Below are 72,089 nucleotides of genomic sequence, written 5' to 3'. Positions count from 1 at the left end.
CTACGTATCTCATCTGGTATGAGAATCAGGGTGACGTAGTTCCCCTTACTAGGTGTAAGACACTCTCCTAACCAGAGACCAGGGAAACAACAAACTAATAGGGAGACTGAGACTCGAGCCTAATAGTTGTCATGCAATCCATATCCCTAAGTTGAGGTCTCTAACAAGAATTAAACAGACATCGCACACTATATCCATACAAGAGTCTCAAATAATGGGTGGGCTTTAGTCAAGAGGGGTCATATCAACCTCGACAAACAAGCCAAACTGTAAGGGTGATCAAATGGGCTCTTAACCACTGACATTGAACGTCAAGGTGAACAGATCAAAATGGTAATGAGGATGAGACCTCATAGCTCTTAACCCTGGCCAGGGTGAGCTCATGACACAGAAAGCGTGGGGATCTAGAAAGTGAGATCCTTTTCCACTTGACAGACTCTGGACAAGAGATCTTGGGCACATGTTTAGAAGCATCAGCACGTAGTGCGAGCATAAAGAACGACACACTGAATAACAGGGGATTGGCTACTAATCCCTTTTATCCGTCAATTGCCTCTACTCTTGGAGGTCTTATCAAGTAACACATGCCTCTTCTTGGAGGTCTTTGGGCACAATTTCAAACAAACACAAACAGAGCCTCTAAAGGAGGACTTGCCAGCAAAATGCCTGCCAAAAAGGTGACAGGACTTCAGACTACATGAAGTAAGAAGCTAACTACCTGAGTGGTGTGTCAACCACAATCCAATGCTCAAGTAAGAGCTAAAGCAAGTAAGCAACTAAGGTACCTGTACAAAGACTAAATAGTTAGTACTTCAGTCATAAAACCAAAAAAACAAGCAGTGAAACCCTCTAACAGTTACACAATTCAATGCATAAGTGCTCTAGCACTCAAACAAGCTCATGAACTCACCACATAAATTAAAACCCTACAAAACAGAAATAGGTCAGAACTCAATGCATTTGTATCTCACAAGGTGAGAACAAACCCAATCATCAATGATAAGTATCCAAGCCTGAAACAAAAGACAAAGTTAGTTCATGTACATACAATCAAACACAACAAAGCATAAACAAACTATGGCGTGAGATGAATTGAATCAAGATCATTCCAAGTCAAAAGCAGGGGCCTTCAAATGACCACCCAATAATCCATAATCCCATGATCCAAAATCAACCATAAACCCCTTGAAAACTCAAGCAGAACAAGCTTGCACTCAAAGCTTGCTCACAACTCCTCAAACCCTTCTCAAAGCCTCCAAAAGATGTGAGAACCCCAAATAAACTCCAATCAATGATCACAAGCCCCAAACAACACCATATGAACCCCTAAACATCAATCACCAAGGCCAAAGACCCACCATACCTCAAATACCATTCAATTGCTTCAAAAGCTCCAAAATAGGCCTAAATCACCTCAACAAGTCACCACAAGCCTCAAACCATTCCAAAGTTCAAAAACCAGTAGGATCATGCTTCTAAAACCATCTCTAATGAGTCACAAATCCAATTTATAAGCCCATCAAGTCATCTCATACCAATAAGAACCTCCACTCCATCAATTCCTTACAAGTCTTCTTGAAAATTCACTTGTGTCTCCAACCTTCAAATAAGCACCAAATGAAGTTTGACTTGAATGAATGCACCAATCAAATGATTCAAGACTCACAAATTAGGGATCAAACCAATGCAAAAGAGGCAAAGGCTCACACTACAAAGACGACCCCAAACCAAGCCAAAAATGGACCAAGAGCAAACCCCAAAATTGGGTCAAAACCCTAGTACAAAGACTAAACTCAAAACCTAAGCAAATGACCAATCCAGGACCCATCCTTTTTCACATTACACATTCAAACACTCCCCTAAATGTCCTCAAAAGGACCAACATCAAATCCATGACCAAGTGCCTCAACTGGCCTATGTAATGTAATGACCAAAAATATGCACAAAATGAACTTCCAACTTAGAAAATTCATATCAAATCAGAAATGCATGCAATGACTTTGGGATTTTTTGGATAAGTATCTTATGCCATGAGTGCTCAATATGCAAAAGATCAAGTCAAGAATGATGCAAATGCTATGTGAACAAAAATGCACCAATTCAATGTCAAAAATGTGACACAAATTGTCACATTTTTCTCTATGTGTCAAAAGTGATGATAACATGTGAGAAAAAATCCAAACCAGTGACCAATAATTCAGGTCATGTATGAATGTAATGTATGCAAAAGTGTGGATCAAAATGTTCAAAATTGAGGATTTCACAAAGCTATGAATGCACTAGGTCAATTTGGCACAACATTGATTCAAAAATTCACACATAAAAATCCAGACATCAAAATTTCATGAATTCAATACCATAAAAAAGTAGACATCAATACAAAACCATGAAAAAAAATTGGGACTCATTTGGACAATTTTTGGATTTTTTATGAATTAAACAAAATGACTAAAATAATTGAAATATCAAATGGAAAATGGAGGGAAACAGAAATATTTGAATTAATCCAGAAAAATCATGAACCACACGATATGGCGCGCACATGCAATCAATGGTCCTTATTTAAACAAATGAAACGCACCGTTTCATTAAACCAGTCAGCCACCCAGTCATCAGTCCATGCACGCGTGGCTCCAGTCAAACGCATCTCCTCCAATCACTCTTCCACGCAACACACCACATGGCGTACACTCAGCAAACCCTAGCCAACACACAGACGCTGGAGCTCTGCTCCGGTCGTCTTCTCCGACGAGACCCCGATGGCTCCCACGGTGGCGACACCCAAAATTTTCCCAGAAATTCTCCAGGCTTACATCATTCCACTCAGTTTTCAATGCTGATTCCAAATATCCTATTGGCTTATCCTAATTCTCCCTAGGTTTGGCAAATCGAAGAGAGAAAGTTTCTAGATCCAAACTTTCAGTTAACACCAAATCCTCAATTCTCACTCAATCTCAATTCTAAATATATATCCATGATCTACACAACACGATCTTCAATCCTATAACCTAAAATCAGCAAAAGAAGAGAGTGAAATTGAAGTCACCTGGAAATGGAGATCTTTGGAAACGCGTTCTCACAAGCTCAGCTGCTCCAGATCTTCTCCTATGAACTTCCTTTGAAGCTTTGTGCAAAAATAAACGGTTGAAACTGTAAGAACAAAAATTGTTCTACATCAGATTCCATGATTTTGATGATAACAAAGGATGAAACCAAAAATGGCACCCTAACGAAAAGTTTCTAAGTGTACAGGGTTCTAAGGAAAGAAGGAAGAATTGATCAGATACATAATCATATCAGATACAAATTATCAGAAGACCAGAAGCATCTGAAGTAGAAACACGTTCAAGAAAATCTAACTCTGAGCAAAACAGCAAAATATCAGAAGCATCTGAACAAGAAATACGCTCTAGAAGTTCTGACTCTGAACAACGGTTTGTCTAACTCCAGAAACTCTCAGCGCTATCTGAAGAAATCATCAGAACTCAAAAGAGATCAACATCAGAAGCTAGATAGCAGATTCCAAGATCTCCAGAAACATGAAGACTCTGATTATGGAATTGCTAAATAAGGAAGAGTAACGTTAACTTCAAATAAAGTTATGGAAATGGATTTCCTAATACAGGAAGAGACGTTAACTCAAAAAATACAAATGATAAGGAACTATTTGTGGTAAGTAGTCATTCAAGAAGAGAAAGTTGCTTTGACAACAAGCAACATAAGATATGGCACTATTTATTATTCAAGAGTTATTATCTGCCATGATTTTTCAACGGATCCTTCTCTTCTATATAAAGGACTGCAAATCAACATTCAGTGCACAACAATACAACAAGATTTTACTGAAATATCAACACTCAAAAATACTGTTTATTCTCTCAATCTTCACGAAGCTTTTGCTTAGTACGTGAAATACTTTGTTCTTTTTGTTGTAATATTTGCTTATCTTAGAAGCACTCTAGATTACATAAGCTTTCATCTATTGTTCTATTTTCCTCAAGTGACTCTGTGTAGTCTGTAGACTTGAGAGGACTAAGAGATCTTTCTCTTAGACGTTGTTTGTAAACAATCGTTCAAGACTAGTGGATTAAGTCCTTGTTGAAGGCGAAATCACCTTGGCCGGGTGGACTGGAGTAGCTTTGTGTTATAAGCGAACCAGTATAAAATCCTTGTGTGTTTTTCATTTTGAAAAAGCGCTTATTTTCCAAACAATTCAAACCCCCCCTTTCTTGTTTTTCTCACCTTCAGAAACCTCTTGAATACGCCTCAATTTCCAAATTCCATCATCATGATAATGCACATGAACTGCTCGATTTCGTAAAGAATTGCACCAGATGATGGATGATTCTTGCTCAGTGAAGCATGAGGATCAAGAATATGCAATAATCTTTGAGGTTTATGTGAAGGAAATGCAAATTCGAAGAGAGAGAGTTTTGGAGAGTTTCTTCAATTTTCAGATCTGAAATGGTTGTTCTGGCAGTTATGATTAGGGTTTTGCTACTTATACTCCTTACTAATAACACTGCTAATCATTTTAGCCATGTACTAATCATGATTAGTGAATTATTAAGCAACTTTCAAAAATGCAAATTAAGCTCTCATGGCCATAATGCACGTGTTTAATCCCATGCTAGGATCTTAATCCACTCAAGAGCAACCAAGGGCCAGGATTTGAAGATTATTTTGCTTGCATCTTAAGCCAAGAATGAATGGTGAAGATTTACTTCAATTTGAACATGTGTGAAATAAGGAACATACATGCCTCTCTCATGCATGGCAAAGGCTCATTTTTACTCAAACATGGTCCATGAAGAAAGCTGAAGTGAAGCCTTGCCTTGGTTCTTTGTGAATTTTGATTTGTAGCATGATGTCATCTTTAGAACAAATGTGAAATAATGTGACTTTTGACCATAATTCCTTGAGACTTAGCTTGCACAATTGAGTCAAATGATGTCATTTTGAGATGCCTTGAACATGAGAAGCTCTTTGCAAAAAGAATGAACCAATTTGAAGCATTATATCAAAAGTTATGCCATTTTGAATTTCCATGCATGCTTTGTGATCGAATGACCATAACTCCTCAACCATTAGGACTTTTTGGAACGAGGATACAAATATCTACAACTTTCATGTTCACCAAACATACATTTGAAACTTCTTTGATACTGAAAAGTCCAGTTGAAAGTGGACCAAAAACTTGCCAAATTTGGAAACTTTGAATTATAGGTCATTTTCCATTTTTAGTAACTTTTGCCATGACCTTTGAATCTTCAAGATGGATGTTTAGAATGATTAATAGACCCCATTTGAACATGATTGAGGTGTCTCACCTCATTTCCCCACCTCATAGCCCTCAGTTGACTGCACAGTTGACTCTTGATCCTCAGATGACCTTGAAATGTCTTGATCAACTTGAACCTCTACCACTTGGTGAAATTGCTTCAAAATGAAACCCTAGCTCATGTAATCCCCTTATAATAATCATATGCTCCTCAGACCAAGAAAATACCTCATCTCTTTGAGAAACCCTAGTTGGAAGAACTGCATTGATTAGGGTTGACCAGAGGTCACAACCTTAATCCAGAGAAACTTGAGGATGAACTCTGAAACCTTTGATGATGATAGAACCATGATGATGGTGATATGTCCTTACAGATAAGATGATGCTCAAGAGCTTTAAAGAATCAAGAAACCCTAATCGGAGCCCATACCCTCAGATGGTTGATGATCAATTCATAGAGACCCCTCAGGCTTGAATTACCTAACTTCCCCATCCTTTGAAAAGACTTTGGAGGATGACCTTCTCATTTTCATATGAGATGCAAAATGCAATACCTAATGCCCTAAAACATGAAATGCAATGCCCCAAACTAGTCTCAAGAAGAGGAGGGCAAATTTTGAGGTGTTACACACTGCATTTGTGGAAGCATGTTTGACAATTTGTTCAAACATGAACCTTCCATAATCAAAGTTAAGCTTGGTTCCAATAGCAAATATGATCCTTCCAAGAGAATTAGATATTTTTGAGATGTGGTTTGTTGGTACCTAGTTGGCTGACCCTATCTTATGCAAGATAGCATAATTTACAGTTAATTTGCCAGCAGAGAGATGCTTTTTGCTTGGCCACTCCTTGACCTGTCCAGCAGTGATTTTCCTATAGACCTCATTATCTGTGGCCTCTAATTCAACAACACTTTCTGTTCCTCTTCCTAGGAACTTATTGATCACAGTATGAGAGAACCTTACACACCTTCCTCTAACAAACACCTTGCAAAACTCTTTGTTATTCTTGTCAGCAATGTCCTCAGGGATGTTCACCACAAACTCCTTAACAAGACCTTCAAAACATTGGGGTAAACCACTAACTGTTTTCATTAAACCATCAGACTTGATCAAATCCATAACCTCCTTAACTTCCACAACATCCTTTCCCAGTTCCCTTTCTACAGCTACTTTCCTCTGTATTACAAATTTCCACTTGGCTGCACCATCTTCCAGATGGAAGGAAATGTTATCCAAATGCACAGCAGCAACCTTAGTAGGAGATTTTCTAACAGTTTGCTTTTTGACAGGAGAGATGTCTGGGACATCGTCTTCAACATCATCCTCTGAATCAGAGCTTTCTCTTACCTTTCTCTTCTTTACCTCCACTTTACTCCATGACTTTGAAGGACCTACAGCAGTAGCCTTCTTACTAGTTCTGGCTATCATCATCTCAGCCACAGACCTCCCCTTCCTGGTCTTCATTCTCTTAACAACCCTTGGCTCCAAGTGATGAAGCAAGGTGTCATCTTCATCATCTGAGCTTTCTTCTTCCAAGTCAATCACCTTCTTACCAGAGTCATGCTTCTGAGAAGCATCTACAGATTTCTTACTAGGCAAGGTTTTCCCTAAAGAACACAGTCCCTCAGTAGCAATATCTTTCTCTGACCTAGATGAATCATCATCTTTCTCATTGTGAGGTTCCACCTCAGGTGAGGGGTCCCTTCTAGATAGAGGAGTCGAAACTCCCTTGACTGAGTATCCTTCATTTAGGATCCTCGTGACCAAATTTCTAATGACACGATCAGTATGATGCATGTCATCTTTAGAGGTAGGGTTATCAGAAATGTTACCTTGAGTATGTCCAGCATTGGAGGATGGACCAGGGGAGTCGCCTGAGATGACTGAAAGGGGAATAACTTCCAAAATGTCTTCATGAAGAAAATCCATGGATGGTGTTCTTGCTTTATGCTCAGGTTTTGAACTAGAAGATGAAGGATGTTGTGACATCTTATTGAGCTTGTGAAAGAATTTTTGTTTCCCTAGCAGAGATGGTTGATACAGTTTGATGAAGATGGAAGTGGTTGAGCTGAGGTTGCATGTAAAAATGCTATAAATGGTAGTTCCAATACTAGGTAATGATTTACCATAAATGGGGCACTTTCTTTTAAGTGGGCAGACAATATTTTTATTACCTTTTCCACTCCAAATTAATTGCTATAAAGTCTCATGGATACAGATCCCTAATTTCCCTCTTAAACATTCAAATTGATTAGCATCCAAAGCCTTTGTAAATATGTCAGCTAATTGCATTTCAGTAGTAACATGCTCCAGGGTTATGATTTTCTCTTCCACTAGTTCTCTAATAAAGTGATGACGAATATCAATGTGCTTTGTCCTGCTGTGCTGAATAGGATTCTTAGAAATACTTATAGCACTCAGGTTGTCACAGTACAATGTCATGACATCTTGTGTGACATTGTATTCAGTCAATATTTGTTTCATCCAAACTAGTTGAGAACAACTACTCTCAGCTGCTATGTATTCAGCTTCAGCAGTGGATAGGGACACGCAATTTTGTTTCTTGCTAAACCATGATATCAAGTTGTTCCCCAAGAAGAAACATCCTCCTGATGTGCTTTTCCTATCATCAGCACTTCCAGCCCAGTCAGCATCACAGTATCCAGTCAGCATAGATCCAGAACCATGCGTATACAACATCCCATAATCACTGGTGCCATTGACATATTTCAGTATCCTCTTCACTTGGTTTATGTGACTGACTTTTGGTTCAGCTTGATATCTAGCACAAACACCTACAGCAAAGGCAATGTCAGGTCTACTTGTTGTGAGATATAGCAGACTTCCTATCATGCTTCTGTATAGACTTTGATCTACACTAACACCATTTTCATTTTTGGAGACTTTCAGATGTGCAGGAGCAGGTGTCCTTTTATGACTTGCATTCTCCATGCCAAACTTCTTAACAATGTTTTTGGCATATTTGCTTTGAGATAGAAAGATAGAATCTTCCATCTGCTTGACTTGTATCCCAAGGAAATAGGTCAGTTCTCCAACAAGGCTCATCTCAAATTCAGACTGCATTTGTTTGACAAAATGTTTGACCATCTGATCTGACATCCCACCAAACACAATATCATCCACATATATTTGAGCCACCATGAGTTTTCCTCCTTCATTCTTAACAAATTGGGTCTTGTCAATACCTCACTTCCTGTATCCATTGTTATTGAGGAACACTGTGAGTCTATCATACCAAGCCCTAGGAGCTTATTTCAAACCATAGAGGGCTTTCCTCAACTTGTACACATGCTTTGGAAGATTTGGATCTGTGAATCCTTTAGGTTGTTCAACATATACTTCCTCATTTAAGTAGCCATTCAAGAAGGCACTTTTACATCCATTTGGAACTGTTTGAACTTTAGAATACATGTCACTCCAAGAAATAGTCCAATGGACTCAAGGCGAGCTACAGGAGCAAATGCTTCATCAAAATCCACTCCTTCAACTTGGGTATATCCTTGTGCTACTAATCTTGCTTTGTTTTTAGTAACCACCCCTTGTTCATCAGATTTATTCTTATACACCCACTTTGTACCTATGACATTTATTCCTTCAGGTCTTGGAACTAGTTCCCATACTCCATTCCTCTTGAATTGACCTAACTCCTCCTGCATGGCATTGATCCAGAACTCATCAGTCAAGGCTTCCTTGACATTCCTAGGCTCAATCTTGGACACAAAGCAGCCATGTGAGATCACTTCCCTTGATCTAGTTGTGACCCCTTTATTTGGGTCTCCTATAATGAGATCTTTGGGATGATCCTTCTGAATTCTGATGGAGGGTCCCTTGTTGATTTTGTCATCTTCAGGTTCAGCTTGAGGAGGTTCACTCTCATTATTTTTGTCTGTGAAATCAACTGGGGGATCATTTGGAGATGTCTCAACATCGTCTGTGATATCAGTCTGTTGATCATCAACCACAACATTGATAGATTCCATCATTACTTTTGTTCTGGAATTAAAGACTCTATATGCTCTGCTGTTTGTTGAGTAGCCCAGAAATATTCCTTCATCACTTTTGGGATCCATCTTCCTTCTTTGTTCACGATCAGTCAAAATATAACATTTACTACCAAACACATGGAAGTATTTGACTGTAGGTCTTCTCCCTTTCTAGACTTCATATAGGGTAGTAGGAGTCCCTTTCTTCAAGGTTACTCTGTTGTGAACATAACAGGTTGTGTTCATAGCTTCAGCCCAGAAGTGGTAGGGAAATTTCTTAGCATGAATCATAGCTCTAGCTGATTCTTGAAGAGTTCTATTTTCCCTTTCTACCACACCATTTTGCTGGGGAGTAATGGGAGATAAGAACTCATGACTAATTCCTTCTGATTCACAGAATTCAGCAAATTTGTTGTTTTCAAATTCCTTCCCATGATCACTTCTGATTTTAATAACTTGACTTTCCTTTTCTATTTGAAGTCTTAGACAAAGATCTTTGAAGATTTCAAATACATCAGATTTTTCTCTTATAAAATTGACCCAGGTGTATCTGGAGAAGTCATCCACCACTACATAAGCATACTTCTTCCCACCAAGGCTTTCCCCCTGCATGGGTCCCATCAAATCCATATGGAGGAGTTCCAGCACTCTGGAAGTGGTGTCATGTCTAAGCTTCTGGTGTGACATCTTTGTCTATTTTCCAATCTGACATTCCCCACAAACTCTTCCTTCATCAATCTTCAAGTTGGGAATTCCTCTAACAGCTTCAACAGATATAATCCTCTTCATACCTTTAAGATGCAGATGGCCCAATCTTTGATGCCATATCTTCACTTCTTCTTCTTTAGCTAGAGTACACATTGAAGAATAACCAGTTTCTTGAGAACTCCACATGTAGCAGTTGTCCTTAGACCTGGATCCTTTCATGATCACTTCATTTTCTTTATTAGTAATCAGACATTCAGTTTTAGTGAAGTTTACATTTAGACCTTGGTCACACAGTTGACTGATGCTTATTAGGTTTGCAGTCAGTCCCTTAACAAGTAGGACATTGTCAAGATTAGGGACTCTAGGGCAGTTAAGCTTGCCAATTCCCTAGATTTCACCCTTTGCTCCATTACCAAAGGTTACATAGCTGGTGGCATGAGGATGAAGACCAGTTAGCAGGTTTTTGTTTCCAGTCATGTGTCTGGAGCACCCACTGTCAAAATACCAATATTCTTTGGCTGAAACTCTGAAGGAAGTGTGAGCTATCAGACTTGTAACATCAATCCTAGTAACCCATTGTTTTTTGTTGACAGGTCTGTGATGTTTGGGTCTAGGTTGATAATGAGAAGGACTAGGATAGCCATACAACTTATAGCAGAATGGTTTTATGTGGCCAAATTTTCCACAGTAATGACATCTCCATCTTTGGTGTTTCCCTTTCTGCTGTCTTCCTTTATGATGTTGTGACATATGATGTGACATCTCTGGTTTGCTACCAGTATGAATGCACTTAGGTTTGGATTTAAGTTTGCTACCAGTGTGACTGCACTCAGGTTTAGATTCATTGAACCCAATGCCAGACTTGTCTCCTGCCATTTGTCGAGTTTGGAGAATTTTGTCTAAGGTGTCAGTTCTATTGTTTAGCATTCTGACATACTTTGTCATCTCATCAAGTTTAGAATTCAAGAATACTTCTTCAGTTTTTAACTTAGAGATGGTTTCCAAATGTTCTGCCTTCTCATTCTCCAGTTGTGCTATCACCTTCTTCTGACTTTCAACTTGTTGACACACTTCTTCACTTCTGTGACACAACTTTCTGTAGGTAGTGGCTAACTCATCAAAGGTCACTTCATCATCACTTGAGTCTTCATCAGACCCCCATCTTCCAGTCAAGGCAGTCACAAGATTTACAGACTCTTCTGTTTCACTTTCATCAGACCAAGTAGCAACAATACTTTTCTTCTGTTTCTTGAAATAGGTTCCACATTCAGTTCTAATATGTCCATACCCATCACATTCATGACGCTGAACTCCTTTTCCTTATTTGGGCTTTTCATCTGATCTTGTTCTTCTTCCATCATTGTTGGATTTACTGATGTCATATGAGATGTTCTTGACATTAGCCTTAGACCTTACATCCATCTTTTTCAAAAGTCTATTGAACTGTCTTCCCAGCAATGCTACATCATTTGCCAGATCTTCATCAATATCTTGACCACTTTCCTCCTCTTTCTCCTCAGTGTTTGACATGAAGGCTATGCTTTTGACTTTCTTTTCAGGTCCATCACACATTCCCATCTCAAATGTTTGGAGGGATCCAATTAGCTCATCAACTCTCATATTGGAAATATCTTGAGACTCCTCTATGGCTGTCACTTTCATGGCAAATCTCTTAGGAAGTGACCTGAGTATTTTCCTCACTAGTTTTTCATCTGACATCTTCTCACCCAAGGCTCCTGAGGCATTAGAAATTTCAAGGATATTCATATGAAATTCATGAATATTTTCATCTTCTTTCATCCTAAAATTTTCAAACTTGGTAGTGAGCAGCTGCAATCTAGACATCTTTACTCTAGAGGTGCCTTCATGAGTGGTTTTGAGAATGTTCCAAGCATCTTTAGCCACCTCACAGATGTTTACCAATATGAAGATATTCTTATCTACTCCATTGAATATAGCATTCAATGCTTTAGAGTTCCCAAGGGCTAGATCATCCTCCTCATTGGTCCATTGTTCCTCAGCCTTCTTATCAGCTGTAGCTTCTCCATCCTTAGTAATAACTGGATGTTCCCAGCCTGTTAAAACAGCCTTCCAAGCCTTATTATCCAAAGATTTTAGGAAGGCTACCATTTGAGGTTTCCAGTAGTCATAGTTGGATCCATCCAAAATAGGTGATATGTGAACAGATCCTCCATCTCTCTCCATAGTACCAGAAAGTAACGTCCCTAGATCTCACCCAGAACCAAAGCAGGATGCCTGCTCTGATACCAATTGAAATTCTGGTATGAGATATGAGATGTCGAAGGTAATGTCACGACACTAATATTTGAACAATACAAACAGGATAAAAGATAAAGAACAGTAATGCAAGAGACACAGGCAATTGTTAACCCAGTTCGGTGCAAACTCACCTACGTCTGGGGGCTACCAAGCCAGGAAGGAAATCCACTAAACAGAATTAGTTCAAAGACTCTTAGTAAACAACTTCAAGTTATAGTCTTTTCACCTAATCGCTACCCGTGTGACTTCTACCTAAGAACTCTTAGATATGAGATCCTACTCACTCCCCCTCAATCACAGCAGTGATATAAAACAAGAATTACAATGAAAAGAAGACACTCTTCAAAGACACAAACTTGATCTTACTTAAAAGCTTCAATCAAGTAAACACACACTCATGCTTCAAAGCTTAGAGTGGATAAATTACAACTCAAAAATCAGACAAATTCAATCATCTATGGATGAATTGAATGGCTTACAATTCACACGACCACACAAGACTTAAACCCTTATTCTCTCTCAATATTTTGTTCGTTATTTCTTGTGTATAAAATCAGGTTTTCCATGTCCTTTTTATAGAAGCATTTGGCTGGGCTTGGACATCATAAAACCCTAAAACTATTTTTCATTCATATCTTCTCATGATAGTTGATTATATCTCTTTGGAAAATAAGTTAATCTAGTTGTAATTACTGATTGATAGCGTGTTCAATCATCTCATCAATCATACACAGATTTGCATTAAAAACGCAATCACATAATACATAACATTCAGACTGAATGTTCTGTATACATATGTCATGACATCGGGTCTGACATCTCAGTAAAATCCTGCATAATCATATTTTAAACATCCTGCAGGTACACGTTATCTTATGTTAAGACAACATATGTGACAACTTGTGAACACTCTAGGTTTTACCAAAATTACTGCCAACACAAGAACCAACAAGGTGTTGTGGCGATGAGATGTTTGGGTGTTCATAAATGGGGGACTATGATGGCATGAGATTGAATCGTATGAATCATCCGGGCTATAGACAGATGTGGTGGTTGCTTATGGTTGTTGGTGGTTAGGGTTTGGTTCCTGGTTTTGAGTTTGGATGTGTGGCATGAATTGGTTACGAGGTTGAGTATTTGGTGGTTAGGTGTATATGGTTGGGTGATGGTGTGAGGTTGATCGTTGGTTTTGGGTGGGTTGACATTGTTCTTGGGCGGGGATTTATTGTTGGGCATTTGATGACAATGCTCATTGACATGGATCAATCAAATAGTTTGGCTCAGACACAAACTATGGCGTTTTAACCGACCTAAACCATACCATATAATGTTGAGTTGGTCTAGCACCATGTATGACTGGTTCATTTAAGATGTGTTGTTGTGTTAATTCCTCCAATGACGACACATATCTTTTGTGAAGTCTCTCCAATCGGAATAATCTCATTGGCCATCGACTCTTTGATGATGTCAAACTCCAAACATGTCGGAGGTTCTGGAATTTGTTGTTGCATGCCGAACTACAGTTTTACACGGTTACTCTAGTGCATCTCCATAATAGTAAACCGGATGATTGGTGTTTTTGCTGTCCAAGCTGCAACATCATCATGGTTAACCTGATGATCAAGATCCAGATACGGCCTCTAGATAAACTGTATAAGAATTTGAAATGATTATAGAATATGTAATTGGATGATTTTTTTTAAAACCAAAAGTAGATTTGTTTGGTAGTAATACATCTCCTGGTCCAATGTGGTCTAAAAGATTGCGGTAGACTACTACGGTGTGTTTGGGACACCTGTTGTAGTTCATCCCCTTAACCAACCACCTAGATCGAAAAGATTGAAAATATATTAGTTACAGTTAGTTGTAGTATAAAATATAACAAATTAGAATATTTAAGATAAACTTACTTTGTTGCATAGGGGAATGTGAATGACTTCTCGTTGACCGGGGCGAGTGACGACATTCTTGACCAACCCCATGTTTGTAGCAAGTAGACGCAAGAATAAAATGTACAGGTATTTTTTTTGGCATTTTTACACAACAAACTATATAGATAGGGCAAAACAGCTGAACCTCAACTGTATGTGCCTACTTTATTTATGTTTCGTAACAACGACAAATACATAGTATTTACCATATTACTAGTACTTTCAGGAAATAAAAAATTATCAAATAGAATCATAATATAATATCGAGCTTTCATTATATTTTCATACTCAGTAGATTCTTCATTTAATGCTATACTTGAATAATATTGTTTAAGATATTTTAAATTAATACCTTGACCCCTAGGTTGACCCGAAGTCTATCCCGTAGTTGTGTCTTCATACAAAGGGGCACCCAGCAATTCCTCGCATATATAGTTATCTTGGTTAACTCTACCATTTACGGTCTTACCATCGATAGGTAGACCTAACAACATATAAATGTCCTCAAGTGTGACAGTAAACTCACCGAAAGGAAGGTGATATGTGTGGGTCTCAGGTATCCATCTTTCTAACAAAGCAAGAATAAATTTATAGTCAACTGAGTATGAGACTATGTTGAGTAGATTACCAAAACCGCATCCTCGAAGATATGGTTCTACCAAAGGATCGTGTGGTACATATTCATGTACACGACATCGAAATATCTTTGGGTCCTAACAAAAGATAATTAAGAAATAAGTAAGAATATATAATAAATAATATAGACATTTTGTTAGGAAATAAGAATAAGTAATAAACAATATATAATAAGTAATAACATATAAATGTCACAATATTATTGATTGTTGCTCGATGTTCATCACCCATGATCAATAGAGACATATTGTTGCAGAAAGGTTGAGTGTTGCAGATAGGTTGAGTGTTGCATATAGGTTGAGTGTTGTAGTATTTATAGATGTGAAAGTAAGTTGAGTGTAAGCTTGAGGGTAAGTTGCATTCACAGGAAAATGTATTTTGCATGTGATGTATGTGAACGCACCATTGGTAAGGGCGCATGAATGTCTTTTTGTATGTGATGTGAATATGCGCCATTGATAAGGGTGCACGAATGTCTGCATGTGAACATGCGTCATTGGTAAGGGCGAATGCCTTGTCTTGTTAGGGCAGGGGAATCCTGCAGGGAATCATGCAGGGCACATGCCTTATCTTGTTAGGGTAAGGGAATCCTGCAGGGAATCATGTAGGGCACCATTGGTAAGGCCGCATGCTAGAGATTCTTGTAGTCTGAATCCTAGGCTTGTGATGCAAGAATCTTTGTATAAGCCATTGAAAATGGTGCCTAAGTTATATCCATATACCATGCACCAGGCCTTTTGGCACATACCTTGAATTATGGTTGTTCACCATCTATCGTATTTAACTGCATGCTAATACATGATCAATGCACTCGTCATCAAACACTAAACTTGCATCTTAAAAAAATGTCTTCATCACCATATTACATGATCAATGCTCATACCGATGGTGAAATATTTGAGTGCCAGTTATTCAGTTTTTGTTTTCGTAACACATAAGTAACTCGATTTACAATAAATAGACGATCAAACTTTTCACATTTGAAACAAAGAATAGAAAAGAAATTGCAGTGTAGTCAGGTGGGACAAATCATCTATAAAAATCTGGTGATTTTTTGCAGACAACCAAGTAAAGTTTTATCAGTTAAAGATTCGAGATGATGACGATGTTCACCATATATTTCTCAGTCATGAACAATCTGGGTTCAATGATATTGAGTTATATATATTAACACAACAAAATCAATTGTCTCCGTTCGTTGATCCGTCACAAGTGTTTTGTGAAACTAATGACGACAAACAAGTTGAAGTCGATGTTGTTGATGAGGAAGAAGAAGAAAATAAGTTATTGGTTGATGAAATGGTGAACAATGAAATTGTTGGTCACCAGCAAGAGCCACTACCAGCTAGTCATGTATATTGTCCACCTCAACACATGACAAACTTAGATTTGGGTACAGATGAACCTTTGTCAGATATATTTTACAATCCTTATGTGCAAACTCAAGGATCATTGAAAGAAGGAGACAAATTTTGCACAAAAGAAGATTGTGTCAGAGCCATTAAAAAGTATCACATGGAATTATCTGATGATTATAGAGTTGATCGAACTAATGCAACGAGGTATAAGATTTATTGTCGAAATGAGATCTGCATGTTTCGGTTGTTAGTATCTTACCGGAAGAGGAGTGATTCTTAGGAGATAGGTTATATGGGTCCAATTCACACATGCTTAATCACAAACCCAATGCAAGACCATCACAAACTCAACTCCGAGTTAATATGCGATGAAATTTTATCTGTCATTAGCGACAATCCATCATCGTTAAAGGTGAGTAAAATAATATCGCATATTGTTACACAATACAACTATACCTTATCATACAAGAAGGCATAGATAGCTAGGACTAAGGATGTTGAAAAAGTATTTTGCAATTGGGAAGAGTCATACAAAGAACTTCCAAAATACTTTGTGACACTTAAGCATTATGCTCCAAGGACAATTGTCAATTTGAAAACGTTATCGGCATATACCCAAACGAGACTTGTGCTAGTGGTAATGGCATATTCCACCGACTCTTTTGGGCGTATTAACCATGCATCAAAGGTTTTACTTTTTGTAAATCTATTATACAAATTGATGGTACATGGTTGTACGGGAAATTTAAAGGAACGCTACTGATAGCAGTTGTCATACCCCGATTTTGGTCCTGAATTTTTTCATTTTTTTATTTTATTTTGGCACATGGCCTAAAGTTCATTTGCATACATTCATGACCAAAGACAATCATCCATTCCCAAATCCATATTTTTTTTATAAACATTGGTCATTATTTAGTTTTTCTTTATGATGGTGTTTTGATTATGAAATGGATTCTAAATATTTGATTTTTTATTTTTTTCTTTTTTTTCAATTTTAATTTCAAAATAAGTCTAATTCCAAATTTCAATTTAATCTTAATTGTGTTTTACTAATGATCCAAATTCTAATTGATTTTTAATTTCCAAATAAATGTTAGAATTTGACATCAAAGTAATTTTAACAAATTATAGATTAATTTGATTTTAATTGGTTTTATTTGGCCTTTTTTTTTTGGTTTTTTAATTGACATTTAGATCCGTCTTGGATCATTTCTAAAAAAATCCATATCCATTTTATAACCAAACATGATCCATTTTCCATCCATAGTTCATCTCAAATCAAAATAGCATTACAACATTTTCATAAATTACAAAATCATGTTCCAAATTGCATTTCTCAACATTTTCATACAAGTTCATCCCATTACATAAATCCTACAAATACAATCCTAATGAACAATCAGAGCCCCATCAAGAATTTAACAAATCCACTCATTCCAAGCCCTTGGTGGCTCTTCTCTTCACAGCAGTATCCCTTAACATCCAGCAAACACCCCTGCTCAAATGACTTGCTTGCATTGTCCACGTGAACAGCTACAGAAAACTCAGTTGGTTGAAAACAAGCTAGCACCCTCATCACCATTTCGTTCAGATTTATTGCCTTCAAATCGTATCCTGCAGTCTCAAAATTTGCATAACTGAAACCGTCTTCTGGAGTAATATGAATGGTAGATACAGCAGGCTCCTCAACAGAATTCACTGAATAATCACAAGGTTCAAAATCAAAGTCACAAATTTCAGAATTTGGAAGAATTTTCCTAATGCCAGAGTTGACGGTCATCTCGGCAGCCGAACCTGTTTGTTCTTTAAAGAAAACAGAGGCTTTCTCTCGGTCTAAGCCGGTCATACACATCTCGAGTGTGTAGACAGAATCTTCTGAGCTCACGGAATCAGAAGAGGCATAGTAGACATGCCAATTCTGCATTTCTTCTAACCGCCGCAGCCCGAACTTCAAATTAGAGTATTTCTGCTACAATGCTACCTGAAACAGTTGAAGAAACTCAAGTTTTAACTTATGAAAGCAAGCTTGCAATGTACACCAGACTATTGAAAACTGTGGGATTCAACAAGAGCCAAATTTCATAAACAGAGTTGATGAATCTTCAAGTGTTAGTTTTTTTTTTTTACCTGAGAAGCTTATGCAATATTTGAAAGATTTATCCAAGTTTCCAACGGGAGGTTTTGATCGGTTGGAGCTTTTAATAGCTAAGGCTCAGTTACTTGCATTCTACCGTTTAAAGGGTTACTCTTACTCGCCGGAATTCTGATATTTCAGAGGTTCGGACAACAACATCAACCTCTCAATGAACGATACTAATAAAAGATTGAGTGAAGTTAACAAGCACAATTCATGTGGGTAGAATTGGCAATCAAACTGGTGCTGGAGATTCAAAAGCCGCAAACCGATCCGGTCTGCAATGCGTAACAACCGGGTCAGGACCGCAAAGATGGCATAATCTGCAACAAAGCAAGGAAATGTAGTCACAATTCGTTCATTAATCAATCAATAATCCATTTCATATAACTGCTACAGTATTCTGCAATGGCATTGCGTAACCTTTTCGTGCTGGGTTTGTTGCTTCTAGTATGCCTCTCTAATCTGATGCAGGTTTCATTTGAGCACGAGATAGAAATGGAAGAAGAAGATGAAGAAGAACTTCAGCTACCTAATGAGTTGCTTATTGTGCGAGACGACAACAGAAGGCTAATGCAAGACATAGATTGTGGAGGATTGTGCAGTTCGAGATACAGTGTACATTTAAGGCCTAACTTGTGTAACAGAGCATGTGGAACTTGTTGTGTGAGGTGCAAGTGTGTTCCACCTGGTACTTCTGGTAACAGGGAGCTTTGTGGAGCTTGTTACACTGATATGACAACCCATGACCTGCACAAGAAAAACAAAAGCAGCAACAACCAACAATCCGCAGCAACTTTCCTCCACACCAACCATAACCTGCACTTCCACAAGTCAACGCAGAAAAATCAATAGCAGGGTTGCAATTTAAAATAACAAAAGTAGTAAAACCAGCATGATCATGAAGATATTAAACCTCAATCTTTCCGGATTTAAAATCAGGTAATCGAATAGAAGCAACGGCTTTCGCAGAAGACACAAAATCTGTGAGAGTAAATGTTGTCAACACACTTGATTCGGTATCAACTTTGAAAAGAAGAGTATTCTTTTTGTGGTTAATTTGAGCAGCAACATCACCGGAAGAAAGTCCTCTACTCTTCAATGACGTTGAATGCAAATCGATGCTGGAGTTGGTGGAGAAGGATATTGTGAACCATTGATCGGAGTTGTAATCTTTGGTAAGGATATCTCTGGATAATCTTCCGATGTCGGAGAAAATACTGGGGCCTTTGGAAGACATTGTTGATGATGTTGTTAGGAAGTCTGGTGTGAGAGTACGATTTTGACTATGACCAAGATGCTAAATATTTTGGAGGAGTCTCCTAGAGTTTGTTCTAATAATCTTGCTGCAATCAACACACCAGCAACCATGTCCAATGACGACCTGTGACCTGCAATAAACACACCAAACCAGAACAAATTTGCAATTTATGATGCCAATCTTGAAAGGTCCCAGCTGAGTCTCCTTCTCCTGTAAATGGCGGTGCAATGCTTATAGTAGAGGATTTTCAAGCAGGAATTGAAATGCAATATCAATATAAAACAGAGAGGAATCTGATGAAGAGAAAACAAAAACCTGATGGAAGGGTTCTCTCAGGATGGACAGGAACCGCAGAAACAACAACCTTCATTGATTGCGCTGGATGCCTTTTGACATTTTCAAATAGCCGGTTCAATAGTGATGATAGCCATTGGGTGCCAAGAGTCATGTGAATTCTTTCATGACCCCTCAATGAAATCAAGTAATGTTGTTAGTAAGAGGAGAGCTGCGTTGGATTTAGAAGTTGGCTTTTGGAGGTCTAAGTACTGCCATCTGGCTTGTACGTTACAGCTGGTTTGTGGTCGTCGCTTGCAGCTGGTTTGCTTTGTCGGTTGATTGGTTGGAATCATGTTGTGAACAATCCAATTTCCTGAAGAACCACTTATCTCAAGCCTTGACAACAGTACTATGGATCAGTTTGATTCTGTTATGTTGGTTAGGAATGCTGTCAATTTTGTTGGCAGAAACTGAAGCGAACATGGTAAGAAGAATCAAAGAGAATGCTTGGATCGGTATGAACCTCACGACCGTTTCGCTTGCCAGAAAACTTGGATCCAATAGACGGCAATGCTAGTGGAAATCCGTGTTATTGAGGTGAGCATTTCAGGAAGTGACTTAGAGTCTATCACCAGTGAATGATATCAGACCACTTCGAAACCAGAACTGTTACCAGAAGGTATGTCGTGGACGAGCTGGCATCCATTGTGCATCCCTGAATCAGTTCATACGCATGGATAACCTGAGCTACATGCTCACAACTCAAAAGCCTGATATCCTATGCAAACAACCAGAACAGGAATCTCCCTGTATTCAATACTTGAAGGCAATGCTTATGTCTTCTGGACATGCTGGAGAACCAGGTTCAGGTGACATTTACGAATGCGTCTTCTTGGAAAAACTCATCCACTACCCCAAATTTTCACTGTAGTAAAACACAGAGCAGTTAGCATTGGCAACAGTAAGATTTCAAATTTCAGGAGGATATCCCAATTTGGAATAAAGACAAAACTCAAAGAGAAAGTTTGAGCTCAGATTACCTGTTCCAAATTCAAATATCAGAGAGACCAATCCGATACTGAGCACAAAAAGTGTTTTGGGCAGAGACCTCTTTTGAACTCCACCATACCAAACCTGAAAACCCTAATTCGTGAGGGATAAATAGTGAGTGAGAGAACGAAATTAGGGGGAGGCGGAAAGGAAAAACTTCAAAGCAAATCAAAACCCTAATCCTAAAGTAAAAGAAATCCAGCACTTGAAGAGGCGAAGAAAAAGGTTCGATTGTTACCTGAGCTATCGTCGTCATCGAAGGTCCGAAGGTGAGCTCCCTCTTTTGTCTCAACCATGGGTTTGCTCTCTCTGGTTAACGAGGGTAAGCGATGAGGGCGAGAGAGAGACATTGAGAGCGATGGAGAGACGATTGAGAGCGATGGAGAGACGAGAGAGAGACGTTGAGAGACGTGGAGAGCGAGTCTGAAGCGAGGAAGAGCGATTTTTTTGTGAAGTAGAGTGAGAGACAACGAAGATGATGAATGTCTGTTACTTTTCTTTTTTCTTTTTTTTCTCTAATTTATTTTAGATAGAATAAGTCATTTTTTAAAAACTATTAAAATTCATTTAATTTTCCTAGGTATTAGTTAATAAATGTTTTTTTATATTTTCAATTTATACCCCATTGAAAAACCCAACAGCCAGGCGGCTGGGTTTAATTAGGTTAGTCCAACAGTTTTCTCTTTTATTAGTTTTTTTATTTTAATTCTGATTTTTAATCCATTTTTGTTTATTTATCCAATCTAACATCAAAATAACAACTAGTCATAAATGGCCTAGTGGAGAGAGGGTAGTTTCATGATATTAAGTGGAGAGGGTTCAATACTCATATGTAGCATTTTTTTTCCTTTGGCATTTTATTTCTTTTAGCATTTTTTATATTTATGTTTTATTATACTCATGGTTGATCTGCTTTCTTTTAATTTCATCATTCATTCAAAACCATTTTAAAATTATAAATATCATATTTTTCTCGATTCAATGTCGAGCCCATTTTCCATACCCTTGTAAGTCGATTGCTTTTAAGCATCGCCATCAACCTCACATAGCTTACTCTTGGGCTTTCTTACAATGAGCCGGTTCTCTTGCACTTACACTCATGCATTGCATTATTCGTTGTTTGAGCCCGATTTAATTATTTCATGATTTTTGAATCCCTATTTGACAAAATGTACCCCTCTCCCCCGATGTGTAATAATTTTAAACTGTTTTATTTCTTTATTACTTGACTGTTTAGTTAGATACTAATACAAGAATAAAATCAACAATTTCAAAAAAAAATAAAAAAATATGACTCGATCCAACGTCGAGTATTTTCTCAATAAACAAACCAATCCATTTCTCCCTCCCATTCTATTCCATTTGTTTCAAACTCTCATCAAACGCTTGATCCAACGTCAAGCCACTTTTTTCTAATAAAAACTCGAAAAATATTAATTCATAGTTAAGACCTTTTCAATAAGATGGAAGTGGAACGTGGTGTATACCGCGCACTCCTGAGACTAGGATTCGAGATGTATATCTCGCCATCATCCAAGTCTATCCATTTTGTTTTCTCTCAAACACTCATTCAAATTCCTCTTAAACGTCCATCAATACTTGATCTAGTGTCAAGTCATTTTTTACAACAAAACTCAAAATACCTAATTCTTATTCAACACTTTTTCAATAAAGGTGGAAATGGAACATGGTGTATACCATGCACTCCTGAGGTTAAGATTCGAGACGTATGCCTCGCCAATCTTAACTCTCGCCATCGTCTAAAATTGTCAATGTGGTTTCGTCAAACCCTTTCTCAATCAAATCTAAGATACCTAAATCTTATTTAACACTTTTTCAATAAAGGTGGAAATGGAACATGGTGTATACCATGCACTCCTGAGGTTAAGATTCGAGACGTATGCCTCGCCAATCTTAACTCTCGCCATCGCCTAAAATTGTCAATGCAGTTTCTTCAAACCCTTTCTCAATCAAATTCCAAAATACTTAATTCCTATCTTAACCTCTTTCAATAAAGATGGAAATGGAACATGGTGTATACCATGCACTCCTGAGGCTAGGATTCGAGATGTATATCTCGCTCATCCAAGTTCTCGCCATCACTCAAAATACATCCAACCAATCAAATTCTTTTCTCGCTGCCGTGCGATTAATCAAAAACCTTTTTCATAAATGAAAGATATATTGTCTTAAGTGATACAAAACAATGTTTCGGCCACGATTGTTGAGTAGAGATAAATGACGCTTTTCCGAATGTAGATTTATAAATCCGTTCGATGTGTGGTATACGTTCACTCCTCATCTGTTTTGGGTAAAACAATGTTTTCGTCGATTAATACAATATAGCTTTCGCTAAAATCGACCAACAAACAAACATTTTTCTACCCAGAACTACGTAAGCCTTGATTTATCTTTTGAGATACGTAGGAGCTGGATTTTTAAATCTTGTCAGGCCCACTAATAAAAAACTTAGGTTTAGTCCTTTGTCAAAAAATCCAAAAACATTTTCCTCTCTTTTACTCTTTCTTTCCCACCCAATAATTTGAAAAGCCTAATATTTCAAACTAACATTAACGCACACAACTGACCTAATGGTTCCCGTTGAGTACAACGGACGTGAGGGGTGCTAATACCTTCCCCTTGCGTAATCGACTCCCGAACCTTGATATTGGTTGCGATGACCATATCTTATCCTTTCATTTGTCTTGGGTTTTATCGATATTTCCCCTTTCCTTTTTAGGAATAAATAAAGTTCGGTGGCGACTCTGTTCAGTCCATCATTGCGAGCGTGCGATCGCGCTTCGCTTTGAAGTCGTATCCCCATTTTTTTCGAGGTGCGACAGATGGCGACTCTGCTGGGGACTACAACAATCCTAACCGAGTCAAACCTAGTTAGGACGTTTGTGTGCCTTTGTTTGTTTAATTGTGTAGCTTTTCTTTATTGTTTTAATATCTTTATTGTTATATTGGTATTTGTTATATATTGGTTCCACCATGTTGGGTACTTGGATTTTGATTGCAAACCATGTGGGAAAGACTCTACACCCGAGTCTAGAGTGAAAAAATAACATAAGATAGGACGATGGTTGAGTAGTACAGACTCCCGAGGTGTATACTTCGTAAGAGTCGGTACGAGAACCTAACCTAGAGTAGATTCTTTTGCAAATATTGTCGCCCGAGGTGTATACCTCGTAAGCTTCGATGTTTCAAAGGGGTCCATGACTCTAAGAACCTTTTAGAACATTGAAACTCTGGCCAACTAGAAATGATGGTTGCGTAGTATGGATTCCCGAGGTGAATACTTCGTAAGGATCGATACGAGAACCTCGCTCAGAATAGATTCCCTAGATGGAGTTGATGACCGGAAAGTATTTTCCGTAAGCGTCAAACAGTCTTTTGAATCCATGACTCTGAGTACCCTGTCTAGAACCCAGTCGATGGTTGCGTAGTACGGACTCGCGAGGTGTATACTTCGTAAGAGTCGGTACGAGAACCTCACCCAGAATATATTCCCTTGATGGAGTTGACGACCGGAAAGTATTTCCCGTAAGCGTCAAACATTCTTGTGAATCAATGACTCTGGGGATCCTTTGTAACAAAGCCCTAGACCATATCCGGTGAGAATCCCATTTTGGAAAAGCAACCAAATTTATCAATACCTCAGACTTTTGAACCCGTGTATGAAAAAAACAAATGTGCATGGCTTGCATTGCATTCATTCGCATTCCATTGCATTTGCATCGCATCATAATGCATGTCATTTTCCAGACAAAATAAAAAAAACTCATCCATCTTTTGTCCGTGAAGCAAAGTGATTCTCAACACGCGTTTAGAACAAAGAACCATGTCTCAGGAGATGATGGACGAGCTAAGAAATAGCCAAGAAGCACTGAAGGAGGAACTTAATCTTTTGAAGAGCCAAATGAGATGGGTCTTGGAAACCCTGCAAGTCTTGTTGAGAAAAGAAGGTCACCCAATATACGCTGCTGCAACAAAGAGAGCTGATACCCCACATCCATCTGGTGTTACCCCAAGTCAAGGGAAATGCTATGCGGCAACTCCTCATTTACCAGTATATGGACCTCCCTCAAGACGTCATCATCAACATCCTCTGGCTATTCCTCCTCAAAATCACCGAAGTCAGGTTCAGAACAAAAATCAGAATCAGAACAGGAGGAACAAGGATCACAATGACCCAATTCCGGTACCATATAGTAAGCTCTACCCGCAACTAATCCAGAATGCTTTGGTGACCCCTCGAGCTCTCACACCTGTGTCACCATACCTGTCATGGTACAATCCAAATGCAACATGTGAATTCCATAAAGGGGCAGTGGGACATGACCTAGATTCTTGCTTAGCGTTGAAAGCCTTGGTGCGAGGGTTGATTAACAAAAAGAGCTTAATCTTTGAAGAAGATCATCCAAAGGTCAAGTGCGAATACCATACTGGGACAATGGGGCACCCCATCGAGGAATGCAAGAGTTTTAAGCTCAAACTGCGAGGATTGATTGACATAGGGTCACTAACACTCAAGGAGGAAGGCTCAGGTACATATACCTTGATTTCTGAGCCAGGTAATGAGAAAGGGAAAGGACCCTTGAGACCCCTCAAGGTTTTGTTCCACAAGGAAGATGTCAGGGATGTGGCTAATGAGCTATCATTGTTTCCTGGTAAGAGCATTGAGATACCGTCTTGGATTTCCAATGTCACGACCCATACCAATGAAAGAAAAGGAGAAGTGAGTAGTGAATCCAAGAGGGTTGCGTTCAACGATGAGATCGAAGGAAAAGAATTTGAGGATCATCATGCCGATGTCAAAAAGCTTGTTGATCCCAACCTTCAAGTTTGAAGAAGTCAATTCCCTAAAGTTGGCAATCATTTGGCTGTTTCAACACTTCTTTTGTAGTTTCTTTGCATGTTGGTTGTTATTTGCTTTTAAACATTGTTGTTTTATTTGAATCGGTAAGATTAATGAAAGGTTTATGCATCTTTTGAATTAATCCATTTGTATTCACTCGTTTTTCATTTATGTTAAAAAAAACAAAAACAAAATACTCCTTTCATTCACTTTTGTTTTTCAAACTGTTGTGTTAACAAAGATTGGGAGGAGGAGGATGAAAACGAAACACCTGAAATTGTTGTGGTATGCTTTTGAGTAAAACCTTGTCGATGATGTAAGGCATTGTTTCAAATCCCCAAACACCGAAGAGATAAGGAGTTAATCCCTAGTCAACCACTTTGAGCCTAGAAGTTGGTGTTTATTTCGGATCTAAAACCCTTAATCTTAACCTGGGGCAGGGTAGTTGTGTTCAGATAGTTTGACCGTGCATTCGATCTTTTAAACAAAATCGTCCATATGTACACCCTCCATTTAGGTTCAACCACATGTTATCCTTCGCGCACATGTTGAAGTGTCGAAGAAGTTGAGAAAAGATAAAATTAGTGCTGGTTGATCCTCATCCACCAATAATGTGGCAGTCAATACCTTTTAAAAAATAAAAAAAGCCCGCTAAATCAAATACCACAAAATGACTTAGGCAAAAGTTAGGGCATCCCGATGGACCGAAAGCTTCAAAGAAGCGGTCCAGGAAAAATCAGGGATAAGGAAAAACAATCAAAAGAGGTCATTAAATCCTCGACAAAAACAAAATAAGGTGACTGCCATTTCAAGAAAATTCGTCTTGAACCCTCATCACACCTTCGAACCCTCTTGGAAGTCGAATGCGTGTATTGAATTAACTGAACATAGGAACTGGAGATCATCAAGAAGAAGGGGTGGGTAAAAATAAATTTTGAGCCTTATATCCTTTTGTTTCAAAAAAACCGTGAACCAGACCATGTTACAACCCTTAAAAGACCTAATTGAGACATGGTTTATTTTGAAAGCATACCATAACAAGGTTGTGTTAACTTGACTCCAAACGATTTTTGTTAATCATTTGATGGCACCAACTTGCATACTGTGAATGACTTGATCACCATTGTGTTCTTATCAATGACTCGTTCACTGTATTTCACCCGTTCATATCAATAAACTTTGAGTTCAAATTTTTGCATAAGCATTGCATTAAGATTACCGTTTTTGAATGCACAATCTTATTTGCGAGTCAACACTTAGCATCAAAGAAATTCCAACAATATACAGTTGAAGAACTTGATGAAGTGAAAGAAGTCTAGTCAGGGGCAAATCACTTTGAGCATCAGTTAATTCGAGCTAATCACCCTAAGGGTCCTCAAGGCAAGAGTAATTTGCTTCAAGACTTAGACAGGGGCAAGCCACCTCAGAGCTCAGTAAGTCCAATCACTCCAAGGTTCAGTTAGCCAAGAGTAATTTGCTTCAAGACTTAGACCGGGGCAAGCCACCTCAGAGCTCAATGAGTCCAGCTATCCAAAGGACAATCAATCAAGAGTCTACCATTCCAGCATTTGGTTAGTCAAGTTCGGACCATTGCAAGTTTCAAACACTTGGGGCAAGCCATCTCGAGGTAGTCTCATGGCAAGTTGTTTCCAAACCCACTTTCAAGGTTAACATTGCCAAAGTCCCAATAAATAGGGGCAAGATGAGCCACAGAGGGGCAGAACCTCTTTCTTCGTGCTTTCAAACTGCTCAAACAAATTCTGTCATACGTCAACAACTATTGAGTTTAAGACGAGTGCCCGAAAATTATGCTAGCACGATTCATTAATCCTCCAAAAGGATTCCATTGGCTAAGTTGTGGCTATCAAACTGGATAGAATCCTCCTTTGACAACATCTATCATAAAATATTTGGTTGAGTTCTCGGTGTTGAGGAATCATGAGCTTCCATAGAAAGCCTTTACAAACTCCCAGTCTGCCCAGTGTCAGCATTCTCATAATCATGATCATTCATATATCATGCATAAAAGGAAATTCAAATCATGCATAGCCGAAATGTACTTCGTGCTCATTTTGCATTGACTCAGGTCTTGTTGTCGATCCTATGATCCTTTGACCTTTGATTCCAATTTGTATTTGGTGCCCTTAAACCCATATCCGGTTTTCGCAGTCATTTTCAAATCCAAGTTTTGTTCAATACTATTCAGGTCATGTATGAACTTGTTGTTGAGCTTTTATTCCGGGGTCAGGTCATACTTGAACTTGCTCTGAAGAGTTTTTCCAATTTTTGTTCAATACTATTCAGGTCATGTATGAACCTGTTGTTGAGCTTTTATTCTGGGGTCAGGTCATACTTGAACTTGCTCTGAAGAGTTTTTCCAATTTTTGTTCAATACTATTCAGGTCATATATGAACCTGTTGTTGAGCTTTTATTCTGGGGTCAGGTCATACTTGAACTTGCTTTGAAGAGTTTTTCCAATTTTTGTTCAATACTATTCAGGTCATATATGAACCTGTTGTTGAGCTTTATTCCGGGGTCAGGTCATACTTGAACCTGCTCTGAAGAGTTTTTCCAATTTTTGTTCAATACCATTCAGGTCATGTATGAACCTGTTGTTGAGCTTTTATTCCGGGGTCAGGTCATACTTGAACCTGCTCTGAAGAGTTTTTCCAATTCTTGTTCAATACTATTCAGGTCATGTATGAACCTGTTGTTGAGCTTTATTCCAGTGTCAGGTCATACTTGAACCTGTTTTGAAGATTCTTTCTCTGTTTGTTCAATACTATTCAGGTCATGTATGAACCTGTTGTTGAGCTTTATTCCGGTGTCAGGTCATACTTGAACCTGTTCTGAAGATTCTTTCTCTATTTGTTCAATACTATTCAGGTCATGTATGAACCTGTTGTTGAGCTTTATTCCGGTGTCAGGTCATACATGAACTTCTTCTGAAGAGTTTTTCTCCATGATTATTCCCCAGCATTGTCAGGTCATACATGAACCTGTTGTGGAAATTCTTGTATTCGGGCTTAGTAAGTCAAATTGTGAACTTACTCTCTTGTACTCTAAGTACTGCTTATCAAACTCCACTTAGATTACTCCCCAGTGTGTGTCTGATTCTCCAGCAGGACTGTCTCCCCAGCAAGTTTTTTCTTACCATTTGTTTGTCTTCCTGTGGACCACCAGCATTCCCCACAGATTGGTCTGTCTAGTAGCATCTACTGTCAAGGGTCCACCATATCCCTAGCAGATTAAAATTACAAAAAAAAAGATTCATGCATCCATGCATATCATATCATATCATATCATATCATATCACATCATGTCATGGGGATTCAGGATCAAAATCCGGGTCTTCTTAGTATTTAACCATCTCCCACTATGATCATATGAAGAGTGTCCTGCTTCATATTCTCTAGTAGAAGATACTTAAATAGGGGCAACTGTCATACCCCGATTTTGGTCCTGAATTTTTTCATTTTTTTATTTTATTTTGGCACATGGCCTAAAGTTCATTTGCATACATTCATGACCAAAGACAATCATCCATTCCCAAATCCATATTTTTTTTTATAAACATTGGTCATTATTTAGTTTTTCTTTATGATGGTGTTTTGATTATGAAATGGATTCTAAATATTTGATTTTTTTATTTTTTTCTTTTTTTTCAATTTTAATTTCAAAATAAGTCTAATTCCAAATTTCAATTTAATCTTAATTGTGTTTTACTAATGATCCAAATTCTAATTGATTTTTAATTTCCAAATAAATGTTAGAATTTGACATCAAAGTAATTTTAACAAATTATAGATTAATTTGATTTTAATTGGTTTTATTTGGCCTTTTTCTTTTTTTTTGGTTTTTTAATTGACATTTAGATCCGTCTTGGATCATTTCTAAAAAAATCCATATCCATTTTATAACCAAACATGATCCATTTTCCATCCATAGTTCATCTCAAATCAAAATAGCATTACAACATTTTCATAAATTACAAAATCATGTTCCAAATTGCATTTCTCAACATTTTCATACAAGTTCATCCCATTACATAAATCCTACAAATACAATCCTAATGAACAATCAGAGCCCCATCAAGAATTTAACAGATCCACTCATTCCAAGCCCTTGGTGGCTCTTCTCTTCACAGCAGTATCCCTTAACATCCAGCAAACACCCCTGCTCAAATGACTTGCTTGCATTGTCCACGTGAACAGCTACAGAAAACTCAGTTGGTTGAAAACAAGCTAGCACCCTCATCACCATTTCGTTCAGATTTATTGCCTTCAAATCGTATCCTGCAGTCTTAAAATTTGCATAACTGAAACCGTCTTCTGGAGTAATATGAATGGTAGATACAGCAGGCTCCTCAACAGAATTCACTGAATAACCACAAGGTTCAAAATCAAAGTCACAAATTTCAGAATTTGGAAGAATTTTCCTAATGCCAGAGTTGACGGTCATCTCGGCAGCCGAACCTGTTTGTTCTTTAAAGAAAACGGAGGCTTTCTCTCGGTCTAAGCCGGTCATACACATCTCGAGTGTGTAGACAGAATCTTCTGAGCTCACAGAATCAGAAGAGGCATAGTAGACATGCCAATTCTGCATTTCTTCTAACCGCCGCAGCCCGAACTTCAAATTAGAGTATTTCTGCTACAATGCTACCTGAAACAGTTGAAGAAACTCAAGTTTTAACTTATGAAAGCAAGCTTGCAATGTACACCAGACTATTGAAAACTGTGGGATTCAACAAGAGCCAAATTTCATAAACAGAGTTGATGAATCTTCAAGTGTTAGTTTTTTTTTTTACCTGAGAAGCTTATGCAATATTTGAAAGATTTATCCAAGTTTCCAACGGGAGGTTTTGATCGGTTGGAGCTTTTAATAGCTAAGGCTCAGTTACTTGCAATCTACCGTTTAAAGGGTTACTCTTACTCGCCGGAATTCTGATATTTCAGAGGTTCGGACAACAACATCAACCTCTCAATGAACGATACTAATAAAAGATTGAGTGAAGTTAACAAGCACAATTCATGTGGGTAGAATTGGCAATCAAACTGGTGCTGGAGATTCAAAAGCCGCAAACCGATCCGGTCTGCAATACGTAACAACCGGATCAGGACCGCAAAGATGGCATAATCTGCAACAAAGCAAGGAAATGTAGTCACAATTCATTCACTAATAAATCAATAATCCATTTCATATAACTGCTACAATATTCTGCAATGGCATTGCGTAACCTTTTCGTGTTGGGTTTGTTGCTTCTAGTATGCCTCTCTAATCTGATGCAGGTTTCATCTGAGCATGAGATAGAAATGGAAGAAGAAGATGAAGAAGAACTTCAGCTACCTAATGAGTTGCTTACTGTGCGAGACGGCAACAGAAGGCTAATGCAAGACATAGATTGTGGAGGATTGTGCAGTTCGAGATACAGTGTACATTTAAGGCCTAACTTGTGTAACAGAGCATGTGGAACTTGTTGTGTGAGGTGCAAGTGTGTTCCACCTGGTACTTCTGGTAACAGGGAGCTTTGTGGAGCTTGTTACACTGATATGACAACCCATGACCTGCACAAGAAAAACAAAAGCAGCAACAACCAACAATCCGCAGCAACTTTCCTCCACACCAACCATAACCTGCACTTCCACAAGTCAACGCAGAAAAATCAATAGCAGGGTTGCAATTTAAAATAACAGAAGTAGTAAAACCAACATGATCATGAAGATATTGAACCTCAATCTTTCCGGATTTGAAATCAGGTAATCGAATAGAAGCAACGGCTTTCGCAGAAGACACAAAATCTGTGAGAGTAAATGTTGTCAACACACTTGATTCGGTATCAACTTTGAAAAGAAGAGTATTCTTTTTGTGGTTAATTTGAGCAGCAACATCACCGGAAGAAAGTCCTCTACTCTTCAATGACGTTGAATGCAAATCGATGCCGGAGTTGGTGGAGAAGGATATTGTGAACCATTGATCGGAGTTGTAATCTTTGGTAAGGATATCTCTGGATAATCTTCCGATGTCGGAGAAAATACCGGGGCCTTTGGAAGACATTGTTGATGATGTTGTTAGGAAGTCTGGTGTGAGAGTACGATTTTGACTATGACCAAGATGCTAAATATTTTGGAGGAGTCTCCTAGAGTTTGTTCTAATAATCTTGCTGCAATCAACACACCAGCAACCATGTCCAATGACGACCTGTGACCTGCAATAAACACACCAAACCAGAACAAATTTGCAATTTATGATGCCAATCTTGAAAGGTCCCAGCTGAGTCTCCTTCTCCTGTAAATGGCGGTGCAATGCTTATAGTAGAGGATTTTCAAGCAGGAATTGAAATGCAATATCAATATAAAACAGAGAGGAATCTGATGAAGAGAAAACAAAAACCTGATGGAAGGGTTCTCTCAGGATGGACAGGAACCGCAGAAACAACAACCTTCATTGATTGCGCTGGATGCCTTTTGACATTTTCAAATAGCCGGTTCAATAGTGATGATAGCCATTGGGTGCCAAGAGTCATGTGAATTCTTTCATGACCCCTCAATGAAATCAAGTAATGTTGTTAGTAAGAGGAGAGCTGCGTTGGATTTAGAAGTTGGCTTTTGGAGGTCTAAGTACTGCCATCTGGCTTGTACGTTACAGCTGGTTTGTGGTCGTCGCTTGCAGCTGGTTTGCTTTGTCGGTTGATTGGTTGGAATCATGTTGTGAACAATCCAATTTCCTGAAGAACCACTTATCTCAAGCCTTGACAACAGTACTATGGATCAGTTTGATTCTGTTATGTTGGTTAGGAATGCTGTCAATTTTGTTGGCAGAAACTGAAGCGGACATGGTAAGAAGAATCAAAGAGAATGCTTGGATCGGTATGAACCTCACGACCGTTTCGCTTGCCAGAAAACTTGGATCCAATAGACGGAAATGCTAGTGGAAATCCGTGTTATTGAGGTGAGCATTTCAGGAAGTGACTTAGAGTCTATCACCAGTGAATGATATCAGACCACTTCGAAACCAGAACTGTTACCAGAAGGTATGTCGTGGACGAGCTGGCATCCATTGTGCATCCCTGAATCAGTTCATACGCATGGATAACCTGAGCTACATGCTCACAACTCAAAAGCCTGATATCCTATGCAAACAACCAGAACAGGAATCTCTCTGTATTCAATACTTGAAGGCAATGCTTATGTCTTCTGGACATGCTGGAGAACCAGGTTCAGGTGACATTTACGAATGCGTCTTCTTGGAAAAACTCATCCACTACCCCAAATTTTCACTGTAGTAAAACACAGAGCAGTTAGCATTGGCAACAGTAAGATTTCAAATTTCAGGAGGATATCCCAATTTGGAATAAAGACAAAACTCAAAGAGAAAGTTTGAGCTCAGATTACCTGTTCCAAATTCAAATATCAGAGAGACCAATCCGATACTGAGCACAAAAAGTGTTTTGGGCAGAGACCTCTTTTGAACTCCACCATACCAAACCTGAAAACCCTAATTCGTGAGGGATAAATAGTGAGTGAGAGAACGAAATTAGGGGGAGGCGGAAAGGAAAAACTTCAAAGCAAATCAAAACCCTAATCCTAAAGTAAAAGAAATCCAGCACTTGAAGAGGCGAAGAAAAAGGTTCGATTGTTACCTGAGCTATCGTCGTCATCGAAGGTCCGAAGGTGAGCTCCCTCTTTTGTCTCAACCATGGGTTTGCTCTCTCTGGTTAACGAGGGTAAGCGATGAGGGCGAGAGAGAGACATTGAGAGCGATGGAGAGACGATTGAGAGCGATGGAGAGACGAGAGAGAGACGTTGAGAGACGTGGAGAGCGAGTCTGAAGCGAGGAAGAGCGATTTTTTTGTGAAGTAGAGTGAGAGACAACGAAGATGATGAATGTCTGTTACTTTTCTTTTTTCTTTTTTTTCTCTAATTTATTTTAGATAGAATAAGTCATTTTTTAAAAACTATTAAAATTCATTTAATTTTCCTAGGTATTAGTTAATAAATGTTTTTTTATATTTTCAATTTATACCCCATTGAAAAACCCAACAGCCAGGCGGCTGGGTTTAATTAGGTTAGTCCAACAGTTTTCTCTTTTATTAGTTTTTTTATTTTAATTCTGATTTTTAATCCATTTTTGTTTATTTATCCAATCTAACATCAAAATAACAACTAGTCATAAATGGCCTAGTGGAGAGAGGGTAGTTTCATGATATTAAGTGGAGAGGGTTCAATACTCATATGTAGCATTTTTTTTCCTTTGGCATTTTATTTTCTTTTAGCATTTTATTTCTTTTAGCATTTTTTATGTTTATGTTTTATTATACTCATGGTTGATCTGCTTTCTTTTAATTTCATCATTCATTCAAAACCATTTTAAAATTATAAATATCATATTTTTCTCGATTCAATGTCGAGCCCATTTTCCATACCCTTGTAAGTCGATTGCTTTTAAGCATCGCCATCAACCTCACATAGCTTACTCTTGGGCTTTCTTACAATGAGCCGGTTCTCTTGCACTTACACTCATGCATTGCATTATTCGTTGTTTGAGCCCGATTTAATTATTTCATGATTTTTGAATCCCTATTTGACAAAATGTACCCCTCTCCCCCGATGTGTAATAATTTTAAACTGTTTTATTTCTTTATTACTTGACTGTTTAGTTAGATACTAATACAAGAATAAAATCAACAATTTCAAAAAAAAATACAAAAATATGACTCGATCCAACGTCGAGTATTTTCTCAATAAACAAACCAATCCATTTCTCCCTCCCATTCTATTCCATTTGTTTCAAACTCTCATCAAACGCTTGATCCAACGTCAAGCCACTTTTTTCTAATAAAAACTCGAAAAATATTAATTCATAGTTAAGACCTTTTCAATAAGATGGAAGTGGAACGTGGTGTATACCGCGCACTCCTGAGACTAGGATTCGAGATGTATATCTCGCCAATCCTAGCTCTCGCCATCATCCAAGTCTATCCATTTTGTTTTCTCTCAAACACTCATTCAAATTCCTCTTAAACGTCCATCAATACTTGATCTAGTGTCAAGTCATTTTTTACAACAAAACTCAAAATACCTAATTCTTATTCAACACTTTTTCAATAAAGGTGGAAATGGAACATGGTGTATACCATGCACTCCTGAGGTTAAGATTCGAGACGTATGCCTCGCCAATCTTAACTCTCGCCATCGTCTAAAATTGTCAATGTGGTTTCGTCAAACCCTTTCTCAATCAAATCTAAGATACCTAAATCTTATTTAACACTTTTTCAATAAAGGTGGAAATGGAACATGGTGTATACCATGCACTCCTGAGGTTAAGATTCGAGACGTATGCCTCGCCAATCTTAACTCTCGCCATCGCCTAAAATTGTCAATGCAGTTTCTTCAAACCCTTTCTCAATCAAATTCCAAAATACTTAATTCATATCTTAACCTCTTTCAATAAAGATGGAAATGGAACATGGTGTATACCATGCACTCCTGAGGCTAGGATTCGAGATGTATATCTCGCTCATCCAAGTTCTCGCCATCACTCAAAATACATCCAACCAATCAAATTCTTTTCTCGCCGCCGTGCGATTAATCAAAAACCTTTTTCATAAATGAAAGATATATTGTCTTAAGTGATACAAAACAATGTTTCGGCCACGATTGTTGAGTAGAGATAAATGACGCTTTTCCGAATGTAGATTTATAAATCCGTTCGATGTGTGGTATGCGTTCACTCCTCATCTGTTTTGGGTAAAACAATGTTTTCGTCGATTAATACAATATAGCTTTCGCTAAAATCGACCAACAAACAAACATTTTTCTACCCAGAACTACGTAAGCCTTGATTTCTCTTTTGAGATACGTAGGAGCAGGATTTTTAAATCTTGTCAGACCCACTAATAAAAAACTTAGGTTTAGTCCTTTGTCAAAAAATCCAAAAACATTTTCCTCTCTTTTACTCTTTCTTTCCCACCCAATAATTTGAAAAGCCTAATATTTCAAACTAACATTAACGCACACAACTGACCTAATGGTTCCCGTTGAGTACAACGGACGTGAGGGGTGCTAATACCTTCCCCTTGCGTAATCGACTCCCGAACCTTGATATTGGTTGCGATGACCATATCTTATCCTTTCATTTGTCTTGGGTTTTATCGATATTTCCCCTTTCCTTTTTAGGAATAAATAAAGTTCGGTGGCGACTCTGTTCAGTCCATCATTGCGAGCGTGCGATCGCGCTTCGCTTTGAAGTCGTATCCCCATTTTTTTCAAGGTGCGACAGCACTGACACAAGATGGCAACACCATTTTTCTAATCGCTTTTGCACTAGTTGAAGGGGAGACTGCTGGGGGATGAAGTTTTTTCCTAAAAAATCTCTGATTGCACGTTTCTCCTCAGCCTAACTTATGTTTAATCTCAGACAGACACTCTTCAATAGTGAAGTGGAGGATGGCATACGACAACGGTCAACGATAGAGCCACTCTTCCTTGCATTCAAATCTTTATGAATCTTCTACAGATTCGATTAAAAGCCTAAATTATCATAGATATTCTTGCGTTCCAACTTTAAGATTATAAGAGAGTGCTTGAAATACTTTTATAAAAAGTGACACCATTCAGACATTGATCCATTTGATTTAAATTAATTTTTCTAACCGAACACAAATTTATTTACGAAATATAATAATATTTATTATTTATAATTCAAATACATTAAAAAATATATAACTATTCAATTAGAGAACATTATAAAATCTGTAAAAATGAACAATAATAATATAACTTTTTTTTGGACACAAATAGAAATTAAATGGAACATCTACTCTAACTAACGTGAAGGCAATCGAATTTGCTTGGTGCTTACTAAGCTTCACCTCAAAATTAAAATGAGAAAATGAAAATTGTTAATACAAAAGATAATTAAACTTAAACTCAAAATTGTCACTATAATTATAATTATCGTGGATCATTTGTACCACCATTTAGGAGTCACTTTCAAAAATGGCATAATCCATAATTGCAACTTGCACTAATATACAAATTTAAAATCTAAAGAATACAATAAAATAAAATCTAAAGAGAATAACTATTCAATTTTAATAATATACAAGAACTATTCAATTTTAATAATATACAAGAACTATTCAATCGGAAGAAAATAAAATCTAAAGAAAATGATAATAACTATTTAATTTTAATAATATACAATAAAATCTAAAGAAATAAAATCTAATGAAACTATGATAATAACTATTTAATTTTAATAATATACAATAAAATTTAAAGAAAATTATTAAAAAGAAAAATGTTAGGATAATTAAAAAGTGATATCAAATTGAAATAATAAAATAAAATAATTTTACGCATAAAATGAAGATATAAAAATACAATAAATATAAGAAATAAAATTTGTCCAAAATAAACTTTATAATATTTTAACAAAAATTAAGTTAATATTTAAATAAATAAATAAATAATGGTGAATAAAATGTAAATGACATTAATTAACAAAAAGAAAAAAAAATGGAAACATCAATAATTATAACATACAAGATTTACTTTAGACCGAAACAAATGTTTTACTAATAGGAAAAGGAGAAGAACAAATAAATAGAAAACCTGTATTTTTAATATTTCCACTATGATTTAAATATATTGAAGTTAAATATTTTACCTACCCTCCAGTCCAAATAGAAAATTTCTGGAAAGGGAGAGATGTTAACGAAATTACCTCAATTTTTAAAAATCATATCCTTGTAAAAAATACTAAAAAAATATAAAGTTTTTCTTTTAATTAAAATTTGTTTATGCCTCGAGCCAATCTTATACGGTAAAATCCCATATGTTCTTACCGTTGATGCTAGCAATTTTTAAATTTTTTAAAATTATCTTTTTCCTTTTAATTTACCCTTACTTATTTATTTAAATATTAAAAGTTCTATTTAATAAAAAAATAATCTTTCTTCTCTTTAACTTTTTATATTCTTATATATCTTTATCTTATTATTCAATAATAAATGTGTTTATATTTATTTAAATTTTTAAATTTTTATATCACTTTTTAATTATATTCTTTGTATTTTATGGTATTTATTGAGAAATATAATTGGATATCCATGAATGTATAATATTCATACCTTCAGACAAATTGATTTTAGGTGAATTTGCAAGTTAACATTATTTACACAACGGCAAAAAATCACAGTACCAATATTACAATATAAAATCAAAATCAAAATAAAATATTACAGATATAAAATAAAATAAAAATACGAATTGAAAATTGTAAGCAATAGAGATCAGAAATTGGTAAGATTTATCGGTCACAGTAATTCAGAAACACGGACCAATGTTAACCTCATCATACCTCTTCTATTTCAATTCAAAACCCTATTTTTAATAGATGAATGAATGAATTAAAAGAAGATGAAAAAATAAATGTTAATCATCAGAGAAATAAATAAAATAAGAATCATGGAAATAAATCCAATCATATTGTTGCAGTTATTTTAGTTTTCTCATCACGTGATTGGCATGAATAAATATCAAAAGAAAAACAATGTTGATCGATAAAATAAAAGAGAATCGAAATAGTGATTGAATATATCTATGGAGAAAGGTAAGATGAAGTTGCAAATGAGAATGATGAAGGACAGGAAACAGCACGCGGCGCCTATTTATTAACATGGTGAGTGGAGTGCACGAACTGATAAACCTAAACTTCAAAGGGAGGCATGTAGTGGGCCGGAACCCGAAATATCTATTGGGCCTTCTATATAGTTTTTTTTTTCACTTCTCAAATTTTATTTGTCACCCCATATTTCAATAATATCCAAGTTGCTCTTGTGAAAAATGAAATAAAAAATTTGGATAAAAAATCTGATTGAATAAACTAAATAATTCGGTACCTAGCAAAAAATCGGTAGTATATATGAAAAATTCGGTTAATCATATTTTTCAAAATATTAGGAATTTTGATTAGTACCGATTTTTTTAAACATTTAGAAGTTACCGGATAGTTCGTCCATGAGTGAAAAATTCGGTAGTTAGAAAAAAAAGTGAAAACTGAATGGTTGAGATTTTGCCGACACTTTTGAACGATTGCGATTGCACCAGTCATTTTGTGTAGTTTATAATGAATCCAAAGTTGTATAAATAGGGGTCGTCAGTTGTTGAGAAAACCATCTAAGAATGTCTTTTTCTCAATTTTTGATTAAGGCAGAAGTGCACTTCAACGGGGAAAAACCTCTCGTAGAGTTTCGGCTTCAGAAGGACACTGCCTATCTCGCCGTCTTTAGGCAGCCCCATGCGGTCGACCCCTAGGTTTCGGACTGGCATCCTAGTCGGTTCCAACTTTTACGTCGAGTTCTGCCGCCGTTATGAGACGGTAAATGGACGAGAGTAACCATGAAATGATTTATAGGCTAACTCAGCAAATGGGCACCATCCTGAGGCCTTTTATCCAAAATTCGATGCAGAGTTACCAGCAATTGGCAACTCAAATGACAAGGATGTGGGACTTTTCGGGGGCTCCAAGAGCGCCGGTTTGTCAGAATCCAATGCCTTCTCCTCGACCGGAAACCCCGGCCCAACAAGAGGAAATGACGGACAATACAGTCGAACAAAAATACCAGGAATTAGAACAAATCCCAAGGAAGGCTTCAATTTGGATAAAGGTCAAAGATTCAGGTGGACTCCGACCCTCTGAAGGTGGAAGAAGCTTTATATTCGGAGCCTCTTGAATGCATGATGGTCGAGACTACTGAGGATCTCGTGGAGGCTTCCGATGTGGCGTCCTTAGCTGAGTCTTTTGAAGTACTGTTGGTCGAAACTACTAAGGGTTTCGACAATAAGGCCGAAAATCAATCGGAGTCGGTCTATCCCCAACCATGGAAAAGTTTATCACACTTCCAAGAGAAGTGTATAGTAAATGGGTAAAAAGCTTTACTATGTCATAAGTGCAGTGTGATGTTCGATGGGAAGACCGCCGAAAGATTGGAGGCAGACAACAAAGCATTGAAGGAAGAGAAACTTGTCGTCCCACGATTCGTGTTCGACAAGCGTGGAACACCTCGACGAAACGGAGAATACATGAGGTAGTTTCAACGTCCCCGACCAAAGACTTTCATCTCACCAACCCATGTTCCACAGGAAAAGTGGATAGAGCCAGTCAACCAAAAAGAGGCAAGAAACCAAAGTGGAGAGTGTTGGAGAAAGAAACAGCATCTCCGGAGAAGAAAATGGGCTACGTGGTATCTTCCAACTACAAAGGGAATGACCCAATGACTAGGACACAATTGAGGCATTTCCAGCAGAACAAAAAAGCTGGGAAGCATGTCACAACTCCACATTTGAAACCTGTGGAAACCTCTGGACAAAAGAGGCAGATACCAAAGGTATTGGGGCTAGGACAAGGAAAAATGGTGGCCAATCAAACAATGGGCACGACTGTCGATTCGATGGGGAAGAAAGAAGTAGTAGCTTCCCAAAGTGTGAAGTGTTCGTCTGAATTTGAAAAGTAGTGAGGGGACGTGGGTGAGTCAAAGGAGGAAGAACCTAAGTACTCCCTTCAACCAGAGGAAGGAGAGCCTGAATACTCCCCTAGTCCGACGAGGAGTTTGACGAAGACATGTACGACGAAACCAATGATTACATCTATGGTGATGACTTCGTTGTAAACTGCAGCATCGTATCGGTATTGTCGGTTGAATACGATATGGTATCCGAAGTCTCTGAAACGGATGAGGACTTTTTGCCAAATGAAACAGTTGGAGGGGAACCACTATGCTATTATGTCATGAATAACGGTGTAGTGGAGGAACAGAAGGCCACATTCGAAAGACCTGGACCAGGGATGATGTATCATCTAAAGCCTTTGTTCATAAGGGAGAAGGTTGATGGAATAGCGGTAAACAAGGTGTTTGTCAACGGAGGCACTACGACCAATATAATGCCCCATACTCTATTTAAGAAAATGGGGAAGGGTGACGAAGATCTCCGATAACACAACATAGTTCTATCAAACTATGAAGGTAAAACCAACAATATAATGGGTGTTGTCTAGGTCAATCTAGTTATGGGTACAACAATACGCTCAACACTGTTCATGGTGATAGATTCCAAAGCTAATTTCAATTTACTCTTGGGTCGAGAATGGATCCATGGGATATGAGTAGTACCTTCGACGGTACACCAGAGACTTATAATCTGGCATAAAGATGACATTGTGGAGAACATTGAGGCCGACCAAAGTTATTACCGAGTCGATGATAGGGGTTCGAAGAGATCTTTCGACCAACACTTGGAAAATATAGCGCCATGCGATGACGAATCAAGTTCCTATACTTCCGTCAAAACAAGTCGCATTTTGAACTTAAACCCCGATCATGGTTTCATATGGGATGTTGAAGAAGAGACGGGGTCAGAGACGAGAATTCCACTTACGGGGTGGCCTGCAGTCGATGAAGATGACTGCTGAGTCAGAAAGTTTGGCTCAAATTTTGGCCAATTTGGCTGAAAATAAGAGAAAGTCGATTCTGGAAAAGGAGAGGCTTCAAAATTTGGCCTGTGAGGCCAAAGAATTAGAAGATGGTCGACAAGACCAAATAACAGCTTCAGAAAGTCGAAGGCTTGATTGCATCTAAGACAATGAGCCTTTGGGGTTCGAAAAGAACCCATGAAATGAGTTGCAGAAGATGCAAGCACAAGATCCCCATAATATTTTGGATCCTTTAGGATTAGTTCTCCCAGAGTTTCTGAAAACTTTGGGTTTTCTAGCGTTACTAAACTTCTGTGTCTGTGCACGTGTATAGTGGTAAGAAAAAAGAGATTTTGGTTTGTTTTCTATAATAGGTTTCGGATCATCGTCATCAGAGTCATAACCAATTTCTCTTTTTCTATTATGACTTACACCATAGATCATAGAAGCCATTTTTCTTATGTCTAGGCTGTTGTTCAGAAATTTCTGAAAGGCTTTATCATATTTGTATATGATACTGTCAGAAGTAGGTGAAGCTTTAGAAAGGGTTTCCTCAAGTTTTGAGCATTTCTTAGTTCAAAAATCTTTTTCTCTTTCAAGAATAAAATTATTTTCTTTAAGTTCAGAAACTTCTTTCTCAAGCTTATCACACTCTTCAACAGTTTGTTCAAGAACATTTTTCAGGTTCTTGAATTTCTATCGAAGCTTCTGATACAAGCTCAAAGATTCTGACAAACAGGCTTCTAGATCAAAATGATAAAAGTCATAGAATACCTCTTTAGAGTCAGACTCTATTTTAGATGAACTTCCAAAGGTAGTGGCCATGAATGCTACATTTGTATGCTCCTCTTCAGAATCAGATTCTGGAGCTTCAGATTCAGAATCATCCCATGTTTCCTCGAGTTCTTTCTTATTTGCTTTGAAAGAGTTACTCTTTAAGCTTTCTTTTCTGGAGCTATCATTCTTTAGCTTTGGACAGTCATTTCTGTAGTGTCCAGGCTCTTTGCATTCATAACACATTACTTCCTTGTTGGGTCTGCCTTTGGAGGTTGAATCTGGACGGTCTCCCTTCTGTCTGGGCCTTCTGAAGTTATTTTGTCTTTTTCTCCAGAGCTTTTTGATTCTTCTAGAAATAAGAGATAATTCTTCTTCATCATCAAAATCTTCATCTTCAGAGTCATCGGCTTCTTCCTCTTCAGCTTGAAAGGCTTTGTTCCTTTCTGGCTTTCTTCTTTCTGATATGGACTTTAGAGCAACAACTTTTATTTTCTTCTGAGGTTCATCTTCTTCTAGCTCTATTTCATGACTTCTGAGAGAGGTGATAAGTTTTTCAAGACTTATGCTATTCAGATCCTTGGATACATCAGAGCAGTAACCATATGTCTCCACTTCTTGGAAAGACTTCTGATTATCTTCTTGACATGATCTGCTGTAGTATATCCTTTGTCCAGAACCTCGAGTCCTATAACCAAGGTTTGGAACCTTGAGAACATCACTTCAACAACTCATCATCTTCCATTATGATGGCTTCATACTTCTGTATTAAGGCCGGAGCCTTATTCTCTTTAACTTGATTGTTTCCTTCGTGCGTCATTTTCAAGGAGTCAAAAATTTCATTGGTTGTTTCCCTGTTGGTTATCTTCTCGTATTCGTTATAGGAAATAACGTTTAATAGAATAGTTCTTGCTTTATGGTGATTCTTGAAATCACGCTTCTGATCGTCACTAATTCCGCTTCTTGGAATAGAAATACCAATTGCAGAAATGGGTGGTTCATAACCATTTGTAACCATATCCCAGAAATCAACATCGTAGCCTAGGAAGAAACTTTCAATTTTTTCCTTCTAGTAGTCAAATTTTTCTCCATCAAAAATTGGAGGTTTTGCATTGTAGCTATCTCTTTCATTTGTGTTAGCCATGAAGTTTTTCTCACCATGGGTATCTTTACACGGTTAAGTGTTTGATTCAAAAATCAATAACATATCTTAAGCTCTAATACCAATTGAAGGTAGAGAAAAAAAACAAAAAATGGGGGTTTGAATTATTTTCGTAGTAGTTAAAAACTTTTTGCAACACCACACACACAAAATAAGAACTAACAACACAAAGGATTTATCCTGGTTTGCTTGAAATTCAAAGCTACTCCAGTCCACCTGGCCAAGGTGATTTCGCCTTCAATAAGGATTTAATCCACTAATCTCAATAGATTACAAAATACGTCTAAGAGTGTAACAACCTCTTAGCCCTCTCAAGTCTACATACCTAAACAAGTCACTTGAATAATTACAAACAATATCAAGAATTACAAGTGTTTCACTGGATGCTTTTAGATAAGCAGTATAAACACACTTTAAGAACAAGGATAGACAACCACACAATTGAGCAACAACTCTTGTACGAAATCTTTTTCTTACAACAATAATGGTGAAGAATGTTTAGAGTATGAGAATGTTGTTGTATCAAAGTTGTATATATCAAAGTCATGTCTTAGTTATGTTTTCAGCAAGTTGTATGGAGTCCTTTATATAGCACTTGAGATGATACCGTTAGGGGGAAATAAATAGAGATTTCGTGCCAACTATGGGAGTTAAAGGTAGTAAATTTCTTATCCTTTCCATAGTAGTCTTGGAACATAATCAATTATTTCCTTAAAAAGAATTGTACTACACTTTGAATGCTTCTAGCTTAAGTATTTGATCAGGTGATATGTTAAACATGTATCAAAGTGAGCGTGATCAGAGTCTTTAGAGTTAGAGTTTAGATATATTTTACAGTTTTCAGATATCTGTTGCAGAGTCTTCAAATATCTTTTACAGTCTTCAAATATCTCTTGCAGATTTTCAGATATCAGAGCTTGAGCTTCAGCGTCAGATTCTTCAGGTGATTGCTCCTCAGATGTGTTCTTGTTCTGAGTCAGATCTGATTTCTTTGTGTTGGGTCAGCTTTTCTTAGACTGAATCAAATGCCAGCTATTCGTTTCTTCAAAGTCATTTTAACTTAGAATCCTGCACACTTAAGAAAATTGTTAGGGTACCAAATTGTTTCATTCTTTGTTATAATCAAAACTTAGAGAGATATTGCAGAATCAAAATTTTGTTCTAACTGACGGATGGTTACTTTCAATGCAAGAAGAACTTATCTAATTTAAACGCAAAGACATTTGAGACCTTGTTCAACGTCGAGTTAATAAACACCACAAAAAAATTAGCAAATTGCGACGGTTCATTTTGATAGGTTACCACGGTTAGAACCGCCGCAATTTTCATGTTACGACGGTTGTAGCTCTGTCCCAGAAACGTGCGTCGCGAGGCTATATTGCGACGGTTGTCAAAACCGTCATACCAACCGTCGCTCTTTCTCACGACAGTTAGAGAAATGATGTAACTTGAATATTGCGACGGTTACCAACCGTCGTGGAATTTCGTTTTGATTTTTGTTTTCATTGTTGATTGCGACGGTTTCAAACCCTCATGGGTGTCACATCCTGACGGTTACCAACCGTCGTGGAATTATGTTTTGATTTAAAAATTTTAAATAAAATTTATTTGACAACAGTTGAAAGTTGTACTAATTATTTAATTGTTACTTTTAGCAACAGTGTAAACCATTATTAATTTTTATCTATAGTATTATTTTTTTATAATATTTTTTGTTTTTTAATTATTATCTACTAAAATATTTTTAAATATAGTATTTTTTTAAAATTATTTCTACTAAAATATTTTTATTTATGGTATTATTTTTTTGTAATATTTCTTTATCTTTTTATTTTATTTTCTATCACTTTTTAACATAGTAAAATTAATTCCAATAAAAAACATGTAATATCAAATAAGCATCATGATATCAAAAAAATGGTAGCTCCATAATCATGTCATGTAGTACAAAAAACCAAAAAAAGATATCAAATCATAATCTTATATTAATAAGCATCCTATTGCCAAAAATATAAGGGAACGTTCATAATCTAATTGTTTCATAGAAAAGTCTAATTTGTCCTTCTTGATGATCCATTATTTGTAATTCGGTAGCTAGACTCAGAAGAACGTCTTCCATCAACAGGTGATTCCAATCCCTGAAAAAAATATATATTAAAATAATACTCTTTAAAATAATGCTCATGCAATTTAACTTCAAATGCATCAAAATGATATACATGTCTTCCACTAGAATTTTGCATTTGCATTAAGAGTTCAATTTCCTCCTTCCTAGCATTGTCCCTTTGCTTTAAGAATGCGATTGCCTCCATCAATTCATCAATTTTTGAATTCTTTTCTTTAAGTGCATTAATTTCTTCTTGCATTTCCTTTATTTTTTCATTTTCTTCAAAAGAAGATGATGATCTCGTAGATCTATTAATTTGAGATGTCGTAACTCCAAGTCTCATGCTACGAACATATCCATGGTGTTCTTTTCCAAATACTTTCTCAAATGCCTCATTTTCAGACACGGAATCCTTAATTGCAGCTTGTAATTTTTCCTGCACATGCAAAAGAGAAAACTGAACTACTGTTTATATAATAAGGATAATTTATATTAGTAATAAGTTCCAATACATTGCACTTTCATACCAAATTATTTATAAAATACAAGTTCCAGTACATTACACTTTCATACCAAAGTATTTTTTTAAATACATAGTCCACTGATTGCACTTTTCTCAACATAGTATTTAAGACCAACTCCACTATTCGCTGCTATATGTGATATGAGAATAGTGCATGCACTTTTCTAAATCCCCATTTATGTACTATAGGAACTTATGAATATATATATATATATATATATATATATATATATATATATATATATATATATATATATATATATATATATATATATATTATATATATATATATATATATTATTGATTTATATACTAATTTATGTACTATATGGTCAAAGAAAAACACATATGCGTATTGAACATAGAAATTGAATACACGGAAGTTAAATATATTTTGAATATTTAAAAAGTAATGTCCATAAGTGTATTTCTTAAGTTGCTACTGTAACAGTAATGTCCATAAGTGTATTTTTTAAATACATTTTAAGTTGCTACTGTTTCGGTTACTTGGAAATGATTGAAAAATGTATATCTTAAGTTGAAAAATGCTAATATATGGGAAATGAGTTTGATAGAATTACAGTGGCTACTTTGTTGTATGCTTATAATAGTACATAAAATTAAAATTACCACTAGGTTACTTAGTATTACAACGGCCACTCATTTAGTTCCTAAGTTACTTTGTAGAACACAACTGAATTGTCTAAGCATAAATTAAATATATCATGAGGCAAAGTAACTATAGAAAAAATAATCATGATTTTTAACATAACTTAACCAGTTTCAGACAGGTTCTCCCCACCTCTATGAGATGCCAAAAGGTTTGATTTTTTTCTCAAACCTTAAGGAGACTAAGAAATATTTCAAAAGAATTAACTTGTACTTACATTATTGTTGTATGCATCTTCATTGACAAAAGACCCATTAGACTTTTTATGAGAAACTGCATACATTTCTCCTCTACTGTATGATCGGCCATCTCTTGATTCCTACAAATAAGAACAGATATTAATAATTTATACTATTAATCATACAATCAACAATATATAGATTTAGACATACCAACTCATGTTGCTTCCTTGCAAGCGACTTAGATCCAAGTGTATGCGGAGTCTTCAATTTTCCTCTATTCTCGGCATTTTGTTTTGCTATTCTCTACATTGATAACAAATAAAAATACGCGTTATAGATAGGAATAAGATACAATTCCTTACTTATATATTAAAAATAAAATTATACAAGTAAAACACTAATATTACCTGTGTTTTTTCTTTCCGCCTATATTGAACAAAAACAACCCAATCATTTTCCGTAATGCCTTTGCATTTTGGATAATTTTGAAGATTTTCCTCTAAAGTGAGATCCCATCTATAAAATCTTTGAAACAATTGGCAACGGCCATCCTTCCATTTCTTTGCAGCAGAAGCAAGTATGTAATCTTTGTCATGCCCATCATCAGCAACAAAATGACGCTAACCATAAGAATAAAAATAGTTGAACAAAGCAAATAATAATCACCATGAAATTAATTTAAAAAATATATATAATTGTTTATTAATGATACATTTATCTTTGAATCATAAAACTTTGTTTTTCTATCCAATGGAATATCCCTCCAACTCTCGAACATTATGGGAAAGTCTTTAAACATTCTAATAATTATTCCCAAATACCCTGCTAACAAACCAGCTGTTGGTCCTACTGCACGATGAGTCTTATCCCATTCAAGTATTATCCATGTTCCACCAGGCTCTGATTTTACAACCAAGTCTTTCACACATAAACGTGTGTTTGAAACATAACCCTCCTCATCTATCACATAAAAAAGTAAACAAATTAATGTCATAACTCAACTATGTAAGAAAAATTAAATTATTTACAGATACTTTAACCTTAACTTACTTACTAATAACATTTACATCCCAATACTCAGAACTAGTGACTCGAACGACATCTTCTGCCCCATCTTCTACCACAACATCTTCAGTCTCGTCTCCTACCACAACATTTTCAGTATCATCTCCTACCACAACATTTTCAGTCTCATTTTCTACCACGATATCTTCAATTGTAGTTTGGATTGGCGGAGGGATTATTGTAGTTTGGATTGGTGTAGGGGTTATTGTAGTTTGGATTGGCAGAGAGGCTATTGATGATTTTTGAGTTGTCGTTGAACGTAGGCGCTTCTTGTTTACTTCAAGCTCTCCAGGTTGTACAAACCTCGGACGACCCTTCACAGACTAAATAAAATGCATCAGTGAATATTAGTCAACAATCAATACAATTAATTTGTATAGAGTAGTATTGAGAATTTATTACTAACCGATGATGGTTTTGAAGAAGACGAAGATGATTTGTAAAGGGATTGAGAGATTTTAGTAAGATTGAGAGCCTGCATCTTTTTTTGATTCTCTTCAATTGTTTTACGGCGAATATCCTCATATGATGAATTCATTCTTTTACAACAAACATCAACTGCAAGAAAAATTATGACTACAAATTTAGTAAATATAACATAAACACAAAGAGTAACATAAATTATGACTACAAATTTAATAAACATAACATAAACACAATAAATTAAAAGATAAATTATGCAATAAAACATAGAGTAACAATGCCATCTGTTGGTATTTCATTTCTATAACGAGGAATAAACATAAAAAGTAAGAATGTCATACATTAATTAGGGATAAGAAACAAAAAACATAAGTTTCACACGAGTTACAAATAAGCTAGACTTCTTATCAGTAAAAAACTATATATTAATTATTGTTATCATTCGCCACTGAAGTTCCAGGATCATCATTAGAAAAAATTTGTTCCAAATTTTGTGATGGGTATGGCTCAATGGGTGTCATAATTTCATCATTTCCACCCATGTCATACAACTCTCTTGGCTTCAAATGAACAGGTATGCTCCATCCTTGTTCATTCTCATCATCCACATAAAAAACCATCTGAGCTTCTGACGCTTGAATGTATGGCTCATTATCTTCATGTTCCTCAGTATGGAGTAGTCTTGCCAAGTTTATAGAGGTAAAACCCAACTTATCTATCTTAATGCCTCTTGGATTTATGGTATTAGCCCATTCACATTTAAACATGGGAACTATGAAGCCATCATAGGAAAGCACAATAATGTCTATCAATCTTCCATAATAAGGCACCCCTCCAAATCTCATTTGGGTATCATTATTGCTTGAATAACTTCGTGTCCCAAACATGCCAAAAACTCCACTATTTTGAGTTTTTAAAAGATTGTCTCGTTCCAACGTTCGAAACTTGAACCCATTGACATTGAATGCGGTAAACCTTTTAACTTTATCATAAGGGCCATGAGCAAGACTAATGAGGACATCTTTATCTGATCCATCAATGTTGTCAAGATTGTTGCAAATCTATACACGATACAACATCCAATTAGTCTTGTTATTAAAAACTAATTCAATACAAACATCTATTTTTGTACAAAAACTCACACGATTGCAGAACCAATGAGCAAACTCTCTATGAACCTTCTTGCCTATCTCAGAAGCACTTCTTTGACCGCGTCTCATTTGGTTCTGAGTAATACTTCGGAACTGCCTATTTGGTTATTCGATATTAGATGTAAAAAGAAATCTTAATAGTGTAGATGAAACAACTTAAATGGAATAAAACTACTTACTTTAGATAGCCATCAACTATTGGAAAATTCGTTAAAACGTGTCTATGAGCCTGCAACTTTTCAATTGGTGTTAGGGTGTAATATGAAGATCCACCCACAGGTTTTCCGACTCTAGGAAATAATTCTGTTACACGTGAACCTGTTTGGATATCACCAATAGGTTCATCATCTACACGTCCAGGTTGATTCCATCTAGTCTCAATGTTTTCTATATATCTTGAACAAAATGTAAGAATCTCTTCAAAACGGTATCCTTCTGCAATAGACCCTTCTGGTTTTGCCTTATTACGCACATGCGATTTAAGTTTTCCCAAGTACCTATTATTGAACCAAAATTGTATTAGTTAATTTTTTTACTTTACTTTCTAAGTTAATATCATTACAACAAATTCACATAGTTTACCTTTCAACAGGATACATCCACCGATAATGAACAGGACCTCTAAGCTTAACCTCTTCAACAAGGTGAACAACCAAGTGAACCATAACAGTGAAGAACGAGGGAGGAAATAACATTTCCATGTGGCATAAAGTGAGGACAATTTGGTTTTGCATTTTTTCCAAGTCTTCAATTTTCAATGCCTTACCACATAGTTGTCTAAAGAATGAGCACAACTCAATCAATACTGCTGAAATCTCATGAGGTAATGTTGTGCCAATGGCTAATGGTAGAAGTTGTTCCATTAATATATGACAATCATGACTCTTCATCATTCCATTCACCTTGAGATTTACCAAGTCAATGCATCTAGATATGTTGCTTGAATAACCATCAGACACCCTAATATTCTTTAAAATTGTTAAAAAATTCCTTTTATCTTTACCCGTTAGACTAAAGGCCGCAGGAGAAATTCTACCATTTTCATCAGGCCAAAGATTAGGTCTTATGCCCATATTTTGAAGATCTTCTCGAGCTTTAAAATGGTCTTTACTCTTTTGCCTATCATTTAGTAAAGTAAATATGACATTATCGCATACATTTTTCTCAATATGCATCAGATCAAGATTATGGCGCAAAAGATTATCCTTCCAATACGGAAGTTCAAATAATATGCTTTTCTTTTTCCATTGTTGAGGATGACCTTGTGTAGGATCACATTGTGTACTATCACCTTCTAAAGGTTGTCCCTCACGTTTTCTTTTTACCGATTTTTCTTTCACTGGATTTTTACCAAAGACAACTTTAACCTCTTTAACCTGTTCAAAAATTTGATGTCCAGATAATGTTCTCGGTGGACTCCGTATTTCTTGTTCACCATTAAAGTGGATCATATTCAATCTAAACATGTGTCTCTGATTAAGGAAACGACGATGACCCATAAAACACCATTTAAGACTAGCTTTAAGACGAAGAGAAGTAGTTCCAAAGTTACACGATGGGCAAGCAAGTCCTGTGTATGTGTTCCATCCAGAAAGTGCACCCAAACCTGGAAAGTCACTAATCGTCCACATCAAATTTGCATGTAACGTGAACATCTCTTTCTTGAAAGAATCATATGTATCCACACCATTTGTCCATAACTCCTTCAACTCTTTGACTAAGGGTTGTAAATATACATCAATATTATTTCCTGGTGCTTCTTTACCAGGAATTATCATTGACATTATAAACGATGTCTGCTTCATGCAAACCCATGGAGGAGTGTTATATGGAATGAGAACAACTGGCCAAATACTACTATTTGTACTCATCACACCAAATGGATTAAAACCATCACTAGCCAATGCAAGACACACATTTCGTGGATCTGATGCAAACCAAGTATGTGTCAAGTCAAATTTCTTCCAAGCTTCTGAATCTCTAGGATGCCTTAACATTCCATCATTGTTAGTATCATTCGCATGCCATCTCATATCCTCGGCCGTCTTTGACGACAAAAATAATCTTTGTAATCGAGGTTTTAATGGAAAATAACGAAGAACCTTGGCTGGAATTTTCTTCTTTTTCTTGTTAACATGGCCCTCTTCATTTGATTTCCATTTCGAAGTGTTACAAGTTTTGCAAGTCTCTCTCTCTCTTCATCTTCTCCCCAATAAAGCATACAACCGTTTGGACATGCAGGTATCTTTACATAATTCAAACCCAATTTTGTGATTGATTTCTTGGCTTCATAGAACGAACTTGGAATGTTTGCATATTCAAATGCATCTTTTATTAACTCTAAAATCATTGTCATTGCCTTCTCACTCAATCCACATAAACACTTTATATGGTACAACTTTATCAAAAAAGATAATCTTGAATATTGTCTACACCCTTCATATAAAGGTTGTTCTCCTTCTCTAGCCAATTCATAGTATTCCTTGGCCTCATTTCTTTCCTGAGTTAAACTTGGCATCACATAATCTTCTTGGTAAATCTCAAAATTTGATGCAGATGGTATTTCATTAGCATGATTCCTATCAACTCCAAATGCATCATTGATCATGTTCTGAATAGAATCTTCGATAATGATATTATCCTCAACCATATTTGGAGTAGTACTATGGAAGATAGTACTATGTAGTACAGGGGACTCTCCATGATGAATCCAAATGGTGTATCCTTGCGGAAATGGTGACCACATTAAGTGGTCGAACATGTCACTCCTACTCTTTGATTTTCTGAAACCACAACGTTTACAAGGGCATATTACTACGTCGTTTTCTTTTGCACCTTTAAATGCAAAGTCAATAAATTCTTTTATCCCTTGTTGATACGCAATCGATGATTGTGGCTTAGTAATCCATGACTTATTCATTTCTTCAAAAAATAAAAATATAGATATTATATTATTTGTTCAAGAGCTCTAGTACTATTTAATAAAAAATAACCAATCACATATTTGCATAACATAGAAAAAATCATGAATATTAATACGAAAACATGTTATTTTGAATACAGACTCACAAAATTGTTTCCTTCTAAGTTTAATTTCAATATTTATTCTCTATGATCCTTACTACAAGTCAAGCCCGGTCCAAGGGACAGGAAAGTAAGGCATATGCCTAGGACCTCATGTTTTTAATAATATTACTAGTATTTTTGTGGTGCTTTTTATATTGTTAGTTAAAGTGTCTTCGATGTTTAATTAATGCTTGTTAGCTTTGATCATAATATACCATATAATAGTATATAACAGTGGTTAGAATACTACAAAATTTCAATCTAATCTTAGATAGTAACACAATTAAAATTTAATTTTGGCATACTGTATTTCAGAGTAAATCTTTTTACCAGTGTTTTAGTAAAATATAAATAAATATACTCAACATCATAATGACCATCTAAGCTTTTGTACGTTAAAAATTAACGAACTATATTTCCAATTTATAATTTAGAGTGAGAAATAAACTATAAAATTTATATTCTTTTATTATTAATTTTTGTAAAGCCTATAGTTATAATGCATATCTTATGTGCCTATGTTTCCAATTGAACAAGTACACTAACAAGAACAAGAAATCTTCAAATTGTTTACTGATATGCAGAATGAACAGTACTCCAATTTCACTAAAAATACCACTACTCCAATTTCAATAAAAATCCCATTACTCGATGAACATTTCAAATAAAAGTAACCTTGAATTTTAATTATAACATACAATCAATCAAAATTAAGGATAAAATCATATCGTAAAGACACACTCAAATTTAAGGATGAAATCATACCTCAAAGACACACAAACATTTGTAGAGAATGTTGACCTTGCAACTCACAAACAAAGTTGAAGAACGCAAACAAGGAGTAGCGAAGCAACTACACGAGAAAAGTTGTTTGTAACAAAAATCAAAGTAGCTTATCAGTAATTGATAGAAAACATGATATGCATAATGTGAAAAAATGTATATCTGTAGCAGTAGGAATTATGACAGGGCACAAATTGTGACAATGGCACAAATCTTTTTACCAGTGGTTTAGTAAAATATAGATGAATAAACTCAACATCATAATGACCATCTAAGCTTTTGTACATTAAAAATTAACGAACTATATTTCCAATTTATAATTTAGAGTGAGAAATAAACTATAAATTTTAGATTCTTTTACTATTACTTTTTGTAAAGCCTATAGTTATAATGCATATCTTATGTGCCTATGTTTCCAATTGAACAAGTACACTAACAAGAACAAGAAATCTTCAAATTGTTTACTGATATGCAGAATGAACAGTACTCCAATTTCACTAAAAATACCACTACTCCAATTTCACTAAAAATACCACTACTCCAATTACACTAAGGGAGGTGTAGTAGTGTTGGCATTAGAATTGGCAAATCTAAGGGTATCAAATACAGATTCTTAGCTTCAGACCTAGGCTAGTTTTGGGTGTTTGGCCTTCTATTTTATATAAAGTAAATAATAAAGAAATATTTAGATAAAACAATCTTAAAATTTGTAAAAGTTACTTTTCAAAAATCTTTTTCCTCATTAAAACATTTTTTCTGTAAGTTACTGAAAACAACATCTAATTTCATTAAAAAAAATCATTTTTCAAATTTTGATCAATTAAAACGATTACATATTACTTACTTATAAGAGCTGAAGTTATAAATAAATTAATAGTGTTCCACCATTAAAATATATTCCTTCCTCTTCCCTTCTTTGTTGTTTGAAAAAAAGAGATGCTAAAAACTTAACAGCATAGGGAGCATGAGGAGGAGAAAAACCAAAAAAGCAGAAATATTATGTAAATCATTGTGTGCAATCAAAACATTATCAACATAGAAATAACACAAAATAAATTAGAATGAGATGCAATCAAAACATCACCAATATCCAAAGCAAATGTGCACCTACAAATTTTTAAGTAGGAAATATGCTTTCTAGGCATGGTACATTTTATTGGTGTGTGTAACAGAAACAAAGATAATTTCATTTACATCAATAAATGTATTTATAATGAGAAAAGTGTCGAGTTGTATGGGTGTAGAGTTAGTCATGGAGTGTTGGCTCTTAGCTTTGATGTGTAGTAAAGTAATAAAAAATATACTAGAATAGAAAGAAACATCTTGTACATGGGCGGGATCATAAGGCATACAAACGCTAGTGTAAAAAAATTGTGATTCAAAGAAAACAACATTCTTAGAAAAAAAAATTATTGACAAGTTATGAACACGGTGAAGCAATTTATGATGAAGAATTGGAACTTTGTGAAGCTAATGGATATGTTCTATAACGATGAAGGTTACTTTATCCTTCGTTTGCACTCATTACATGAGAAAGAAACTGTGATAATGAAGGGGCCTTACACTATCCATAATAGGTCGATGATGCTGTCAGAATGGAAACCTGACTTTAGTATGAAACAAGATATGCTTAGAATTATACCTCTTCGGGTGAAGCTAGCGCAATTGCCTTTGCACATATTGGGAGCTCGCAATCTAAGCAAGATTGAAAGTGTTATTGGTACGCCACTTGTTACATATGAGTGTACAACACACAAACTTAGGGTATCATATGCTAAGAACTTAACAGCATAGGGAGCACGAGGAGGAGAAAAACCAAAAAAGCAGAAATATCATTCTAAAACACAAGAAACCAACATGAACATTTCATGAACTAACTGCATGAATGTGTGGATATTACAGTTAAAATAGTAGGAGGGGAAGAGAACCATGAAATTTTTTTAGAATCGAAAAACAGAAGACTTGGATTGAATATCACACACATTAACTTAACTGAAAATTGAAACCAACAAGAAAAGTTAACCAAAACTTAGTCCAATCATCTAGAAGTGAAAAATAAGGGGGTGGAAACAAACTCATTATAAGCTAGTAATTCTTCTCAACTGTGTATCATCCCAATTCAAAACAAAATCTTCCTACACTTCCTCTACCAGGGGTTGGAATAAGCCTCACACTTTTCAACTAACACAATCTGCAGATTGTCGTCCGCCTACTCGAATACTTTGCCTGCTCTACGGTTCAATCACAAATAGGGGCTGCAAGGGAACAAAATAAATTAAACCTCTAATGACAAAAGGTCACTTGTTTTTCTTGTCAAGTACTTTTAATTAATTAGTGTAAAGCCTTATAATGAGCTGCTGCAATTCTGCTTCTTATGAGATTTACTGATAGCTTCGGCCAAGAATGCAAGCATTAAAAACAATCTTTAATTATATACTCAATTATGAATAAGAGGTCTTCCTAGACATGAAGTTAACCACACATTCCACATCATTTTCAATGATCACATTACTAAAATCTTGTTGTTGGACCTAGCTGCAGACTTAGAAAAGAAGGGAGAAATATGGTGAACATTTGTTTCTTTTTTTCGACATGAGTTATACGGATGGCGTCCGAATTCTAGAATCTATGTTTCGAAAAACAAGCTTCAGATTGTAGAAGCCAAAAACATTTTTGTTAAAATGAAGTAAAAAAAATATTGTATTTTTATGTACTGTAGTATTAACTCTCATTTACAGAGTCAGAGAAATGGAATTGAAATAAAGAAGCTCCTACATATGAAAGAATGTTACAAAACTAACTCTGAAAATACATTCATCATCATAATTTGGCTTCATTTAACAACTAATTTGTACCAGGAAAAATTACAAAAACTCAGTACCTTCATCATCATAATTTGGTAAAATTGTAATAACTATTCATATATGAAACATAGTTTCAAAATATAATCCAATATGCTATATAAGATAAATTGTTTTCTAACTTTGTATTTACAGTTACAACAAGTAGAGTTTAATTACATCTACACCAAAAAAAATTCTTCAAATTCAACCCAACTCAAAATTGTTTTCAGTTACATTAGAAAATTGTTTTCAACTACATCAGATTCACCCATAACAGAGATAAAAGAAAAAGAACCTCAGAAATTAAAAGAAATAGAAGGATCTAACATCATTCTCACACTACAAAAATGCATCCACTCCATCCATAATACATACAAGATGAAAAATGGAAGGAAAAACACCCATGGATATGCAATATGAAAGGAAAAACACACATATTAGCAGAAGTAACTTAGGGTTTTTTACAGACAAACCTGTTAAGATTTATGGTGATGGTGATTCCTTTGACGGTGATATGAGTTGAGAGAGAGATACCAAGGCGCGGTTATGGACGAATTTGTATCGAGCTGAGAGAGATATTCATAAGCAGTACGTGAAGCAAAGCAATTTTTCTTAGTTTTGGAACACGACCCTAAATGTTCCCCTCTTTCTCCAATGAGCAACTGTTATGGATATTTTAGGTATGAATGTTTTTCAATCGTCGTACGTTTCCCTCTCCAATTTTATGTGAACAAAGGAAAAATGATAAATTTTCAGAGCGCGGGTGTGGTAAGGTTTAGGGGGCGACGGTTGGTTCACCGTTGTGACCTTTGAGAAATTTCCAGCATGTGTTTAAAGGTTTAGACGTCGATGGTTGGTTCACCGTTGTGACCTTTGAGAAATTTCCAGCATGTGTTTAAAGGTTTAGGCGGCGATGGTTGGTTCACCGTTGTGACCTTTGAGAAATTTCCAGCATGTGTTTAAAGGTTTAGGCGGCGACGGTTGGTTCACCGCCGCGATCTTTGATGAGTTTTTCAGGATCTATATTTTAGGGGGCGACGGTTTTGTACCGTTGTGACCTATATTTTAGGGCGGTTCTTGTGACCGTCGTGAATTCAAGTTTAAGGCAGTTTAATGATAACCGTCGCAATATTTATTAATTTTTTAAAAATGTAAGGGCGGTTGGTGTAAACCGTCATAACAATCGTCTCTATATGAGAGTTACGACGATTATCAAGTAACTGTCACAATTTTTGTGTCGTAAAACCCTAATTTTCTTGTAGTGAAAATTGTCATTGACACTAGATGAGTACTTAGGAACAAAATGGATGAAATTGGTGTAATTACTAGAAATAAAGTAAGGCTAGGAAAAAAAGGATATAGTCAAACTGAAGGAATAAACTACGAGGAGACTTATGCTCCTGTAGGTTGTCTAGAAGCTATTCAACTCCTTTTGGCATCCGTTTGTTGTATGGATTTTAAGCTTTATCAAATAGATGTTAAATATAATTTTCTTAATGGCTACATAAAAGAAAAGGTATATGCATCTCAACCTCCTAGTTTTGAGGATCACGATAATCCTAACTATGTTTTTAAACTAAAAAAGAGACCTCTCTAGTCTCAAATAAGGTCCAAGAGCTTGGTATGAACACCTTAGTGGATTTAATTAAACAAGGATTCAATCATGGTAAAGTAGACACCACTTTGTTTATTAGCCGCAAAGAAAAGCATACGCTTTTAGTTTAAATACATGTCGATGATATTATTTTTAGTTCTACTAACGAATCTCTTTACCAAGGGTTTGCAAGTTTGATGCAGGGTGAATTTGAAATGTATCTCATGGTAGAGATCACATATTTCTTAGAATTGAAAATTAAGCAAGCCTAAGAAGAAACCTTCATAAGCCAAATGAAGTATTTCTTGGAGCATCTCAAGAAGTTCGATATGCAAAATTTGCGGAGCATCTCAACACCCATGGCTTCAAACAAGTTGATTGAAAAAAACGAGAATGGGGTTGTGTCATACCCTAATTTTTAACCCTAACATCACACATACCATTGGAATCCTTGCACACAAACAAGGTCACATCTTGATCCTCCCCCCTCTCATCTTTGGGTTTGCTCTTTGCAGGGATCACCAAGAACCTCTTTATTGGTGTTTTACCTTTATGTTTATATGATTAATTTCTTATCTAATCACTAATAAAAATAGAAAAAATATATTTATTTTCCTTAAGTTTATTGTGCAAGGTAGGGCTTTTCAATCAAGAGCATCTCAAATTTTGTTGCTTACTTCCCAAGGAAAGTCAAAGGTTCATGTGTTTATTTACATGCCTTCTTCAACAAGAAAATTCAAGCATTGAGAAATCGAATCAAGAGGAAATAAAGAACACATTATTTTGAGTTTATATGATCACCCATGTGCTTTGAAATGCAAGGAAAGTCCAAGTACACAAGTTTGTTCCAAGTGGTTTGACCAAAAAGTCAACATTTGAAGTCAAGGTTCCAAGGATCAAAACTCCTTCAACTATCAACATTTTTGAATGCTTATTTTTTCATATGACTCTTATCAACATCCTTTACAATTTCTCTTTAAATGACAAAAGCCAATTATGCTTGGAGGATCATCAAACGTTTGGAGACATTATAGGTCATTTGCGGACTTAGTGAAATTTGACTTATTTTCAAGTGACTTTTTCTCAACTTTCAAAGATCATAACTTCTTAAATTTTCAACACTTGAGGATGATTATTATTGCACAATGTAATTTGTGATTCCCTCTACAAGTTTGATTCAAGGATCAAGGTCAAAATATGCTTGGAAGGTCATGGAATTCATTGAGACATTATAGGTCATTTTCATCCATGGAACACTTGAGTTTTTCTAAGTTATATGATCAATTTTTCATGCCAACTTCAACATGACATAACTTTGTGCCCAAGCATCCAAATGCAACCTTTCTCGGCACATTTTAATCTTTGCTATGATGTCAACACATTGCAAAAATAATGGGACCAAAAAGCTTCCTGAGTAGGATGCCTCATTGGGTTGAACACGGTGACTTGGAACTGAAGAAATTGCCATTGCCCGAATTTTGAAATTCATTAATCTCAATTCCAAGCCAAAATAGCATGTGTTTTGGACCTAAACATGTTTAAACAAGTCTCCATAATTTAATTGACCTTTGAAACGCATCATTTGGCTGAGTTTTGATAAGTTGTAAGTCACACTTTTCTCACATTCAGATCAAATTCATTTTGCATGAACTCAACATCATTTCACACGTATTTGGATCCAAACATATTCCCTATAAATAGAGGAAGCTACTGCATTCATTTCCAACCTTTTGAGATCCAAGAAATCTCTGCTGCAACTTGAAATTTTCCAGAAAAAATCAACTATCGTGTTTTGAGTTTTAGCTTGTTTCAATCCAATTTCTTAACTCCATTAGCATCTTCGGCATCCTCTGAAACTTTTACAACAATTCCCAAGCTCTGGGACCTTTATAAGTGCTCTAACTAGATCGAGCTTCATCAACTTTTGATCACCATCTAGACAAGGTAGTTCTGAGCATCATTTGAACTCAAACAAGTTACCACAATGTAGCCCTTCACTCTCTGATGCTTTCCCATAACTTAGCTAGTGTTGATTGATCGTGTTCATCATTTAATTTTATTTTCTGTGGCTTGCTTGCTTCTGAAACTTCTCTAAAATTCCCTTTGCTCAATTTAGATAAATGAATTTGGAGCATAAGGTTGAATTCGGGATGAGAAGAGGATTACAATGGTTGTGGTCTCGTGTTCTAAATTTACTAAACGATGAAACTACGGTGAGAGCTCACCGGAGTGTTTCAAGTCGTCTGAGTTTGGCCATACATGTTGGACAAACAAAATATTTTGATTGACTGGTTTTGAACTGGATCTCGTGTGCTGTTTGTAGTGCGTTCCACCGTGCATCCTAATCTAAGGAGTGTTGGATATGACACGTCAATTAATGTGGCGTGATCCAACGCTCAGTGTTTTTCTAATTTTTAATTCTGAAATTCTAGTTATCAGACTTTAGATGTCACACGGGTTGTTATGACATCCAATTCTGCACAAACAAGAATTATGCAGAACTTAACAGTAAGTGCAGTAAATAACACAAGTAATTGTTTACCCAGTTCAGTCCAACATGACCTACATCTGGGGGCTACCAAGCCAGGGAGGAAATCCACTATCAGTAGTATTAATTCAAAGCTAAACTCACCCGTTTACAACTTGTCACTTAATCCCTACCCAATGCAATTTCAATCTTACTCTAAGATCAGAGTTCCTACTCACTCCCCCTCAATCACCTCAGTGATTACTACCTTTAATCAATATTAAAGACAACTTTGAAGTCACACTTCAAACAACTCTTGATTGTGCTTAACAGCTTTAATCAAGATACACAGCACTCACGCTTAAAAGCTTTGAGCGACACAACACTTACAACTCAATGAACACCCTATACCAAAACAATCATCAACGTGATAATGGCTTGGCTTACAAGATATGTCTAATACAAGACTCACAAAAATACAGCAGTGAAGTATGATGGACACACTTAATCTTCACGCTTCAAAATCCCCAAAACTGAATGAAGGAACGACTTCCTTTTATATTGCAGTACCTGGGCTTTTGCACTTGTATTCTCCTAAATTTAAGGTCACACGAGTTCCCATAAATTCAATATCTAGGTTACTAACAAATAGGCTATTTGTTAGGTTCATTAAATGTAGCTTGGTTGTTGATTTCCTGGATTTTCTCTCAGCTGTTGAATCCCTGAAGAATAGCCTGAGAAAAAGCTGAAACAGAAAACTGAACAACCTACAATATAGCATATGCTGTCAGGAATGAATGTCACGACATTCAGCTTGACATCAAGGATCATATGCTGAGTCTGTTTTTCCAGAAAACAGACTGTACAATTTTGCTGACCTGTACATGACCAAAATGACCATACTACAGTAACAACTTACATTAATAAATGTCAAAGTATCCAATTTGACATTTACACATTTGGCCTTAAGTTAGTTCTGTTATCCTCTTGGAGAACCAACTAAGAAACATACTGAAGTGTAGCAGAACACCACTCTGTCTATTATTCAGTATATACTGTCCATGATGAATGTCATAACATCCAGTTTGACATTCATACAGTAGGCCTTATGCCAGGTCTGGTTTTTCCTTGATAACCAGACTGCAAATGAATACTGAGCTCTAACAGAACACCAACTGTTCTATTCCTCAGTATCTGCTGACAGGGATGAATGTCACAGTATCCAGTTTGACATTCAATAAATCCTGTATTAGCTAATCCTGCAGTAACTACTCAAGTGTGTCATGACATCAGTCAAGACATCATAGTACAGTTAGATATTCTAACCTACAATGCAGTCACACATACACACCATGTCATGACATCAGTCAAGACATTAGAATTCAGCCAGTGTTTTACCATATAATGCAGCCAAATAAACACCTACAGACTCCCCCTTTGGCAAATTTTTGGCTAAAACACTTTGATCCCCATAACAGAGTTCATAGCAGCGAAATCACACATCTAGCAGGAAATAAACCTAGCTAATACACTCAGAGTGGCAGCACACTCACATACATGGAAGTTAAATAAAAACTTCACAAAGCAGCACACATACAGAAGTTAAATAAAAACTTCAACACACATCAGCTGCTGCAGGGGATGAATCTTTGAATCTGTCATGAATGTCTGTTTTCACAGACCAATCTGTTGTCTGGGGTATCATCACCTGTTACTCCCCCTTTTTGTCACAAATGTTGCCAAAGCCAACAACATAACCAGAAAAAATGACAGACTTACAGACTTGGTTTTACTTCACAGTTTCAACCAAGTAAGTACCCACTTGATCTTGCTTCACAGCTTTGATCAAGTAATCACCCACTTTTGCTTTACTGTAGGTACAACCATATCAGATGCCATGACTTTGTTTCTGACATCCAGAACCACTCCTGCATGAACAGCGTCCTTGAATTCCTGCAGGTGCATATGCCTTCTCACGTTAGGGTGTCTCCTTATCCTCTTGTTGCCACACTTGTTGCAAGTGGTAAAGCTATGATCTGTTGACCAATCAGAACATAGTTCCAATAAATGCATTCCAAACATCAGTGATTGCTATAAGGTCTCAGAGAGACATATTCCCAGTTTGCCCCTTAAGTTTTCAAACTGAGTAGCATCCAGAGCCTTTGTAAATATGTCAGCCAGTTGAAGTTCAGTGGCTACATGTTCCAAAGTAATCACCTTGTCTTCCACCAGATCTCTGATGAAGTGGTGTCTAATGTTAATATGTTTGGTCCTGCTGTGTTGGATGGGATTCTTGGAGATATTGATGGCACTGAGATTATCACAGAACAATGTCATGACATTTTGAGTGACATTGTACTCAGTGAGCATCTGTTTCATCCAAACCAGTTGGGAACAGCTGCTTCCAGCAGCTATGTATTCAGCCTCTGCAGTGGACAGAGATACACAATTCTGCTTCTTGCTGAACCACGATATGAGATTGTCTCCCAAGAAGAAACATCCTCCTGATGTGCTTTTTCTGTCATCAGCACTCCCAGCCCAGTCAGCATCACAGTACCCAGATAGGACAGGCTCAGACCCATGTGAGTACAACATTTCATAGTCACAAGTCCCATTGATGTACTTGAGAATCCTTTTGACTTGATTCAAGTGGCTCATCTTAGGCTCTGCTTGGTATCTCGCACACACTCCAACTGCATAAGAGATGTCAGGTCTACTGGCAGTTAGATATAGTAGACTGCCTATCATGCTTCTATACAAGCATTGATCAACACTAGGCCCTCCATCATCTTTGGTTAACTTCAGATGAGTAGGAGCAGGAGTCCTTTTGTGCCTAGCATTATCCATACCAAACTTCTTAACGATGTTTTTGGCATACTTGCTTTGGGAGAGGAACATAGAGTCCTCCATTTGGTTGACTTGCATTCCAAGAAAGTAGGTTAGTTCCCCAACCAGACTCATTTCAAACTCAGATTGCATCTGTTGAACAAAATGTGATACCATTTGTTCTGACATACCACCAAAGACTATATCATCCACATAGATTTGAGAAATCATGATTTTGCCGTCTTCATCCTTCACAAACAAGGTTTTATCTATTCCACCTTTTTTGTATCCATTTGAGGTCAGAAATTCGGTCAACCTTTCATACCATGCTCTAGGTGCTTGTTTCAACCCATACAAGGCTTTCCTCAACTTGTATACATGCTTAGGTTGGTTAGGATCACAGAACCCTTTAGGTTGTTCCACATAGACTTCTTCATTCAAGTAGCCATTCAAGAATGCACTCTTCACATCCATTTGGAATAGTTTAAACTTCAGAATGCATGCTACCCCTAACAACAATCTGATGGACTCAAGCCTAGCCACAGGAGCAAATGTCTCATCAAAATCAACCCCTTCAACTTGAGTGTATCCTTGAGCTACTAGTCTTGCTTTATTCCTAGTAATTACTCCTTTCTCATCAGATTTGTTTTTGTAGATCCACTTGGTACCAATGATGTTGGTCCCTTCAGGTCTTGGAACTAGCTCCCATACTTCATTCCTTTTGAACTGCTCAAGTTCCTCTTGCATGGCATTGATCCAGTACTCGTCAGTCAGGGCTTCTTTCACATTCTTTGGTTCAACCTTGGATACAAAGCAGGAATTTGAGCTTATTCCCCGTGACCTGGTAGTCACACCACTATTAGGATCCCCTATGATAAGATCCTTAGGGTGGTCTTTCTGAATTCTGATAGATGGCATTTTGGTGGTTGCATCTCCTTCACATTCAGGAGGAGGTTCCTGTACTTCTTCAGACTTGACTGGAATGTCAGTTGAACTGTCAAGGAATGTTTCAACATCCTCTATGACATCGATCCCTTCCTCTTTATCATCCACAATAACATTTATGGATTCCATCAGGACATTGGTCCTGTAGTTGAACACTCTGTAGGCTCTGCTGTTAGTGGAGTATCCTAGAAATATACCTTCATCACTTTTGGGATCCAGCTTCCTTCTCTGTTCACGATCTGTGAGAATGTAGCATTCACTTCCAAAGATATGAAAGTACTTCACTGTGGGTTTTCTGCCTTTCCATATTTCATATAGAGTGGAAGAGGTTCCTTTTCTCAAGGTGACTCTGTTGTGAACATAGCACGCGGTATTCATTGCTTCAGCCCAAAAGTGCATGGGGAGCTTCTTTGCATGAATCATTGCTCTGGAAGATTCTTGAATAGTTCTATTTTTTCTTTCAACTATCCCATTCTGCTGGGGGGTTATAGGGGAGGAGAACTCATGACTTATTCCTTCAGACGAGCAAAACTCATCAAACTTGGAATTCTTGAACTCCGTACCATGATCACTCCTAATCCGGACCACACAACTGTCCTTTTCCCTTTGAAGTCTGATGCATAGGTCTTTGAAGACATCAAATGTATCTGACTTCTCTCTGATGAAGCTTATCCACGTGTATCTGGAATGGTCATCAACCACCACGTAGGCATATCTCTTCCCACCAAGACTTTCAACCTGCATAGGTCCCATTAAGTCCATATGCAACAGTTCCAGAACTCTGGAAGTTGTAGGATGTCCTAGCTTCGGATGTGACATCTTGGTTTGCTTGCCCACCTGGCATTCTCCACAGACTCTTCCTTCATCAATAAGCAGCTTTGGGATCCCTCTGACTGCTTCCTTGGATATAATCTTCTTCATTCCCCGTAAGTGGAGATGTCCAAGTCGTCTATGCCACAACTTCACCTCCTGTTCTTCCTTGGCAGAAGAGCATATAGTGGAAAAGTTAGAGACTTTAGGTTCCCACATATAACAGTTATCTTTGGACCTGGTTCCTCTCATAACTTCCTGATTGTCACCATTTGTCACAATACACAGCTCCTTAGTAAACTGAACATAGAATCCTTGATCACACAGCTGGCTTATGCTGATGAGATTTGCAGTTAGTCCTCTTACTAACAGTACATTATTCAGTTTTGAAACTCCAGAGCAGTCCAGCTTGCCCACACCTTTTATTTTTCCTTTGGCACCATCACCAAAGGTCACATAGCTGGTAGTGTGAGGTTGAATATCCACCAGTAGATTTTCCATACCAGTCATATGTCTTGAGCATCCACTGTCAAAGTACCAGTCTTCTCTGGTAGAAGCCCTTAGAGCTGTGTGTGCTAACCTAGCATACCATTGTTGCTTCTTGCTGGGGACATAGCGCTTATATGTCTTATGCTTAGGCCTGACATGCGAGGCTTGGTTAGGGAAACCCTGAATCCAGTAGCAGAAGGCTTTGATATGTCCAAGCCTACCACAGTGGTGACACCTCCACTCCTGGTATTTCCTCTTCTGATGATTATTCATCCTAGTTCCCCGATGTTGAGACATTGGCTTTGACTTCCGCTTGAACTTCTGAACTTTAGCCTTTGGGCGTTTGTGTTCAGCTGAGGATCTTTTCCCAAATCCTAGGCCATATTTGGTTCCAGACTTCTGTCCCACCTTTAGAATTTCTTCCAAGGTGTCAGTTCCCTTGTTCATCATTCTGATGGATTTAGTCATCTGATTCAGCTTGGAGGTCAGCAAGGCTATCTCACCATTTAGACCCTCTATGGCTGTCAGATGCTTCTGTCTCTCATCTTCCAGTTCCTTGATGAGTTTCTTCTGCTTTTCTCCTTGTGCACGAACTTCTGCACTGGTGGTACACAGCTTCTTATAGGCTGCAGCAAGTTCATCAAAGGTCAGTTCCTCTGCACTTGAGTCATCATCAGAGGCACAAACACTGGTTAGTGCAGTGACATGTTTGGCAGATTCTCCTTCAGATTCACTTTCAGAATCTCCTTCAGACCATGTGATAGTTAGCCCCTTCTTTTGCATCTTGAGATAGGTAGGACATTCAACTCTGACGTGTCCATACCCTTCACAACCATGACACTGGATTCCCTTGCCTTGGTTGAAATTTTCTTCAGAAGTTGATCTTTTCCTGATGTCAGACTGGATGTTCTTGACATTAGGTCTCCCTCTTTGATCAATCTTCTTCACGAACTTGTTGAACTGTCTCCCAAGCATGGCTAAAGCTTCTGATATACTTTCATCACCTTCAGTATATCCTGCTTCTGACTCCTCTTCAGCATTAGATACAAAAGCTATGCTTTTGTTCTTCTTTTCAGCATTCTCATACAAGCCCATTTCAAAGGTTTGGAGAGAACCAATGAGCTCATCCACCTTCATATTGCAGATGTCCTGCGCCTCCTCTATGGCTGTGACCTTCATAGCAAACCTCTTAGGCAAGGACCTGAGAATCTTTCTTACAAGTTTCTCTTCAGCCATTTTCTCACCTAGCCCACCAGAGGTGTTTGCAATTTCAAGAATATTCATGTGAAAGTCATGAATAGTCTCATCCTTTTTCATCCTCAGATTTTCAAACTTGGTGGTCAGCATCTGAAGTTTGGACATCTTCACCTTGGAAGTACCTTCATGAGTTACCTTGAGGGTATCCCAAACTTCCTTAGCTAGTTCACAGTGGTGCACCAGCCTGAAGATGTTCTTACTGATTCCATTGAACAATGCATTCAAGGCCTTGGAGTTTCCAAGAGCTAATGCCTCTTGCTCCTTGTCCCACTCTTCTTCAGGAATCTGCACACTGACTCCATCTTCACCTGTCTTCGTTGGATGTTCCCATCCTTTGTTGACCGCTCTCCAGACTTTGCTATCTAGAGACCTTAAGAAGGCTATCATACGAGGCTTCCAGTCATCATAATTAGAGCCATCCAACATGGGTGGTCTATTTGAGTGTCCTATATCCTTGTCCATGGTACTAGAAAGTAACTTCCCTAGATCTCACCCAGAAATTCACAGGCAGGGTGCCTGCTCTGATGCCAATTGAAATTCTAGTTATCAGAATTTAGATGTCACACGGGTTGTTATGACATCCAATTCTGCACAGACAAGAATTATGCAGAACTTAACAGTAAGTGCAGTAAATAACACAAGTAATTGTTTACCCAGTTCAGTCCAACATGACCTACATCTGGGGGCTACCAAGCCAGGGAGGAAATCCACTATCAGTAGTATTAATTCAAAGCTAAACTCACCCGTTTACAACTTGTCACTTAATCCCTACCCAATGCAATTTCAATCTTACTCTAAGATCAGAGTTCCTACTCACTCCCCCTCAATCACCTCAGTGATTACTACCTTTAATCAATATTAAAGACAACTTTGAAGTCACACTTCAAACAACTCTTGATTGTGCTTAACAACTTTAATCAAGATACACAGCACTCACGCTTAAAAGCTTTGAGCGACACAACACTTACAACTCAATGAACACCCTATACCAAAACAATCATCAACGTGATAATGGCTTGGCTTACAAGATATGTCTAATACAAGACTCACAAAAATACAGCAGTGAAGTATGATGGACACACTTAATCTTCACGCTTCAAAATCCCCAAAACTGAATGAAGGAACGACTTCCTTTTATATTGCAGTACCTGGGCTTTTGCACTTGTATTCTCCTGAATTTAAGGTCACACGAGTTCCCATAAATTCAATATCTAGGTTACTAACAAATAGGCTATTTGTTAGGTTCATTAAATGTAGCTTGGTTGTTGATTTCCTGGATTTTCTCTCAGCTGTTGAATCCCTGAAGAATAGCCTGAGAAAAAGCTGAAACAGAAAATTGAACAACCTACAATATAGCATATGCTGTCAGGAATGAATGTCACGACATTCAGCTTGACATCAAGGATCATATGCTGAGTCTGTTTTTCCAGAAAACAGACTGTACAATTTTGCTGACCTGTACATGACCAAAATGACCATACTACAGTAACAGCTTACATTAATAAATGTCAAAGTATCCAATTTGACATTTACACATTTGGCCTTAAGTTAGTTCTGTTATCCTCTTGGAGAACCAACTAAGAAACATACTGAAGTGTAGCAGAACACCACTCTGTCTATTATTCAGTATATACTGTCCATGATGAATGTCATAACATCCAGTTTGACATTCATACAGTAGGCCTTATGCCAGGTCTGGTTTTTCCTTGATAACCAGACTGCAAATGAATACTGAGCTCTAACAGAACACCAACTGTTCTATTCCTCAGTATCTGCTGACAGGGATGAATGTCACAGTATCCAGTTTGACATTCAATAAATCCTGTATTAGCTAATCCTGTAGTAACTACTCAAGTGTGTCATGACATCAGTCAAGACATCAGAGTATAGTTAGATATTCTAACCTACAATGCAGTCACACATACACACCATGTCATGACATCAGTCAAGACATTAGAATCCAGCCAGTGTTTTACCATATAATGCAGCCAATTAAACACCTACAAATTCTTTTTCTTTTATTATTTTTAATTTCTTTTTCTTTTAAAATTCATAGTAATTTCATTTTTTATCCAAAAAATCCTAAAATAATTTCTAAAATTCTCTTTCATTTTTTTCATCTGATTTTTATTTCACCGATTTTCTATTTTTCATGAATTTTCTCTTTTCACCTATGTTTTAATTGGTTTAAAATTACTTTTCTGCATTTTTAAACTCTGAAAAATTTATTATATGCTTCTTATTTTATTTCCAACCTTCCATAACTTTCTTGGCCATTTATTTGGTGTTTTGAAGGACTTTATGGAGTTTTCCACTTTATTTCTATTTTAAAATTCATTTAAAAATACTTTTGGTGCATTTTTATTTCATTTGATTGCATTTTATATTTTTGTGACCTTTGTGAACTTCTGTTGAGTTTGGATCATGATTGTTTGAATTATAAGTCTCATCAAACTCAATGGATCTTGGATGTTGATGGGGTGCTAATCCACCAAAATGTATGTTCGATTTTGATGATGGCTTGATCAAACTTTTGATCCAATTTGGGTGTGACCTCTCTTGTCATCTTCTTCTTCATCTACTTCTTTTCCCTTTGATTAATTGGATGGTTTGTGTCCATCTTGATCATGATGTGTGGATTGGTACTTGATGAAATTTCATTATTTCAAATCTACCTCCAAATTGATCATGGATCATTTAAGGTACTTTGGATTGATGCATAAGTTTGTCCCAAGTGTCATGAAGTATGGATTAAAGCAATGAACCATCCTCCTAGCCTTTGTGCTTAATCATTCTTCATTTTCTTTTTGTGTGGCGTGACTCTAGAAGAATATTTACATATCATTTCTCTAGCATGCATTAACACCAACATTATATTGATCGACCTTAGATAGTTATGACTTCTACATAAGTCCAATTACGATTGCTTAACATAGCACTAAATTTATCCCAAAAGCAAAGACATTTTTATAAGTGAAATTTTAAGTCTCCTACTCCTCATGGTATTGTGTGAAAATATTGCTTGATTTTCATTTGTGAGAGCTAGTGGTATACTTGTTGATTATTTTCCAAGTTGGAACCCTTCTCATAATGATGTATATGTTTATGTTTTCATGCTTGTGGGTGAATAGTTGAGTGTTATCCAAAAAATAACCAAACCATCTTTCATTTTTTATTACTAACTGTTAGAACAAGATTTTGGTTCTGCAATATATCTCTAAGTTTTGATGATAACAAAGAATGAAACAATTTGGTACTCTAATAATTTTTCTAAGTGTGCAGGTTTCTAAGGAAAAGTGAATTTGAGGAAAATAAAATCTGGCATCTAACGTAGTCCAGAAAAGCTGATCCAGAAATGAAGATATCATATCTGGATCTGAACAAAAACACTTCTGAAGAATCACATACAAAATCTGACATTGAAGTTCATATCTGATGTCTGAAGACTTTACACCTGATAACTCTACAAGACAACATCATAAGACACTCTATCTGAAGATTAGTCAAGCTAATATCTGAAGACAAACATCTATCTGAAGTCCATTCAACAAACAACTATCTGAAGACTAGTTAAGAGTATATATGAAGACTACAAGCTTCTGCTCAAAGACTCTGACTCCACTCACTCTGATTCACACTGAACAAACCATCTGATTACACTCATCTGAATCATCAAAATCAGAAACTTAATTAAGAAGTATTCCAGGTATGGTGCAAATCTCTATACGGAAATTATGGATTATACTCCAAGACTGCTATGGAAAGGACAAGAAAGTTAATGTCATTAAGTCTCATAATGGACAAGAAATATCCATCAATTTCCCTCCAACAATATCATCTCAAAAGCACTATATAAAGGCCTCATCATCATCATGCTGAATACAAAGAAACAATACATAAACTCTACAATACTCTTCAATCTATATGCTCAATACTTTTCAGTGTAAAATTCAATAATCACACAAGAGTTGTTTCTCATAGTGTGATCATTGATCCACGTTCTTAATTATGTTTATACCGCTTACCTAGAAGCACTAAAGCAAACACTTGTAATTCTTTGAAGTTGTTGATTTTCCTCAAGTGACTTGTTGAAGTCTGTAGACTTGATAGGACTAAGAGATTGTTGAACTCTTAGACATTTTTTTAATCTTTTGAGATTATTGGATTAAGTCCTTATTAAAAACAATTCAAACCCCCCTTTCTTGTTTTTCTCTACCTTCAATTAGTATCAAAGCTTCGGTTCTGTTATTGATTTTTAAATCAAACACTTAACAGTGTAGAGAGATCCAACTTGAGAAAAACATCATGGCTAACAAAAATGAAACAAATAGCTACAATGCTAAACCTCTAGTTTTTGATGGAGAAACATTTGACTACTGGAAGGACAAAATTTAAAGCTTCTTCCTAGGATACGACGGTGATCTCTGGGACATTGTCACAAACGGCTATGCACCACCCATTTCTGTTGTTGGTATCGCTATTCCATGAACCAGAATGAGTGATGATTAGAAGCGTGATTTCAAGAATCACCATAAAGCTAGAACTATTCTATTGAACGCAATCTCCTATAATGAGTATTGCGTTCAACAGAATAGTTCTAGCTTTATGGTGATTCTTCAGAACTATTCCCTGTTGGTGATCTTCTCATACTCATCAAGTGCTTTCTGAAGAATCAAGAGTACCCTGCAGGGGCATCCAACAATGATAGAAAGACTTTGAGAAGATTGGCAGGCAGTTTCTTCTTGAACAAAGACGATGTTCTGTATAAGAGGAACTTCGACATGGTTTTGCTCAGATGCGTGGATAGACACGAAGCAGACATGTTAATGCAGGAAGTTCATGAAGGCTCCTTCGGTACTCATGCCGGCGGACATGCAATGACTAAGAAATTGTTAAGAGCAGGTTATTACTGGATGACCATGGAATCTGATTGTTTCAAATATGCTCGGAAGTGTCATAAATGCCAGATTTATGCTGATAAGGTACATGTGTCGCAAAATTCTTTGAATGTGATGTCTTCGCCGTGGCCTTTTGCTATGTGGGGCATTGATATGATTGGAAAGATTGAGCTGACCGCCTCCAATGGGCATCGCTTCATCCTTGTTGCCATTGACTATTTCACCAAGTGGGTCGAAGCAGCGTCATTCGCGAATGTCACCAGACATGTGGTTGCCCGATTCATTAAGAAAGAAATCATTTGTCGTTATGGGATTCCCGAAAGAATCATTACTGATAATGGTTCTAATCTCAATAACAAAATGATGAAGGAGTTGTGCCAAAACTTCAACATTCAGCATCACAATTCTTCCCCTTATCGCCCTAGGATGAACGGCGCTGTTGAGGCAGCAAATAAGAACATAAAGAAGATTGTGCAGAAGATGGTCGTCACGTACAGAGATTGGCATGAGATGCTACCCTTCGCCTTGCATGGGTACCGTACTTCAGTACGTACATCGACCAGGGCAACCCCTTACTCCCTTGTGTATGGTATGGAAGCCGTCATACCTGTTGAAGTGGAGATTCCTTCTCTAAGAGTCCTGTTGGATGTCAAGTTAGACGAAGCTGAATGGATTCAGACAAGGTTCAATGAGTTGAGTCTTATCGAAGAGAAGCGAATGGCAGCCATTTGTCATGGGCAGTTGTATCAGAGTCGGATGAAGAGAGCCTTTGATCAGAAAGTGCGTCCGCGATG

General features: G+C 36.8%; 4 protein-coding genes and 2 non-coding genes across 6 annotated transcripts; 1 reads left to right on the top strand and 5 right to left on the bottom strand.

Moving 5' to 3' along the window:
• Positions 1-17,602: 17,602 nt before the first annotated feature.
• On the bottom strand, positions 17,603-18,478 carry LOC127123297 (S-adenosylmethionine decarboxylase proenzyme). The gene is made up of 2 exons (XM_051053529.1): positions 18,331-18,478; positions 17,603-18,184 (listed from the first exon to the last, which is right to left on the bottom strand). The coding sequence occupies exon 2, from the start codon at positions 18,125-18,127 to the stop codon at positions 17,603-17,605; it is 525 nt and encodes a 174-aa protein (XP_050909486.1). The 5' UTR covers positions 18,128-18,184; positions 18,331-18,478.
• A 253-nt stretch (positions 18,479-18,731) lies between these two features.
• Positions 18,732-31,455, top strand: LOC127123296 (gibberellin-regulated protein 9). The gene is made up of 2 exons (XM_051053528.1): positions 18,732-18,811; positions 31,075-31,455. Exons 1-2 carry the CDS (start codon positions 18,746-18,748, stop codon positions 31,453-31,455), a joined length of 447 nt encoding a protein of 148 aa, XP_050909485.1. The 5' UTR covers positions 18,732-18,745.
• A 6,622-nt stretch (positions 31,456-38,077) lies between these two features.
• LOC127124813 (small nucleolar RNA SNORD18) lies at positions 38,078-38,152 on the bottom strand. The gene has a single exon (XR_007804286.1). It is a non-coding gene; the product is annotated as a small nucleolar RNA SNORD18 (small nucleolar RNA).
• A 73-nt stretch (positions 38,153-38,225) lies between these two features.
• LOC127124732 (small nucleolar RNA Z199) lies at positions 38,226-38,313 on the bottom strand. The gene has a single exon (XR_007804195.1). It is a non-coding gene; the product is annotated as a small nucleolar RNA Z199 (small nucleolar RNA).
• Positions 38,314-45,247: 6,934 nt separating this feature from the next.
• Positions 45,248-48,281, bottom strand: LOC127123295 (uncharacterized). Its single transcript, XM_051053526.1, has 8 exons — positions 48,150-48,281; positions 47,733-48,066; positions 47,391-47,638; positions 47,086-47,298; positions 46,889-46,981; positions 46,714-46,815; positions 45,416-45,739; positions 45,248-45,334 (listed from the first exon to the last, which is right to left on the bottom strand). Exons 1-8 carry the CDS (start codon positions 48,279-48,281, stop codon positions 45,248-45,250), a joined length of 1,533 nt encoding a protein of 510 aa, XP_050909483.1.
• A 310-nt stretch (positions 48,282-48,591) lies between these two features.
• LOC127123294 (uncharacterized) lies at positions 48,592-52,237 on the bottom strand. The gene is made up of 5 exons (XM_051053525.1): positions 51,420-52,237; positions 49,900-51,306; positions 49,497-49,814; positions 49,309-49,414; positions 48,592-49,227 (listed from the first exon to the last, which is right to left on the bottom strand). Exons 1-5 carry the CDS (start codon positions 52,235-52,237, stop codon positions 48,592-48,594), a joined length of 3,285 nt encoding a protein of 1,094 aa, XP_050909482.1.
• Positions 52,238-72,089: the final 19,852 nt, after the last annotated feature.

The sequence above is a fragment of the Lathyrus oleraceus genome, chromosome 2 (genome assembly GCF_024323335.1).
Source record: "Lathyrus oleraceus cultivar Zhongwan6 chromosome 2, CAAS_Psat_ZW6_1.0, whole genome shotgun sequence".
NCBI classification, from domain to species: Eukaryota; Viridiplantae; Streptophyta; class Magnoliopsida; order Fabales; family Fabaceae; genus Lathyrus; species Lathyrus oleraceus.
Note: the sequence above shows the minus strand (reverse complement) of the source record. Positions and strands in the feature narration are given on the sequence as shown.

Coding starts and splice junctions, on each gene's coding strand:
- LOC127123297 (XM_051053529.1), bottom strand. CDS start 18,127: ATGCAGAATTGGCATGTCTACTATGCCTCTTCTGATTCCGTGAGCTCA.
- LOC127123296 (XM_051053528.1), top strand. CDS start 18,746: ATGGCATTGCGTAACCTTTTCGTGCTGGGTTTGTTGCTTCTAGTATGC. Junction 18,812..31,074: donor GCCTCTCTAATCTGATGCAG/GTTTCATTTGAG, acceptor AATCTGATGCAG/GTTTCATCTGAGCATGAGAT.
- LOC127123294 (XM_051053525.1), bottom strand. CDS start 52,237: ATGAATAAGTCATGGATTACTAAGCCACAATCATCGATTGCGTATCAA. Junction 51,307..51,419: donor AGAAGAAAATTCCAGCCAAG/GTTCTTCGTTAT, acceptor TGGAATGTTAAG/GCATCCTAGAGATTCAGAAG. Junction 49,228..49,308: donor CTCATTGGTTCTGCAATCGT/GTGAGTTTTTGT, acceptor TATCGTGTATAG/ATTTGCAACAATCTTGACAA.
- LOC127123295 (XM_051053526.1), bottom strand. CDS start 48,281: ATGAATTCATCATATGAGGATATTCGCCGTAAAACAATTGAAGAGAAT. Junction 46,982..47,085: donor GGCGGAAAGAAAAAACACAG/GTAATATTAGTG, acceptor TTATCAATGTAG/AGAATAGCAAAACAAAATGC. Junction 46,816..46,888: donor CAAGGAAGCAACATGAGTTG/GTATGTCTAAAT, acceptor TCTTATTTGTAG/GAATCAAGAGATGGCCGATC.